The following is a 71487-nucleotide window of genomic DNA, read 5'->3' as shown; positions in this document are numbered from 1 at the left end:
TTCACAGAACTAATGTTCAGGGTGGTGTTCTGCCACCAATGGAAAAACCCCTTCCATCAGTGTAGGCTGCTGTGTCCCTATAACCTCCATAGCATAAACACAAGCTAAGATGTCTGAGTTTCAACATTTCTCTGTTGTCAGCAAATAGCTGTGAAATCCAACGGCAAAGTGTAGTTCATCTCCCTCTAATGCTGGTCCATGCAGAGGATGACAGCCTATCGCTAGTTAGTCCACTAGCATGAATGGCTGATACCTGTGCTGAACACACACAGGTTCCAACCCTGATTACCCATCTCTCCGGCTAAGATTGTGTCTGTTATTTTTAGTAAAAGTCAGGAACAGGCCACGGACAATAAACAAAAATTCATAGAAACCCGTGAACTGTCCCTGACTTTTACTAAAAATAACTGTGACAAAATGGGGCTGACTAGGCGATGAGAACCTGAGCCCCGCTGTGGATGGGGTGAGTCCAGCACCTGTCACTGCTGCAGCTGACAGCTCTGGGGCCCTCTGCTGCACCGTGGCTGGGTTTACAGGCCGCACCACCACCCTGCAAGCCTGCTAGCTTGGAGCTGCAGGTGTCCCCCGCCACCCAGGGAGGCTCAGAGCTCTGGGGGTCCCATGGCATATGGGAGCCCCCCACTACCCAGAGGTGTGGTGGCAGGGAGCTGCAGCCCCCTCTACCTCCACTGGCTAGGAGCTCTGGGTATCCCACCCCCACCCACAGCAGCTTGGAACTGCAGGGCACCCATGGCAGCTGGGTGCTCCAGGTTCCCCCTCCCATGGCAGTTCAGAGCAGAAGCAGAATTTATCATGGAGGTCTCTAGCAGTCACAGAATCCATGACAATCTTATCCTTACCCATGTCACTATCACTAGGTTCTTATATGATGGTATTTGTTCTTCAATTTGCTTTTTAAAAAGCTGAGACATCACAGCAAGAAAATTAAAAGAAAATTGACTGCAAAGTCAAGCACTCAAAAGGTAAGAAATGCCCATCCATTGTGCATATGCATTATGATAGTCCGTAATTAACAATCACATACTATTTTTTCCTATATGGCTCATCAAGTGTACAGGATGGTGCTCTCAGAATGAATTAGAACTGTATAGTGAACAAAACATAGGATCGTAGGTTGGGGGAAGGATGGTCTCTCGTTAATAGCTGAATGGCTACCCTGGAACTGTCTTCCATCCCTGCCTCTGCCACAGATGATGCTGGGAAAGTCACTTAAGCCAAACTTTTTATGGGTGATCGCTGATTTTGAGATCATTATTCTGTGGATGCCTAGCTTGAGACCGTGGGCTGATTTGATTTGATAGCTGCTATTGAAATCAATTGGATGTGCTTTGAACTTCTAAAATGCTAATTACTCTGGAAAAACAAGTCAGAGGCATCTCAAATTGGGCACTCAAAATTAGTGGACACTTTTGTTTTTACTCTTTCTGGCTTAGAATCACCAAGATTTAGGTGTTACAAGTCTCACAACTCTACCACCTAACTTATAGGCATCTTACCACTTAGTAGAATCCACATCCCAAGTTAGTTGTCTAAATACTCCATGCAACACATCGGCATCAAGAATGGGATCCACAAAAACAAGCGCTGAGCATGGAGCCATCTAAACCTATAAGAAATCCTGAGAAAGGTTGGGCACAAGTTCTACCTCTCTGTAGAAGCCTGCACAATCTCTGGGCCAGAGGAAGGCACCAAGATTCTTAGCAGTGAACCCTCTCCTGGAGTTAAGAGCTTACACCATCAAGATATCCATCCAAGAATGGGAAACCTGGGTCCAGTTACATCCCATTACCTGATGTAAAACAGGAATTTGAACCTAGGTCTCCCTCTTCAGGTGGATTTCTAATCACTGGACTATAATCATTCTCTGTGGCCCACCCCATATTAAATAATTTATACACAGCACAACAGCTTCACAAGGAAAGAATGAGAGACCCTCACCCCATGCTAGAATGCTCCATAGCCCAGTGGCTAGGTCACTCCTGAGAGGTGGGAAGCCCAAGTTCAAATCCCTGCTCCATACCACATAAAAGGGGGGAAATGAACTCAGGTCTCCCACACCTCAGGCAAATTCCCTAAACATTGATCTGAAGGGAAACCAACCTTATACTGCTACAGTTCTGTGCAGGTTTAAACATGTTCTGAGCAAACCTACTAGCTCAGGCCATGCAGTAAAAATACGTGGTAGTAGCCCACCAATCTTGAGGAGCCTACTTAGTTAGGCTCGAGGTGCACCTAAACCAGTGGCTCTCAACCCACAGCCTAATCAGCACACAGCTACAGCCCCTGTGACATCCTCAGGCCCACAGAGGCAGCATATATATTGTGTGGATGCAGCCCACAACACAGAGAGCTACAAATGCCACCCACAATGGTAAATAGGTTGAGAACCACTGCCCTAGACTGAAGCAACAGAGTGAATATGCACTGACAAAACCTGGAACCCCAGGTGCCATGGGATTTTAGGCACCTTTTAGGAGCTGAGAGGGGTTTCAGGATCTCAGTGGCACCTATGCTTGTGGATCTGGGGTTTCTATGTCTAAAGTTCCCCATCTGTAAAATGGACCAGCTCACCTCCTAAGGCACATCTATGCTGCAAAATACCCATGGCACCGAGTCTCTCAGACTAGGTCAGCAGAGTTGGGCTGCAGGGCTAAAAGTTGCAGTGGAGAGCCTGGACTCGCTCCCACATGGGCTCCAGTTCAAACAACTAATACTGCAATTTTATCGCCCTACAGCCAGTCTGCTGACCTGGGCTGGCCAGAGCCATGGTGCAGGTTTTTTATCGTACTGTAATCATACCCACAGGGGGCACTGCAAACAAATTAACTTTTGTAAAGCACTCCTAACTCCAGTAAAGAGCCCCACAGGAAAACCTATTATGAAATAATTCTGTAATCAAACATTTGAATTGTATTCCGTATAAAAGGCATGATGCAAGACCTAGCGAACCGCTAACAGATTTAAAAGAGCTGCTCATTCAAAAGAAGGCCAAAATCCTGTCAAGCAAACAGTACATGATCTAATCAATATAATGCACATACACGAAGGGGCCAGAATTAAGGTTGCACAAGTAACTTTTTCCTGGTATTTCTCAACTTTTGAATGCTCAGCTTTCCAACCTTAAACGTTTTTACTGTGGTTTTCTGTTTATTCCATTTAGATCAGCACATGGGGCTCTCCACCCTTCAAACACTCCAGTGCATACCTCAAGGTGAGGGCAGTCTTACTGCTTATCTCAGGTTTACCTCAAGCAGGTCCTGCAGAAGGCTGCTCCCTACCCACCCCTCACGACAGATCTTTTCTTCAGGCTGCTGCCCCACAAGCCCCCCAAGCTGGCTGAATGACCAACAGCTGGTTTGTTTCCAAACTGTGCCACGGGTACCTCTGTGGTCCACATTTCCTCACCCTCATGTCCCATCCTGAGACTAAGTGGTGCAAAGTCTGAGGCCTTGTTTTTTGGTTAAGCTTGGGCCTTGTTCTTGGGTAAAGCAGTAGCAGTCATATTAGGAGAGACAGCAGCCATAAACTAAGTAGCAGGTGGTCACATCTTCACATTCCTGAAATTACTTCAAAACAATGTAATATCATGTGGTTAAGAAGGTAATACTGTCCTAATAGTACCTACCACCACCAGATAAAGAAACCAATTTGAAGATGCTTAAACACTTTGCTTGACAGCATTCTATCTGGAAAGAAATCACTTAACAGCTGTGGTTGTAAAAATCTACACGTCTCATTGTTTTGTCTATATGGTGCTCGGTTCTCTATTGTTTATCTGAACAATTTGTCTGGTTCTTAGGACTGTTTTGTAATGGGCTAGGATTGGTGTTCGCAGTACTTTCATTTAAAATTGGTAATGGTACAGCTAAGCAGGACCCAAGTTTTAACTATAGAAATTGAGGTCCAAAAGGAAGTTTTTGGAACCTAACTCCAGGACATAGACCAAGATCAGAGCTGCCAGACCTCAACACCCTGCCAACCACACTGTGGAGGCTAGAGTCATTGGCCAACAGAAGTTTGTCTGCCTTATTGGGAGTGGTGAGCATTGTATGCTTAGCGTGTGTATTGTTTTGGTAATTGTTAATAGAGAATACGGATATTACTGTGTAAGGCTCCTTCACAGGTAAAAGATCCTGCAAACCCGCAAAGCATTATTCCAGGAGCCCTATGTATTGGGGAAAGGTGGTTACTTCAATTAACCAGGTTACACCTGGAGCTCTCCGGACTGGAAATGGGTGACCTTGAGCCCTCAGAGTGTGAATTGAGTACGGATAGGTGCCTTTCCCCCAGAGCCCGATCAATGGGAAAGGGTGGCGGTGCCTTAACCGGGTTATGCCTGGAGCCTTACAGATTGGGATAATGGTGGGGTGCCCTAATGTGCAGGTAACAATGGCAGGACCTTTTGCCACCTGTTGAGGGTATGAAACCCTGGTGGGGCAGGTTGTATTCCTGAGATATTAGTTGGCAGCTCATTCATAGAGCCTTTAGCACAGGCATGTACCTGGTCCGGTTCACTCCCATTCCCAATAACTGCCCATTTTGCAGCAAGCTTAAATTGAGCACACCATGTTGCAGCCCCTTTTCCAGCTCCTCCTGAATCTTTTATGGTTCTGGCTGCACTTTTCCCTGCACCTACCCTATTCCTTAGCCACACAAAGCCATGAGACTTCTTCATCAATGCCCTCCCGACGCTGGCCAAAACAGTCATCTATAAAACCAGGGAAACTATATGTTGGTCGAGGGGATGCTTTGCCACTGTAGGGCCTATTTCCCTTCCTCTCTTTGTTCATGTATCCAGGCAGAGTTCCTCTGAGCCACATCCACTGGCTCCCTAAACACTTTTGAGCAGTGGGCGCTGTCTGGGGTACTCTGCTCAGTAACCCCTTCAGGTACCCTACTTTTGACACTCACGCCTGTTCCTGTTTCCTTTTGTTGCCCCCGTAATTATTTGAGTCCCAGGCTCCGTAGCTCCTCCCCTTAGGTTAGGGGAAGGGCCTTCAGCTGTGGGCAGGCGTGTGCCCACCCTACATCCCAAAATCTAGTAAGACCACTATCTTGCATCTGTCCAGTCTGACTTTGTCACAAGTTCTAATCACAATATCTAGTTGCCAAATTTGAAAATTGTAACTCCAATAGGAGACATTTTCACAGTATTATATAAAGGAAGTCCACCTCACCACTAATTAGCATGAAGGTACAGACTTGGTTCCTGTAACTCCCTCAGAACTCAGTCAATGCATTCCTCACAGAAACAAAAACGTAATCAAATTAGAACAATGGTAGTTAAACACTCATTTTGTATAGGAATAAATGACTGCCAGTACACAAAGTAGGGAAGAAGCATTGTCAAGAAGTCAAAATAATTTGAGCATTTCACTTATTATAATAGAAGGATTACTTGTTTTGGTACAGATAAGTCAAAGCCAAAACTCAGAACACACCTAAACATAAGAACGCAAAATCAAAGGCTACCAAAGGTTGAGATGAAGCTCTCTTATATTCAGCCCATTATAAAAACATATATGAACTGCAATCTCTCATTCAAACTTGAATTTCCTTAAGGACCATGAAGTTAAGTTCTCAAAAGATGGGAAAACATGCTTAAAATGTATCCAGTGGTAATTAAACAGTACCCCAAAAAAGCTAGTTTTAAAGAATTTTTGCTGCATCTCAGAAGATGTGGGTAACAATTCAGGAATCTCTCATTTGTTTCAGTAGAGGGAGCCAAATTTTCATCACAAATGCTGCAATACTTCAACAGATATTCCCCCATCCCTAAAAGAGGAAAGTAGGTTCTCTCTACAATGGATAGTTTAAGAGCTTGCTTAAGTAAGTGGAGACAGTTGAAAAATGACACAATCTACCCTCAACAGACCTAAGATAAGAGGAGGGGTTAGAAAGTGTAGTTTTTGAGCTTGAAAGATCAGGTAGATACCACCCATCAAAAACAGACACAAATTAGTCAGGCTCAACACATTTATTTTTTCATTCATTTCTTGCACTTGAAATATTCTTCAATGACATCTTTGGCCTGAGATTCCTTGCCATAGTCCTATAACACAAAACAGTCGATTAATGGGATACAGACCTCTTTGGAAATTAATACATCTTTGTTCCAATTGAGTTACAGGCTAAATTAATTACCCCAATATAGCCAAACAGAAATTTAAGTTGTAACAGGTTAGTGGAAGATACCCAAGTAGGTTCAAGCAGTTAGAAAAATGGGCATCCTTAAACTCACAATCTTTATTCTCCAAGTACGATATGCACGCATGCAAATACTTGTTCATGCACACTCTCTCATACTATATCAACAGTAACAACCAGAGTGTCTTGGTATTCACTTTAGCCTCCTTTAATATGCTAATAAGTTGCAAACACCTCATCTACTTCCCACTGTTTGAAGAAACTGAGCTGTGCGGAAGTTGGAATAAAAGGTATCCAGTAATAAAGATGCGTACTAACTGCTAGATTCTTCCCTATATACAAATATTTTTGAAAGACTGTTCTCATCTCTGACCCCCTCAAAAACACCAATCACCTGTACTTTGACAAAAACAATGGTGTTCAAAAGCAGTGTGCTCCTACCATCTTTGTTGTGCTCTTTGAGCAACCTCAAGTGGACTGCACTATCCCAAATACTCTGCTACTCTTCCCAAATATCCTACAGAAACTATTTTATATCATGCATATATATCCTACAGAAACTATTTTATATCATGCATATATAACATCCATCACAATGTATCTGAGTGCCTACGGCTTAAGGAAACCTAATGGTAAAACGCAAGCAAGCGTATCTAATTGTTTTGTTAACATGGAATCTATGGAAAAACCTTAACAGTCATAGGAAATCCATTTATTAAAATCCAGCACAATCACAGAAATATGAAAATATTCAGAGTAACCATTAGTGTGTCTACTAGGATATGTAGCCATTTTCAGGGACCTCAAAGACTAGCAAGTCGTTAAGGCTCGTACCATGGCTTTGTTATTGCCAGCACCATCCTAATGATTTCTGCAGAACATCTGCAAGTTAAGCAGACACAATTTACTGGCATTTGGTTATTTGTTGATACAGACCCAGCCCGCTTTCAACAAAGGGTAATATTAAATTTCTAGTTTCAAGCCTAGAAACATTGTTTCCTATCAATCCCTCTACTCAACTTTCTAGTTACGTATTATAAAATAATCAGCAACAAAAAGAAAACAAAAACACAAAAAAACCTAAGCTGGGATTGGTAATACTCCTTGTTGCTAAAAACACTACTGAAGCAAATTATAAAATAAGGACGTTAACCCAGGTATGCACTTTTTTCAATACAGGAAACTGCTTTTCAGGAACAGGGTTGGCACTGAATTTGCAAAGTGAAAATATATTTCTATTTAAAACTATATTTTAGGTTTATTACTCATTTTTGAAGACTGCAGAAACAAAAATGAAAAAACTTGTCATCTTACTTTGACAACCACACAACTGCAGCCCACTACTTTGCGGGGTTTTCCTTCTCTGTCGATTTTGCAGAGACCTACCCACTCACCCAGTTTCTTGTTGTCATCAACCTGTTAACGACATTAGTACATTAGAACTGCACTTTCTTTGATGTAATCAGAATAGGATCAAAGTCGCTGTACACTCAGAAACATTGGGTAACATTTGTGGCTGTTTTCCTCACAGGTATCAGTAGAGGGAGCCAAACTATCATCATTGTACAGCATTAACAGGACTCTAAAGAAAGTATTTTCAAGTCCAAGCCACCTTTTAAGAGCCTCAGACGAAGGAGATTCATTTGTAGGCAGAAATGGCAAGAGAATTTTACAACGTACAAAATACATCGGTCTACTTGGACTTCAACATTATTTACTGAAAAAATCTCTCAATTTTCTTCCTCTTTGTTTTCTATTTTATACTTCTGTAGTTTTATACTATTAATATACTTAGTTCATAGGACTGAAATGCTACTCCAGCAGAAATGGGTGCTGGTTGAATGGACTATTGTATCAGACCATTTATAGAACCACAGATATTTTAAAGTACAATACTGATGCATATTTGTAACTGATGTTTCAATACTCACTTTTATCAAGTTGATCTGGTGTTCTGCACAAAGGGCTTCAACCAACTTTACGTACATGGGTTCGTCGCAGTTTGAAGCAAGAACACAAAGGTGAGCTTGGCGTCTAAAATAAAGAACATTTAAACACAATTTATTAGTAATTAAGCCATGAACTAAAATACTCACTGTCTATTCTCCTCCATTAAGCCACTTTTTGTAAAACCTATCTGATCCTACAAATATGTTTAGATTCTGTTTACAAGAGAATATCTTTTAATCAAGCTTTAGGAGGATTTACTGCATCAATATCAGAGTTCATAGTCTGACAGGAATCCACATCAGTTTTGGAAACAATCTCTCAAGAACCATTGATTACATGGAACCTCTGCCCTTGATTTAATGTAGTGTAATGTAGTTAGATTCCCAGATTCCACAAACGACTGCATATGGGCACACCTCTACATTACAGTAAACAGTGAACTGCAAGAGCGAGGCCTTCATTGTGTAGTTCAAATGACAGCAATCCATTAGCACAAGTATGATTGTGAAATAAAAATTTATGTCCACTAGTTCTATTTGACATTTAAATTATAAACTCTTCAAGTAGGAACCTTGTCTTCCTCTATTTGTAGCAGCTATCGTGACAGAACCTTCAGCTTAATTAGGACCTTTGTACACTATTGCAATACAAACTTTAAGTAAGGGAGACCTAAAAAGGCAAATACAGGAGTCCAGGCCAGAGAAAACGGTGGCACAAGCCATAAATTTTATTTCTTTTTCTTTATGCATTTTGACCATTAAAATGACTGGAGTTGTTTAAACTTTGTATATGCAATTTTCCCTTACCAGGATGAATGAAATGGGAGTTTTTGTACTTGTTCACAAGCTCTCAAGCAAAAGTTCCATGGAACACATATAATGGATAAAAGTGGGGAAAGCATCATCGAGAGTAGGATCTGACTGAGGATCCACCTGAACCCTGGGTATGGGGGGCTCTGATCCTCCTCATGCATTACACCCAGACCTGATTATAACCATGATGCTACTCCATCTATTCCATCCAGTTCCACACATCTGATTATCTGAAGGAGATGAATGCGGCTAAAATCAGGCTCTTACTACTGTAATTAACACACTTTCGAAGAATCCACTTATTGAATATCACTACAGAGCATGGTCCTGTGCTAATAAATTCCTCTCACCCCCACCCCAATTCAGCCTACAACAAACAAGAAGGCAGCTCAAATAGCAGTCTCTCTTCAGGCAATATTATTGTATTTCCTGAAGTACGTTTCAGCCAGTTTACTGTACATATTCTATTTCTTCTTCCTTTCTCACTCCTGTTTTTATATTATTTTTCTGCCTATTCCATTAAACTTACAGGTTTGTCAGACTACTTATATCACTCATAAAAGGAGTGAAGGGGTATCCGACATTTTTGAGAGTCATCACTCAAACACTGTAGTTTTATTAGAGTTTTGAAAGTTACTATACCTAAATTTAAGATTATTCATACATGAACTTCTGTATCTTACTTTGCCATGAAGCATGTGCTCCAAGACCAACCCACAAGCTATTTGGTAACACATGAAGAGTAAGTTTCAGCTTCATGTTCCATTTTATAAAATTTTATTTGCAACATATTATACAGCAGTTCATTGAATGAAACCGGCAAAAAAACTGAAGGTTACCAAAAAAACGAAGACAAGTTTACCCAACCTAGACCCATTCCCAATGAGATGTTGAGATGATTTTTATCCCAAGATAAGAGCACACTATTAAGTCTAGGACTCCCTGTAAACAATTCCACCTTCTAATAATCCTTAGAAGAAATGTTTCAGCCCTCCAAAACAAAGGCCATACTAGTCTTAAATAACATTTAAAGTAAGAGGCTCAAGCAAACTACACTCAGACTTCCTAAACTCACAAACCATGTTGCTTGTGCCATCCCCACAGCTCTTCATGAAAGCTACTTTTCCTTGTGTGCACTCAAGTTACCTGATGTAATCCCATAACGCACACACAAGAAACCCAGCATCTTGGGGCTGTAACTGGTAATTCTTGGATTACCCACTTTACTTATGGCAGTAGACAGGACTGATCGTCCCCTTGTTAGTGGGATCAGGTTTCCAGTCAAAACACCCTTTAGTACTAATATGTATATACCCAATTAGCTACACAAACCAGGTTTTGCACATACCTTAAGGTAACTAACTTAACACATTGGCCCGTTACAATGCACAGCCCCCAAATAACACGTACTTGTCCAAGGCTTTGGCAGCTTCACGGATACCACGAGCTAAGCCATCGTGGATGAGTGCGGTCTTCAGCACTTCTTGCAGGGCGGTGTTAACATCCATTACACCTCCAGCAGCAATGCTAGACAAGTGAACACACAGACACAGCCGCTCACCCACCTGCTGCTGCTGCTGCTCAGTCCCCCCCACCCCGGCCGCCTTCTCTGCAAAGAAGGGCAGGGACACGCAGGGCGAGTGTGGCTAGTGGAACCTGCCCCAGCCCGACTCTCCCCCTCCCCCCCCGCGCGCCAAGGGAAGCCCAGACCCGGCGAACGATCCTTCCGCCCCGAGCACACGCTGCGGGGACGCGCAGGCCTGGGCCCGGCCCGCCCGCCAGAGCTACACGCGGCGGTGCGGCGGCACGTGCTCCGGCATCGGCCAGCCGCGGGCGGGACTGCGCGCGCCTCCCCCCTCCTCCTCCTCCTCCCCCCCCCACAGTGCGCCCAAGCGGAGTCGCTGGACCCCGGCGCCTCCCCCCCCCCCCCCCGCGCGCGCACTCACCCGTCCTCGGCCATGGTGGTGGGGGTCGCTCCCGCCCGGGTTTTGCTGCAAGAGACAGAGAAAGACGGTTAGTAACGGCCGCGGGGAGGGGCGCGAGGCCCCGACACCCCCTCCCCCGCCATGCCCAGGGGGAGGGAGGAGGGGGCGCAGGAGGGGATTCACAGCGCCGGCAGCCCGGCTCGCGCTAACTCAGCCCGCTCACCCCGCCGCAGCCTCCGCGAGTCACACAGCGAAAAAGGGGGGGCGGAGCCTCGGCGGCGCCTATTTAAGGGGCGAAGGACCCCGGCGCGCCCGCGCGCTCCCGGAAGGGGTGTCCGCCGAGGTGCCTGAGCCGTGATCCCTGAATCCTTTCCCCGGCGCTGCGGGTGGTGACACGGAGTCAGGGAGGGGCTGCCGCCTATCCGCCCGCCGTGGCCTGTGTCTGTCTGTCTGTCTCCGTCAGCACTGACTGCCTGACTCCCATTCAGAAGCGGGGCTGGTCCCCCTTCCCCTCCCCGCGCTGAGTGACTTTTTTCGGCCACAACTTTCTCCCCAGTGAAAAGTGCCGCTGCGGACAGCCGCGCTGGAACCGGGGGAGCTGCTGCACTCAGGGCCCCCACATGGGGTGGAGAAAGGGTACACTTTGCCCTGGCTGCAACCCCCATGGGTAGGTGTGTCGGAAGGAGCCTGTGTTACAAGTGTGACTGGGCCTGAAAAAAATTATGCTTGGGCCCCGGCTGCACCCCTCCCCCCCATCTCCCCCGACTTGACTCGGTTTCCATAGTATGCAGGGTTTACAGGTTGGTTCAGTGGCTCTCGATCACCCCCACTGTACACATTGTTCCAGCACTCCTGGATTCGGAAACCTTTGGTTGGGCCCGGATGCATGGAGCAAAACCCCCTGGCGGGAACACAGGCCTGAGGCAAAGATGTTTTCCAAAAAAACCTGCTGGATTCATCAGGACTCTGCCTTTGCCATGTTACTTCTGTTTTGGCAGCCCCCTCCCCGACTCCACCATGATCTCAGCGCAATTCAGAGTTCCCATCTCATTCCACACAAAACCCTTTCTCATTCCACACAAAACCCTTTCGTTTGTGAAGTCTCCCATCAGCCAGTGAACTGGAAGATCAGCAATTCTCACTGCTGTTCTTCCCCCCTACACACACCTTCAACCAGGGCTGCATCGTGTTGTGCAGCACAGAGCAAAATCAGCCTCTTTAAAAGGTGAGCCAAGTTACTTGCTATTGTAAAGCCGCTCATTTCAGTGGTTCGCTATTGCTCCCATAACTGCATTGGTCATTGGGGCACCATCACTGATAAATGATCAACCAATTGTCTCCATCTCAATGATTGTGTGTCAGTGCCTGAGTCTCTGCAAAGTCCATTCCTGTCCACGATTTTATGTTGTCAGTCCATCTCTTCTTCTGCCTGCCTCTTCTCTTCCCCTGTACTGTTCCTTAGAGGATGATCTTGAATAGGCCAGATGATCTTGTTACATGGCCATATCACTTCAGCTTGCGCTTCATGGTTGTCAGGAGATCTTCATATGACCCAGGACATTGGGTGATGATGTTACGAATTTCTTCATTGGTGACATGGTTCAGGTAGGAGATGCCCAAGATTTTATAGAAGTATCTCATCTCCACTACCTGTATTTTCTGTTCAAGTTCTGCCGTAAGGGTCCATGTCTCACATGCATACAAAAAAATGGAGATGACCAATGCGTGCAGCAATATCAGTTTGGACTTCAGGAAAATGTTCTTGTTCCTCCAAATTGGCTTTAGTTTTGCCAATACTGCTCTTGTTTGTGCAGTTCTTGCCAGAATTTCTGCCTTTGATCCCTCGTTGTTGATGATTGCCCTCACATACTTGAACTGTTTCACTGTCTCCAGCTCTTGTCCACTGACAGTGATGTGTGAGTTGATCCCATCATGTTTGTTTGTCATCAGCTTGCTTTTCTCTGCATTAATTTCCATGCCATACTTTGCAGAGGTTTCATCCAATCGTTTCACAAGGTTAGCAAGTTCTTCTTCGCTACCTGCCAGGCCGTCAATGTCATCAGCAAATTGAAGATTCGAGATTGTTCATCCCCCAATACTGACTGTGCATATGTGATCTTCTAGGGCATCATCATTATGTGCTCCAAGTAGACATTAAACAATGTGGGTGAAAGAGGGCAGTCTTGCCGGACTCCGACAGCGGTGTAAAACCACTCTCCTATTGTGCCCATTGATGAGAACTCCACTGTTGGCCTTGGCATATAGTTGTTTAATGGTAAAAATAAGCTTATGACCAATGTAGTACTTCTTCATAGTTTCTCAGAGAGCTTCATGCCGTACTCTGTCAATTGCCTTCTTGAAGTCAACAAAGACATGGTAGATGTCCTGCTGGTGTTGTAAGGACTTCTCACATAGAACACGAAGGTTGAAAATCTGTTCTGTGATACTTCTTCCAGCACGAAAGCCAGCCTGTTCTTCAGCAATGATATTTTCTGCTTGTGGCTTCAATCTGTGCAATATAACTTTCAGCCCCCTGTGGGTCCGGGGGATAGAATAGGCCCGCTACTACTCCTGCATGTCGTAAAAGGTGACTAAAAGGGTTACATGGAGAGGGATGGGCTCCACCAGGTTAGAAACTTGCCTAAGACACACCATATGATGAACAAATCAACCATGTCCTTGCCCCACCCCGCCCAGCCAATTCAACTCCCCTGATTTTGAGACAAACTAAAACCACCTCAACGAGAGTCATAGAGGTTTTTGCGCCAAACTTTTAGCGACAAAACATCAAAGTAGGCACCACACTTGGTTATGTCATGGTAAATGGATGCCAGGAAGTGTTCCATAATACCTATCCTAACCACTCTGGCCATCAGTTTGAACTCCGCTGCCCTGCAGCCATCCGCCCCACCCCTATTAAAGTCCCAGGAATTTTTGCAATTCCACTTCATCCTTGGTCGGCATGGAGAGCTCACATCTCATTTTCTTGCTGACCATGGTAGCTTCACGCACCAAATGCTCTCCTGTTTGGAGCACATTGGAGCTTCTGGATCTGATTGGCATTTGGAGAGAAGAGGCTGTGCAGTCCCAGCTCCGCTCCAGCTGACGGAACTATACTTATAGTCAGATTTCTCGTTTAATGGTGGAGAAGGGTTATGAACGTGACACGGTACATTGCCATGCAAAAATCAAAGAGCTGCAGCAGGGATACCAAAAGGCTAGGGAGTCAAACTGTCGCTCTGTGCAGATCCAAAGACCTGCCATTTCTATAAGGAGCTGGAAGCCATCCTCAGCGGTGACCCCACCTCCACCGCCAAGAGACCCGTGGTTACCTATGTGAGCCTGGAGGCAGCAGAAACCAGACTCAACCCCGACAAAGAAATCATGGACAAGGAGGTTGATTGGAGGACGATGCGGAGCAGGGGACCGGGTCATTTGCTGTCATAGGGAGCCAGGAGGGTTTGAGCCAGTCCCAGCTCTCCAGCTCTGGCATGCAGAAGAGGGGAGCTGATGTTGCTCAGTTACATGAGGTACAGCTGTCCTTTGCTTTGTTGCATTATACAGTGGATAGAAATGTACAAGAGTAGCTGTGTTGCATATATTTCCCATTCTGCTGTTCAGCTAGGCAGTGCAGCAGAAAAGTGTGTTTATGCATACTGAAATTTCATAGGAATCCTCCAGAGAGATCTCTAGGAAATTTTCCTGGAGGTACTCATCAATCCTCTGCCAGAGACTGCTCAACAGAGCTGTTTTGTTTCTTTCCCCATTGCAGGAAACTTTCCCGTGTCAATGGACAATCACTTGTGCAGGGACCAAAGTGGCACACAGGCGAGCAGCAGAGGGACCCGGTTTGAAGCTGCTCAAATGGAGGAGATGCACCCTAGCATCTTGTTTACTCTCAGGAGTGAGATATCGGCTTCTATGGCCCACGCCTGTGGAAAATGATGGCACAATTTGAAATTTTGTCCCTATGTACCTGCATCAATACCCCAAACAACCACCCAGAAGCTTTTCCCCAGCTTGAGTGCCCTCTCTCCCCAGTCACAACTCACCATGCCCTGTTTGATTGTCAAGCTGCGCACTTGCCAGGGGACAGTGAGAAAGAGGTGTATTTTATAGTGATGCATCAATGCTGTTAGTGCACTCACAATAATGCTTCTGTTAATTGTTTATTGTTATTGAAACCTCTCCACACCTGCCGAGCGCCTGCGGTTGATAAGAAAATAACCACAGAGAAGCAAAGAGGAGATGGTCCAAGAACTCCTCCAGTCCTTTGAGACAGGAAAAAAGGGCATGGAGACACACTATGTCTGAAAATCAGAAAATTGATGGGCAGGCGAGGAGGGAAAACCAGGAGTGAGTGATAGCAGATCACAAGCACATGATAAAAGCCCTGGAGGAACAAACAGAGCTGCTAAAGTCACTCATAATGTTGCAGACTGAATTCATGCGTGCTCGCTCCCCCTTGCAGCCAATACAGAACTACTTTCCATGTCCTCCCCAAACTCCACCCACACATTCCTATCAAACTCCCAGCCCATCTCGGTACCCTGTTCACTCCACCCCTTCAGACAGTTTCCAGAACAATAGCTGGACTAACACCCAGCTGTCATAGCTCACACGGCCCCTCACTGCTTTCTCCCCTCCAGTCCAGCTTTTCGTGTGTGTTGTGAATAATTGTTATTTAATAAAGACATACTCTGCAGAATAAGCAATCTTTACTTGTCTCTTGCACATGGTGGTTGCAGCTCACATTGGTAGATAATGCAAGCTGGATAGCAGTCATAGCATGGCACAGTGCTGTTTAAAAAACCACCTTATTAGTGCTCATTGTCAAAATAATTCCTCAAGGTGTCTGATTTGAATGGCTCCCTGTTGTGCCCCTCTAATAACCCTGACATCTGGATGTTCATATTCAGTTGCAAGGCAATCCACCTCTGTGCTCCACCCAGGGGGAAACTTTTCACAACTTAGTTTCACAAATGTTACAGATGCTCATAGCAGGCAGCTATAACCAGGGGAATATTTTCCTCATTTAGGTCTAACCTGCCATAAAGGCATTGCCAGCAATCTTTTAATCTGCCAGATGCACATTTCTGCCAGATGTGTCATTCAGCACCTGCTTGGCCTGTTATTGAAGCACTCTTGCTGCTATCCAGATTGCCTATGTACGGCTTCATGAGCCATGGCAGTAAGGGGTAGGCTGGGTCTCCCAGGATCACTATGGGCATTTCAACATCCCCCATTGGAATCTTTTGTTCTGGAAAGAAAGTCCCTGCTTGCAGCTTTCTGTACAGGCCAGTGTTCTTGAAGATGCATGCGTCACACACTTTCCCTGGCCAATCAACGTACATATCAATGAAATGCCCACGCTGATCCACAAGTGCCTGCAGTACCATAGAGAAGTACCCTCTTTCTATTGATGTACTCCATCACAAGATGGTCCGGGGCCAAAATTGGGATATGTGTGCCATCTATCGCCCTGCCACAGTCACGGAATCCCATTGCTGCAAAGCCATTCACTATTTCATGCACATTTCCAAGACTCACAGTCCTTTGTAGCAGAGTGCTATTAATGGTCCTGCACACTTGCGATAACACAGTGCCAACGGTGGTCTTTCTGATTCCAAACTGATTAGTGACTGACCAGTAGCAGTCTGGACTTGCCAGCTTCCACACGACGATCACCACGTGCTTCTCCACTGAAAGAGCAGCTCTCATTCTGGCATTCTTGTGCTGCAGGGCAGTGGTGAGCTCCGCACAGAGTTCCATGAAGGTGGCTTTCTGCATTTGAAAGTTCTGCAGCCACTGCTCATCATCTTAACCTGCATAACGATGAGATCCCACCACTCAGTGCCTGTGTCATGCACCCAGAAGCGGTGGCACACTGTTAATGCAAACAGTAATCTGGCATTGTTTGTTTGCATGGCTCACAGCAGGTCAGGTGGGATTCCAGTTCCAGTTGGGAGCTCATGATATACTGCATGACCAGCTGTGATGTGTTCAGGACACTGACAACAGCAATGGAGAATAGTGCAGGATTCATCCTTTCAGATAGAGATGGCAGATGCTCAGGAAATGGGGGCCGTTGAAGAATGCCATGAAATGCAGTCGGAAACCCATGGAATGACGGGATGGAATTCACCACATCATGGGATGTTGAGCCCATACCCATGATGCACTGCGATCCTCTCCGCTTTCCCACAACTCCTAGCAGCACAAGGTGGCAAATTGTACAGTGGGATAGCTGCCTGCAGTGCACTGCTCTCACTGTTGATGCTAGAACAACAACTGTGGACATGCTTCAGCAACACAATCAGTGCTGTGTGGACAGGCACAAGTGTTGTAATTACAGTGCTTTTTGATCATCACTGTAATTTGCATTGACAAAACTTTCTAGTGTAGACGAGGCCACATGCATGTGGATTTTTCACATCCCTGAGAGATGCATCTATATCAATGTAAGTTCCTAGTGTAGACCAGCCCTTAGCTCTGTTGCTCAGGGCTGTGAAAAATTTCACATCCAGAGGACCATCGTTAGGCTGACCTAACCCCCACCGTAGATGCAAATAGGTTGATGGAAGAATTCTTCCATTGATTTACCTACCACCTCTGAAAGAGGTGGATTAATTACATTGATGAAACCCTCCCCTTTCTGCCATTGTAGGAAACATATATGTTAGGGCGCTACGTGGCACAGGATCAGCCCCATGGGTGTGCCTCTTTAGTGGCTGCAGTTTAGGCATACCCTGAGTGTTGATACAGCACTTGGCACAATGGGACCCAGATCTTGGTTTGAACCTGCAGGCACTATTGTAATAATTAAAGTAATCATAATTAAAAAGATATTGCAAGGCCCACGTTTTTTGTATAAGATAGCAAATAAATTGAGAGCCCAACAGCCTCAGATGAAATTTGACTATTATATGGTTATTGGGATGCAATTGTGGTTAGAACAAGGGAGAGGGAGTCAGGCCAACTTGGTACTGTTCCCAGTTGCTCCATAGTCTCACTGTTTGATCTGGTAAAAGTCACTTGTCATTTCTACTACAGTAGTGCCCACACTATGCTAGGTGTTTTTCACTCATGTAGGAAGACACTTCCGTCTTGAAGGACACTTCCAGCCTCAGTTTCACCAACTGTAAAATATGCGAATACTACTTACCTATAAAGCAAGAACTACAGGTATATTGTAATTCTGGGGTACATTTTCAGTGGCACAAATGAGATCTGTGCTTTTGAAAATCTTCCCCTTTGTTTCAGTGCCCAACTTTGACAATGACATATGGGTGTGAATCAATTCAGATGTAAAAATATGACTTTGGAGATTTAGCAGCAGTTCTTAAATACACATTTGTATGTCAGAAACCAGATACATGTCAAAAACATGACAACTACCTTAGGATTTACTATGAGAATTTCAGATATTCCCACATTAAAGGAATTGTTAACAAGATGCATTTAAACCAGACACCCCGCGCCTTGTGAATATTACGTTTCAGTATTCAGCATTTATCTATATTCTTCTCCACTGTGTCTGAAAATATTTCTGTAGCCTCTGAATGTGTTCAGAAAAAGCGTCAAGATAGAAGACAAACACTGGAAAATTCTGAAAATGAAAAAGCACAGAAACAAACAAAAAAAAAAGATTGATGAGGGGAGGGGAAAAGGTAACAAAAGCTGTTAGCCACAGCTTTATAACTAAAGAAAAAAATTACCACAGTTGTCACAGAGACTTTTTCTGCAATGTATTCCTCTATCACCTTTCTAGTATCTATAGAAGAGCACATAATTGGTGGAGTTTTACCTCACTCCTTTCCTTCCAGGTCATCGTAGGAGGCAACCACTAGTAGATCATGAGGCTCATTACACCTCTGTCCAGGGAGCTATAAAATGACGCATGCAATATATATTCTATCCAGTAGGTGGAAGTATACTCAGCTAAAAAGGTATGTATTAGCTCAAACAAGGAAAATAGTTATCATCTCGTCCATCCTAATGCATTCAGAATATAGTCCCTTTATAGTAGAAAAGTAAACTGTAGTTTCTCTAATTCATTTTTCTTGCAAAAAGCCAAGGGGAACATACCTGTTCTCCAAATTAAAGAGCAAGAAGGAGTGAAAGATCATAGAAGATAGGTCCATCAATGGCTATTAGCCAAGATGGTCAGAGATGCACCCCATGCTATGGATGTCCCTACCCTCTGAATGACAGAATCTGGGAATGGATGACAGAGGCTGGATCACTTGATATTTGCCTATTCTGTTCATTCCCTTTGAAGCACTTGGTGTTGGCCACTGTCAGAAGACGGGATACTAGGCTAGACAGGACAATTGGCCTCATAGACTCTAAGGTCAGAAGGGACAAATATGATCATGTAGTCTGACCTCCTGCAGAACGCAGGTCACAGAAACTCACCCATCCACTCCTATAATAGACCCCTGACCTATGACTGAGTTATTAAAGTCCTCAAATCATGGTTTAAAGACTTCAAGGTACTGAGAATCCTCCAGCAAGTAAGCCGTGCCCTGTGCTACTATGAAAACCCCCAGAGCCTTTGCCAATCAGCCCTGGGGGAAAATTCCTTCCTGACCCCAAATATAGTGAGCATGTGGGCAAGACTCACCAACCAGACACCTAAGAAAGAATTCTCTGCAATAACTGAGAACCCACCCCATCTAACATCCCTTCACAGGCCATTGGCATATCTACCACCAGTAGTCAAAGACCGGTCCATTGCCAAATTAGGCTGTCCCATCATACCATCCTCTCCAGAAATTTATCAAGCTCAGTTTTGAAGCCAGCTAGGTTTTTTGCCCCCATTGCACCTCTTGGAAGGGTATTCCAGAACTTTACTCCTCTGATGGTTAGAAACCTTAGTCTAATTTCAAGGCTAAACTTCGTGATGGCCAGTTTATAGCCATTAATTCTTGTGTCCCCATTGGCACTGAATTTAAATAATTCCTCTTCCTCCCTGCTATTTATCCCTCTGATATATTTATAGAAAGCAATCATATCACCCCTCAACCTTCTTTTGGTTAGGCTAAACAAGCCAAGCTTTTTGAGTCTCCTCTCATAAGGCAGGTTTTCCATTACTCGGATCATCCTAGTAGCCCTTCTCTGCACCTGTTCCAGTCTGAGTTCATCTTTCTTAAACATGGGGGACCAGAACTGCACACAGTATTCCAGATGAGGTCTCACCAGTGCCTTGTATAACGGTATTAACACCTCCCTATCTCTACTGGAAAAACCTCATCTGATGCATCCAAGGACCGCATTAGCTTTTTTCCTGGCCGCATCACATTGGCGGCTCATATTCATCCTGTGATCAGCCAATATGCCCAGGTCCTTCTCCTCCTCTGTCACTTCCAACTGATGCATCCCAGTTTATAGCAGAAATTTTTGCTATTAGTTCCTAAATGCTTGACCTTGCACTTTCCACTTTTAAATTTCATCCTATTTCTATTACTCCAGTTTACAAAGTTTTCCAGATCTTTCTGTATGATATCCTGATCCTTCTCTGTATTGGCAATACCTCCCAATTGGCAATTGTGTCATCCGCAAACTTTATTAGCACATTCGTACTTTTTGTGCCAAGGTCAGTAATAAAAAGGTTAAATAAGATCGGTCCCAAGACCGATCTCTGAGGAACTCCACTAGTAACCTCCCTGCATCCTGACAGTTCACCTTTCAGTATGACCCATTATAGTCTACCCTTTAACCAGTTCTTTAATTTTCTTTCAATTCTTTCAATTTTCTTTCAATTTTCAATTTTCATATTAATCCCCATCTTTTCCAATTTAACTAATAATTCCCCATGTGGACTGTATCAAATGCCTTACTGAAAAATAGGTAAATTAGATCCACTGCATTCCCTTTGTCTAAAAGGTCTGTTACCTTCTCAAAAAAGGAGATCAGGTTGGTCTGGCACGATCCACTTTTTGTAAAGCCATGTTGTATTTTATCCCAATTACCGTTAACTTCGATGTCCTTAACTACTTTCTCTTTCAAATTTTTTTTCCAAGACCTTGTATACTACTGAGGTCAAACTAACAGGCCTGTAGTTACCCAAATCACTTTTTTTCCCTTTCTTAAAAATAGGAACTATGTTAGCAATTCTCCAGTCATACAGTACAGCCCCTAAGTTTACAAGATTCATTAAAAATCCTTGCTAATGGGCTTGCAATTTCATGTGTTAGTTCCTTTAATATTCTTGGATGGAGATTATCCGATTTAGTCCCATTAAGCTGTTTGAGTTTGGTTTTTACCTCGGATGTGGTAATTTCTACCTCCATATCCTCATTCCCATTAGCCACCCTACCACTATCTCCAAGCTCATCATTAGCCTAATTAAAAATGGAGGCAAATTATTTGTTTAGATATTTGGCTATGCCTAGATTATCCTTAACCTCCACCTCATCCTCAGTGCTTAGCGGTCCCACTTCTTTCTTTGTTTTTGACCTATTTATATGGCTATAGAACATTTTACTATCGGTTTTAATTCCCTGTGCAAGGTCCAACTCTACTTGGCTTTTGGCCTTTCTCACTTTATTACTACATTCTGACCTCCAAGAGGTAGCTTTCCTTGCTGATCCCCCTCCCTTCCGCCCCCCCTCCCCCCAATCTTCCACTTCTTGTAGGCTTTCTGCTTTTTTTTAATCACTTGTCTGAGATGCTTACTCATCCAACTTGATCTACAACTCTTGCCTATGAATTATTTCCCCTTCCTTGGTATGCAGGCTTCAGATAGTTCCTGCAACTTTGACTTGAAGTAATTCCAAACCTCCTCTACCTTTAGATCCATGAGTTCATTAGTCCAGTCCACTTCCCCAACTAATTCCTTTAATTTTTTAAAGTTAGCCCTTTTGAAGTCAAAGACCCTAGTCACAGATCTATTTTTGTTTATCCTTCCATTTAGTTTGAACTGAATTAACTCATGGTCACTCGAACCAAGGTTGTCCCATACAACCAGTTCTTCTATGAGGTCCTCACTACTCACCAATACCAAATCTAAAATGGCATCCCCTCTTGTTGGTTCAGTAACTATTTGGTGAAGGAATCCATCAGCTATCACATCCAGGAAAATCTGGGCCCTATTATTATTACTAGCACTTGTCCTCCAGTATAGGAGTTAAATTATGGGAAATTAAAGTCTCCCATAATCACACAGTTTCCACTAGTATTTACTTCATTAAAAGCCTTAAAAAGGTCTCTATCCATGTCCAAAGCAGATCCTGGTGGTCTGTAGCACACACGCCCAAGCACTATCCCAGGGGAAGCTCTAGTAGCTTTCTTCCCCAATGTGATTGTAAGCGTATTATTCCATTAAAGGAATAACAGATTTAACATGTTTGAAACTGCACCAGAGACAAACCAGTCCTGCCAGCCAAGCATAGATGAGTCCAGTGATGAAAGAAAAGGGAGTTTGGGTAAGTGCATGCATTATTCCCTTATAAGCATTTTTTATCATTTTGTTACCCAAAACCTGCTCTCCCTTCCTCCTTTTCGCACTTCTCCATTTGAAATGGCACCCATCCCATGTGTGCGTTTAGAAAACAAAGACATTGACTTCTGATTGCTCCCTTTACTTGTAAAACATTAGGAAATAATTTTCAAAAACTTGTATGGCAGTCCAAATTATATGGTTCACATCAGATTGGTGTCCTGTACTTCGGATAGTGGTAGAAGAAAGAGCTAGAGGTGTCATTTGCTTTTCCATTTTTTTAGCATGTTAGGCTAGGTACGGGTGAACCACAATTCTCCCCAGGAGGATTACTTGTTCATCTGAACAGGGATATCCCTTTTATCCTCTTGAGCAATCTTGATGAAATTTTCATAGAGATACTCTGCAATCCTCTTCCAAATATTTCTAGGGGTGATGACCTTGTTTCTTCATCTGCAATGGGAGAATTTCCCATGCCACTCTTCAATGACTTCAGCTGGCACCATTACAGCAAACAGGCTAGCAGCATATGGGCCCAGGCAGCTTTAGGATGCCAGTAGCAGCTAGTTTCTCTGTGCCTTTGTCAGGAGTGAGATATCAGCCAAAATCATCATTGCCTATGAAAATATTGACAATATTCACTGCGTTTTCTCTATGCTGATACCATACAACAGAACACACACGGCCATACTCACTGTGGCTTGAGCTGCAAAGTGGTGCTGTAATGAGGCATCCAAAGTTAAAGCGACAATTAGCATTTATTGCTAAAGGTATTTATGGGAATAATGAAAGGGAGTTTTGAGACTTTTATTTCCCTTTCCATTGTGACTGTAAAACCTAATGCAGTATCAGTCCATTTTAATCAGCAGCTTCTGTTACAGTGGCCTTGAGAGGTGACCCATCCAAGCCTGCTGAACATCTGACCCTGATCAGGCGAAGAAAGAAGAAGATCAGGAAGCATATGTTCTAAGAGATCCTCCAGTCCTCTATAGCTGCTGGCCATGAACACAGGGAACGGAAGGGCCTAATGTCCGAGACAATGGAGAAGGACCACAAATGGAAAAAGTGGTTGCTGCAGGAGAGGAAAAGGGACAGAGAGGTGCCTCGGGAAGTTTACCAGCACATTGTGGATTTGCTCAGGCAACAAACTTAGATGTTGGAGAGCATTATCAAGCTACAGAACAAGGAGCAATGGCTTCAAGTTGCAATGGGGGAGGTCTAGGTTGGATACTAGGAAAAAGAATTCACTAGGAGGGTGGTGAAGCACTGGAATGGGTTACCTAGGGAGGTGGTAAAATCTCCATCCTTAGAGGTTTTTAAGGCCCGGCTTCACAAAGCTCTGTCTGGGATGATTTAGTTGGGGTTGGTCCTGCTTTGAGCAGGGGCTTGGACTAGATGACCTCCTGAGTTCCTTTTCATCCCTAATCTTCTATGATACTGGCCCAAAGACAACAGCCATTCCAATCCTTGGAAAACTCCATGGTTATTGCTCCCTATATCTCCCAGCATAACAGGTAGCAGCATGACATGAACTCTTACCCCTGCCGCTCTACACCAGGGAAAGCAAGGAGAACCATGACTACACCTGCAGTAACCTATGAAAACCACAGAATCAGCTGCAATGGACTATATGTTTTGTCACATGAATGATACATTGTGATATTTTTAACACACTAACATGAATTTTTATTCTTTATTGGGTATTTAAAGTATGGGCCATGATCTTACAGTGCTGCTACCTTGTTTATTTGCATTTTAACTTTGTTTTCTATTTCTTTGTATACAATAGCATTATATTTTTGAAAACTCAGAGTATATTAGTTTTCTACCAACCATAATTGCTGCATTACAAAATTCATAACAGAAGTCAATAACCTACCAATATTTAAGCTCTGTACATACAAAGGCACACTAATTCATAAAAGCATCACACAACACTACCATATCTGACTGTTAAAATGCTTTTTGAAGGCCTCCCTCAGCCATATAGATCCATGGTTGGCTCTTCTAATAGCCTTTGTGTCTGGCTGTTCAAACTCAGCAGAGACCAGACCCTGCTGGTAGCCTTTCCCCCTCCATCTCACAGATAATATGTAGGACACAACAGGCAGCTATAACCTTTGGAGTATTTTTCTCCCTGAGATCCAATCTAGTTAGTAAACATTGCCAGCAGCCTTTTAATCTACCAAAAGTATATTGAATAATTACCCTGCACCTCAGCCAAGAACTGTACCTCATACAAGTACTGTAGTTCGATCTCTTTAGTGTGAAAGTGCAGCTTACAATGTAGAATTTTTTTTCCTTAACTGCACTCAAAAACAAAATAATGTAAAACTTTAGAGCCTACAAGTTGAAGCATGAAGGGACATACGAATGTTTAGCATATCTAGCAAGTAAATACTTTGCAATGCCAGCTACAACAGTGCCATGCGAACGCCTGTTCTCACTTTCAGGTGACATTGTAAATAAGAAGTAGGCAGCATTATCTCCCGTAAATGTAAACAAACTTGTTTGTCTTGGTGATTGGCTGAACAAGAAGTAGGACTGGGTGGACTTAAAAATACTATTTCTTTTGTTTATCTTTTTTACAGTGCAATATTTGTAATAAAAATAATATAAAGTGAGCACTGTATACTTTGTATTCTATGTTGGAATTGAAATCAATATATTTGAAAATGTAGAGAAACATCTAAAATATTTATAATAAATTTATAAATGGTATTCTATTATTGTTTAACAATGTGATTAATCGTGACTATTGTTTTAATCTAATTAATTTGTTTTGCGATTAATTGACAGCCCAACTAGTATCCCACAAAGCATTGTGAAAATATCCCACAAGGCATTGCACCAGATGGCGGCACAAGACACACTGAGTTACCTATCTGTGGTGCACCACATTTTCCAAAGATGCCACTGCTCTTGGTGGGTATGTGCAGTGCCATCACAAGCAGCCAAGTGTGAATACTCCCAAGTAATATACAAAAGTCATTGGTAGTATGCTGTAAAATGATGATAATAGTGCTATTTCACAGGAGTATTGAAATGATTAATTAAGGTTTATAAAGTGCTAACATTCACCAAAATGCACCCAACCGCCCCCCCCCCCCCCCCCCAACAATTGGGCAATTCACTGACCCTCACATTCCCAGTTTATTTTGACAAATGACTCTTGAAAACATTTTTTAAAATGTTGATAACTATGCACAGACCCCAGCACAAGTGGAAGATTTGTGTCTCTCTTTTTATATAAAACGGATCAGTTGGAAGTCTGCCAAAACATCATGTTGCATAAAAGGTTTCCTAAAATCTTTGGGCTGGTCCTCTTCATAGAGTTGTGATCACAGTGGACAGCAATCAGTTATGTCTCTTGAAGAAAGGACCAAAAATATTTCACAGGCCTATACAAATATACAGTACCAATGAGGAATGCATATTCCCATGGTGTTCTGAGGGCAAATTATTGTTCTTATTGTGTTTTCATGTAGTGAACATTAAAATTAAAAATGCATGCAGACTTTCATTAATAGTATTGTTAGGAGGTGGGTGAAATCTTGTTATGGGTTAAGTTAAAACCTCATTAAGATTGATAAGTGTGAATGCTTCCTTCAGTTAGCATATCTATAAAGACAAACCCCTACCTAAGACAAAAGGACTGGGAATCTATCCAAAAGAGCTTTTGCTGTGTACTGTTTGGGTAAGAGAGAGAAAGAGAAATTGGCAGAACACAGAGGACCAAAGAGAGTCAATTGAACAGCCTGAAGGAGCTGCTGAAAGCACGGTGTATGATCCTGGAAGAAACCTGGGGAGAGGTTATGGGGCTAGGGTGTAGCTGAAAAGAGTGTTCTTGGTGCTGTGAGCAATGAAGCTGTTTCTTACTATTTGATTCTTTCTGTGTCTAAAGAGAAAGAAGTTTGTACATTCTTTGTAACTAAACAAAACTGCATCAAAGATATACTTGACTATCACCAATTTCTCCTCCTAATTGGAACAACCAATAGCCAGCCGCTAAACTCTAAAGGAGTGGTAGTATTTATAAAGAGCCAGTGGCATCAAGGCATGAGTTTAACAACCATGTGATTTGGATCCTGAACAGAGGGTGACTTTTGAAAAGTTGCTGGGGGCATGATATAAGCAAAAAAGCATTTATATGGTTTGTTTTTCCTGCCTTTATGCCTCAAAATGAACCCACATTTGTGGTTATTAACCTTGTCACATGCCAGTGTCAAATGCCAATTTCAAAGTTACAACTTATAAATATTTGTAATCATTTTGATCATTTCCCTTTTTAAATATAATAAGAGTCCACTTAGGGGTTTAGAAGAGAAGAATGAGGCGGGATTTGATAGCAGCCTTTAACTACCTGAAAGGGGGTTCCAGGGAGGATGGAGCTAGGCTGTTCTCCATGGTGGCAGATGACAGAACAAGGAGCAATGGTCTCAAGTTGCAGTGGGGGAGGTCTAGATTGGATATTAGGAAAAGTTTTTTCACTAGGAGGGTGGTGAAGCACTGAAATGGGTTACCTGGGGGGGGAGGGGTTAAGGTTTTTCAGAGGTTTTTAAGGTGAGGCTTGACAAAGCCCTGGCTGGGATGATTTAATTGGGGTTAGTCCTGCTTTGAGCAGGGGCTTGGACTAGATGACCTCCTGAGTTCCTTTCCAACCCTAATTTTCTATGATCTATGAATTTTTTCTATAACAGTACACACTTAACTACTTAGAAACTATACATCAGCATATAAAGTTCATAGCTATTTTTACCATGTGACTGTCTCAGCACAATAAATTACTTTTTAAAATTACTGCTTAGCATCCATAATGGGAGCTGATGGTTGATTCCTGTGAGCTGCCCATAAACCCTGTGTTGTGGTGCTGATGGTAATGCAGACACTTTACTCAAAGGATTTTTAACTATCCTTGGGGAGGAGGGGGGGAATGCGTGGAATCTTTGCAGATAAGAGGGTACACCACAAGGAGGGTAAGGAATGTGCTGTTTTCATGGAAAGGCAGAATCACTAAGTGGGCATCTGTTCTTTGAATTATCAGGCATTTACACTAGCTATTGTCCTTGGGGTTTTGTTATGCATGTCTGTCAATTATTGTGAGTTTCGGTTGGGCTGAAAACTGCTTCAGGTCTAACAGTAGCTACTAGGAACTTCTCTGACCTATGCTGATTTTACATGAGTATAACTCCATGGGTTTCAGTGGAGTTAATCCTGATTTATGTCAGGGTAAGTGAGAAGAGGATCAGGTCCTAAAAGTGGAGGATGGATGAAAACAAGCTGATGTCTGAGAAAGGTGGGCAAGGAATGGGAGAGGGCTGAATTCTAATGGTGGGGGCCTTTTGATGTAAGGAAGCTATAAGGGGGGCAGTGATGGCTTCTGTGAAAATGTTTATTATCTCCCTGAACAGATTGCTTTGATTGTTCCTCTCCACCTTCAAATGGAGGGTTGGTTTACTGTTTCTTCCTTTCACAGCTCTATCCCTCTCTCTGCAACTTTCCCTTTTTTCCTTATATTTATGCCTCTTGCTCCATATATGACAACATTCTGTCTTTGTCCTTTTTCTGAAATGAGAATCACTGGCTGTCTCATCCATTGTCGTCATCTTGAGGTTGTTGGAGAGGCAGTTTCTACCACAGAGATTTTGTTTTTTTTTTTCTGGAGACAAATATGCAGAGATCAAGGCTGTTCTGAGAAACTTTTTAACCTCACAGCTTCAGGCTCCTCCAGCTCTGTAGGAGGAATGAGAAAAGGGAAAAAAAACATCACTGTTCTGTCACTGTGTGCATACTATAGAGCATCAAAATACATAGCTCCAAGGAAGAATGTATGACTCCATTGTTCTTTGTCACAGGGAAAGGATTTTAAAGTTTCTTAATCTCACCATAACAAATCATTCTTTTCTCTTTTGCCACATGGGAAGTGGTGTTCTAAAGTTAGATAACTGGAAACGTTTGACCACACATTGCCCTATTGTAAATAATATAATTGGTCCCCAGATAATATTGGTGATTATGTATCAAAGATACCTGCCAGACACATCAGACAGAGCTCAGAAAGTAAAACTGAATGGCCAAAGCATAGTAGACCTGGCTAGAAAAATCCTAGGGAATGGTTTCAGAGATGCTGAACATCCTGAGCACCCAAGGATTGTAACTGGACTTGTAAGGGCTCAGCACCTCTGGAAATGAGGCCTAAAAGCCTCAAGCAGAAATGCTATCTGGGCAAGTAATGGTGGCAAGGTTTCTGCCCACCAGACTAGGACATCCAGGAAGTCTGCAGGGAGGGGTGAGTGACTTCAAGTGCAGCACCACAGAGCTGCCACTGCCAATGTTCATAGCAGCTGCCATGGAAATGACAGATATTCCTGGAGGACGAGGTACCCAGGGCTAGAAAGCCCAGCCTCACAGAAGGCTGAGTGATTTGTCATCACTGTAGGAAACAAGGTCACATCAAGTGTGAATGCCTCCTGAGGGAATATCAACATCAATCAACATCAAATGACACCCCCCAGTACATTATGCAGTCCAAGTAAAAACTGGGCCAAACTATCATGGAAGGCCTGTTAGATTTGAGCTACAGGCACACCTTGTTTCAAAGTGACTTGGTTTTTCCCAAGGCCTTAAATCCATTTTATTGCGTGAGCCAGCCCCTGTTGTCCAGTCCCAGCTTCTAGCAATCAGAGATTTAGGGACACCCAGAGCATGGGGTTGCATCCTGACTGTCTTGGCTAATAGTCATTGTTGGAATTGTCCTCCATGAACGTATCTAATTATTTTTTGAACCTAGTTATACTTTTGGCCTTTACAGCATTATAATTATATACAGTTATAGGGCATAGGCCACTTTGCTATAAGTAACCTGTCTCAGGCCCAAGAGCAACAATACAATAAAGGAGTTAGGCGCAGGGGATTGGATGCACTCCTGTTACTGACCAGCTCAGAGATCAAACTCCTAGGTAAGTGGCAGGCCCATAGTAATTCAGTAGGTTGGACCTGTGGAGTATGAGATGTGTTGCCCAGACAAAGGACAACAAAGAAAAATTTACCATGTCACTTTGCTAAAATCCTAGAGGATAAAGCAGGTTTTTTTTTGTTCACAATGAGGATGGTGAGATCCCAGATCCTTGAACCTGCAGGTGATAAGGATGTACCTCTGGGGAAGCTGCTTACTAGGGCACAGCGAGGAAAAATGGGTAACCTTCTGAAGGCATACAAGGAGGTGTTCTCCCACTTCTGGGGTGGACCTCCCTCATGACACATCAGATTCTTATTAAGCAAAGGGATCGCACCTGTGTAGAAATCCTATTGGATCCTGAAAGGGATGAAGAAGGTAATTGTATGGGAAGTTGAAGGGTGGGGTAGTCGAGGAATCCCATAGCTCCTGATATAGCCCAGTGGTCCTGGTCCCGAAATTAGATGGGGTTGTCTGATTCTGTGTGGACTTCAGGCAGGTAAATGCCATCTCCTGCTTTGACTACTTGATGCCCTGGGTAGATGATTTATTCGACTGCCTTGGTCAAGACCAATATATCACAAGTATAGATGTTACTAAGGGCGGGTGGCAGATTCTTTTTGCCTTGACTAAGGACAAATCAGCCTTTGTTACCCTGATAGGTTTGTTCCACTTTACCATGATGTCCTGTAGGTTACACAGGGCTTCCATCACATTCCAGTGGTCAATGGACCAGGTATTACATGCTCATCATTGGTACATGGCAGCATATCTAGATAGTGATGTGATCTACAGCCAAGACTGTTTTACTCTCTCCTGGAATCGGGTTGCTTTATGAGAGGCCAATCTCACAGAAAAATTTAAAAACTGCTAGGTGGGCAAGCAAGAAATGAAGTACAGTATCTGGTGGGGAATGGGAGGTAAGGTAGAGATATTGGCCAGTACTCCCACCCCAAGCACAATAAGACAGGTGTGATCCTTCTTGGGTCTAGCTGGTTATTGCAGGCAACTTGTGCCAGATTTTGCTTGACTAGTGTCACCCTCACAGACCTTGACAAGAAGTCATCCCTTCAACAGGTCACACCAGTGTGATCAGGCCTTCTAGGAGATAAGTGAATTCTCTTTAAGAAGTCTGTTTTGCACAGCCCAGATTTCACATGAGTTTATTTTACAGACTCATGCCTCACACCATGCCCTATGGGCTGTTCTTTCCCAGGAGTTCCAAGGGCAGTCAAATGCTGCTGGACATCCTCGATCTGCTGGGAGGAAGAATTTAATCAGAAAAATGTGAATAATTGGGAATAAGTTAAGACCACCTTAGTAAATGCCCAAGAAACCACAATCCTATAATCATGTAAGAAGTCTGTTCTGGTTAAAATACAAGTCTGGTTTAGAGGGGAAGTGAAGGCAGTTGTAAAAAATAAAAGAATAATATATAACAAATGGAATAAAAGGAAAGTTGATAGTAATGAAAATAAATAAAAAATTAGGAACTATAGAAAATTGATAAGGGAAGCCAAGGGACACAAGAAGAACTCTATGGACAGCAGAGGTAAGGACAATAAGAAGGAGTTTTTAAAATATATTAGGAACAAAAATAATCCTGGTAATGGTATTGGTCCATTACTGATGGAAATGTTAGACTTTTCAATAATAATGCAGAAAAGGTAGTAGTTTAAATAGTATAAATATTTCTGTTCTGTATTTGGGAAAAACAGATTATATAGTCTCATCATATGGTGATAATACTGTCCATTCCACTAGTATCCTTGGAGGATGTTAAACAGAAGCCACTGAAGTTAGACATGTTTAAAATCAGCAGGTCCAGATAATTTGCATTCATGAGTTTTAAAAGAGCTGGCCGAGCTCACTAGACTGTTAATGTTGATTTTCAATAAGACTTGGAGAATCGAGGAAGTTCCAGAAGACTAGAAGAAAGCTAATGTTGCACCAAATTTAAAAAGGGTAAATGGGATGACTCAAGTAATGATAGGTTTGTCAGCCTAACATTGATCCTGGGCAAGAAAATGAAATAGCTGATATGGTACTTGATTAATAAAGAATTAAAGGAGTGCAATGTAGTTAATGCCAATCAACATGGGTTTCTGGAAAACGGATCCTGTCAAAACTAATGATTTTTTTATGAGATTGCAAGTTTGGTTGATAAAGATAATAGTGTTGATGTAATATACTTAGACTTCTGTAAGGGATTTGACTCTGTACTGATTAAAAAACTCAGATGATATAAAATTAACATAGCACACACTAAATACATTAAAAACTGGCAAACTGATAGGTCTCAAAATGTAACAGAACATGGGGAAACATAAAGCAGAAGCGTTTCCACTCAAGAATTGGTTCTATTTAACATTTTTATCAATGAACTGTAAGAAAACATAAAACCATCACTGATAAAGTTTGCAGATGACACTAAAATTGGGGGAGTGGTAAATAATAAAGAGGACACGTCACTGATTCAGAGCATTATGAATTGGTTGGTACACGGGGAGCAAGCAAACAATATGTGTTTTAATATGGCTAAATGTGAATGTATACATCTAGGAACAAAGAACATAGGCCCTACTTACAGAATGGGATACTCTATCATGGGAAGCAGTGACTTGGGGGTGGTGGTGGATAATCAGCTAAATATGAGCTTCCAGTGTGATGCTGTAGCCAAATGAGCTAATGCAATCCAGGGATGCATTAACAAGGGAATCTTGAGTAGGAGAAGTGAGCTTATTTTATCTCTGACTTCAGCACTGGAGCAATTGTGGCTGGAATACTGTGTCCAGTTCTGGTGTCCGCCGTTCATGAATGATGCTGGTAAACTGAAGAGGGTTCAGAGAAGAGCCACGAGGATGATTAAAGGATTAGAAAACATTCCTTATGGTGATAGACTCAAGGAGCTCAATCTGTTTAGCTGAACAAAGAGAAGGTTAGGAGGTGATTTGATGACAGTTTATAAGTATCTACATGGGGAACAAGTATTTAATAATGGGTCCCTCAGTTTAGCAGAGGAAGGTAGAACACAATCCAATGGCTGGAAATTGAAACTAGAAAATTCAGACAGGAAAAAGGGCATACATTTTTTTACAGTACAAGTGATTAATCACTGGAACAATTTACCAAGGGCGGTGGTAGTTTCTCCATCACTGACAATTTTACCATCAAGATGGGATGTGTTTCTAAAAGATCTGCTGTACAAATTAGTTTGGGGAGGTTCTATGCCCTGTGTTCTACAGGAGATCAGATGAGACGATCACAGTGGTCCCTCCGGGCCTTGGAATCTATGAAAAAAATCGAGGGACCTGTGCTGGCAACAGTTAAAACCACAGCCTTGGACTGGAGTCGAGGTGGCTAAGCTCTTCATGATGGAACAGTTCACTCACATACTCATAGCTGGGGGTAGAGACTGGGTACTCAAGCACTGGGCTGAGGCCCTAGCCAATGCAGTCTGGCTTACAGCTTTGGCAGTGTCATGTGAGAGACTGCCTTAGGCCGAGGGGATTCCTCGATTCAAAGTAGAGGCTAGCTGGGGGAATCGGCCGCCTGATGGACCAGTTCTCATTCTGGGAACTTCAGCCTCTACGGTGCCCAGCAGGACCCTGGATTGATGCCCTTGAAAAACCCTGGTGCCCTATGCCCAATCTTGGACAAAGGACCCTGGAACTGCCAGTCTGTTCTCCAGGAAAGCTAAAAGGCGGGAGCAGATGAGCTGCATTGGGAGTAGCTGCCTTGAGCATTAGGTTCAGGGATGGAGCCCATCCTGCCATCAGCAGAGACTGCCCTACCTTTTGTCCTAAAGTTCTTTACAAATTTAACTGATCCCGACTTTCTCCTTTGGTACTGAACCATTTTCTTCTGTAGTGCTTCTAGTGTAGACTACCCCTAAGTTTTATTTGGTTGTAACCCTTTGTTTTGTTCTGTCACACTGCTGCTAAACAATTACAATTCCCCATAAAATACAACTGTGAGACATCAGTAATGGAGTAACCTCTATGAAAAGATTTTTCCTCACTTCTGATGCTGTGGGTCATAGATGGTTACATGATGCCTCACATGCAAATAACAGAAATCCATTAATAAGCCCCTTCCCCACTGTAGTGCTTCCACCCTCTGCACCATTAGTGCATAAATATAAAACAGTACCCCCACTCCACACTAAGTATCAGGCCCTGTGGATGAAAAAGATGGGCTCCTCTTCTAATCCTCTGAGCTCCCAAAATATCACGCCTAGATCATAGTCTTGTTTCCTGGACACAGAAAATACAGAAAGCCTGTTACTGTCAGAACGGCGAAAATGTTGTGTGGTTTGGACTCTTCTAGGTCATCCTCAGTTACCATACCTCAGCATCCTCTTTGGATTTTGGATCCTCTCCTTCCCAGTCCAATTTCAAGAGTCTCTCCTGATCCCATCTAAACCTGTCCTCAGCTGGTGACTCTGTTATATCTAGAAACTGCCTATTCATCCTGGCTGACTGGATGTGACCAAAGACTCTCTGAATGCCAACTGATGAGAGGGTTACAGGAATATCCCTATTCTGGATTGTACATTATGGTTCTCCACAAAATGTTATGTGAGGTCTTAAATGAAAGCCAGTGTCATACTGGTCATTAGTATCCTTGTGAGATATATGAACAGACACTATGTAAGGTGTTATATACATACACTGAAAGTACATTTTAAAGTCGGTATCAAGGTAGAATCGACAAACAGATGTGTATCCATTTATCTGGCTGTTGAAATGTAAGTCAACTATTGTCTCATCCACAATGGGCCCCCCATCAGCCATCCAAACTGAATGCAAATAAAAGACTGTAAAAATTTCAGAAAGGAGTTAAGAGTAGGGAAACCCAGCTGGGGAAGAAAACTTTATCTTGAGAAACACTTCAAAGGTTTGATGGACTATATTTGGGGAATAAAGATGACACCTGCATGTCATCCTGCACCTAAGGTGTAAATGGGCATTGGGTTTATATTCATGAAAATGGGATCACAACCAGCCTTGGTTACAGTGCTGCAGAGGACACTAGGGGTGAGGTAAACTACTTTAGAGAGGAGGTTAGCCTGATAAGTTTAGCCTTTAGGAAGCATGTTATGATTATGTTTTATATGTAACCTTTTGTGTCCATCATCCTTACTCACTATCTCTTGTATCTTTGGTAATACACTTAGCCTTGATTTCACTAAAAATATATCTCCGTGTTGTGATATTAAGCCAGGTGCTGATCTTGCACTGAATCATGCAAGCTGGGTGTGTACACTGTAACCCTAGGGACAGCAGATCTGGTATTTCTGTGGGTGTTCAGTGGACAAGGAGCTGGACGCTAGAGGGGAGCCCTTCAAAGGGGTTGGGACTGGGGTGCACCTATTGTTAACTTGCAAACAAAGTAAGGGCTAGTACTGCTCAGAGGAGAGGGCTTGGATGGCTGACAGACTTGTGGAGTCAGGGAGCTGACACCTAGCTAAGCACAAACAAGCCTCTCTCAGGCTTGAGGCAAGGGGGTAATGAGGTGACTCACTGTTCTGGATACTCCGTGAAGCATCATGCTGAGATTCCTAAATAACAAATTACACCTGCAGATGTTCTTTCTCCAGTTTGTCTTTTTCCTCCTCCCCATTTTTAATAGTCTACCCCCCCCCCCCCATTACCATGACTCATGCCCCCATCTGTATTGTCCTGGCTTTCTGTGGTTCCTGCTTCCTCACCTGGACCCCTTCCCAATCATGTAACAGTAAATGACCAAGTCAGTCCTTCCCTCATAAGCAGAGAGGCCCTGCTCAAAATGGGACATTTATCAATCCTTTCAGTACTGCTCAGAATCCTTTGACACCATCCTCCCCAGGCTCAGGGAAGGAGGAAGGGTCTATGAGGGGCCGAGAATGACGTCTGTCCCTAATGTTCCAGGCCTCGGGGCACTGCCTACAAACAGGCCCATTTTCCCCACACATATTACATCTAATGCAGTTCCTGTGATCTCAGTCTTGGGTGCATTAGAACCACAGCATATGCACTTCCTCACACCACAGCCCCCACAAAAATGCTCTGTGGAGCCACAGGTAAAACAAGTGCATGGCTGCCTGGGATCCTTACAGCTCAGAATCTAAATCAAATATACTGGGGGAGATGTTGCTCTCTATTATTTCCCTGGAAAAGTTCAATGGGGCCTTTAAGTCACCATTCCAAACAAATCAATCATCAGCTTTAACCAGAGGCTGCAACACAAATAGTCACAGGCTTAATCCAAGACTGGAATAAGAATAAAAAACAGCTGTTATATCTTCCCAATCCCTCACCCCCCTTCTGATTCCAAATTGCTCCCAAGAAAAATTCCACTGCACTATAAGAGTGAAAGCTCACATAGAATTCTCTGCTAGCTAGCAGATGTATCACAGCTTTCAGCGCTGCAAGATATTTTAACTATATTTATCCTAAATATTTTAACAAGAGTCCCAACAACAAAATCCCTTGTTGGACATTTGTCCACCTCTCCCATGTCCAGCGGTCAAATCACCTATCTCTGCCAAGGCATCCTAAGATAATTCTTCCATTATGAGGAGTGTTGCCCAGAAGCCCAATGCTGCAGCGGTGACTGCTGCATTGGATTTCTTCCTAGGTGGCTCCCCAGAAGACCATGGCCAGAAACCGACACCTCAGGTCCTTCCTTATTGTCGCTGTTCCTCAGTTGCTAGCCCTTGACAGGCCTTTGCGATCCCTCATCAGCCCTGGGGTTTCCCTTTGTGTTGCTGGGATCCTCACGGTCAAGCAAAACAAAATAACACCATTTCAGATTCTAAAAAAAATGCCTCTTTTGGACCGCCTTTCCCCCTGGTCTACTCACACCCGTAATAATCCCATGAGTGGAGTAAAGCAAATGGAGCTCCTGTAGCAGAGGAGAGCCAAGTACTGCCCATCATCTCCACTCACAGGGGCAGAGGAAGCCACAGGTATGCTGCTAAGCTGCCTTTTACCCCTATATTTCTGATATAGGACAACTATAGCAAAGCTCCACTGTGTCCCTGCCCCTCCTTGAGACTTCATGCAGAGTTTTAAAAGGAGGACATGCCCTGCAAGCCATCTGCCTGTGGAAGGGGACCTAGTTCCATCCACTCCATACCCAGGGCTCGTTCTGGCAACTGCTTCCCAACAACAGGGAGCTGCAATGCATGCTCTTTTCCATTTGAACATGTACTCCAATTGCCTGCTCCTTGCTCCCCCAGTGCAGATCTCAGGTCAGCTTCCCAGCTACATGTGCCTTTGGCCTGGCAGTGTTTTCCCCAGGAATTGAAATGGGGACGGTGGGGGAGGGGGAGAATTGAGGGAGATGTTCAAATTCACGGGGGGTGAGGGCTGAGGCCCACATTTTAAACATCCAGAAACACCAACACCAGCCTTTGAATTTATAATGATTTATGGTTGTTTATAATTCATAATTTGAAATTATTAGATCAGTCAACATCGCCGAAATCAATGAGCCAATGGTGTCACAACAAACACAGCTGTGCGAGGAAGCTTCTCTTTGTTCATAAATTTTCAAGCTTATTATGCTTTTTTGCAAACAAGTGTTTTATCATATATATGCTTTTAAAGTGTGTATTAATGTTTCATTTTCTATTCATATTTCCAACCAACAACTAAGTGGAATTTTTTCCAATAGGAATTTTTTTTTAAAACAACTAGATCTAGTTGGAAAATAACTAAATTGGCAACACTAGGGTGTATGTAGGGAAATCCCTGCCTGGGGACACAATCCCCCACCGACAGACTAGAAATAAGGTTCAAAACATCAGCTGATAGCACCACAGAATCCACTGATCTGTGCACAGTGACTTCTGCATCAATCTCCAAACACACAGACTCTTATACTATCACATTCAGAGAATGTGTGGAAAGAATAAAGCCTCCTTCAGCCCCACTATCTGAGTCTGCAGCCATCTTGGCAGGAAGAGGAAAGTCCCTGAACAGACAGACTTTTGTTTTGGACTTTTAAGATGTAGGAGTTCTGGACCTTAGTCCTGAGTTAAGGGTCTTAAAATGGTTTTCCAAATGCATCTTTCATTGGGGCTTAATTAAAAGGGAGGCATACTTATGTTAATGAGTGTGCTTGGTTTCTCATTGCCCTAATCTAAGCAAGCATGCTTGTTGACACCTAGGTTAAGGATAACGGAGGGTGAGGTGTACCTGCAGTACCACATCTGGACATGAGGGAATGCATAGAGTGGCCTACTCCGGTACACATACATGAAAAGTATCCATCACAATGTGCAGTGAATGACAATAACAGAAAAAATGCAAATGAACAAGTGAGAAGAAAAAAATAAGACTTTCTTGGAACTTTGTGAAATTTAAAATTTTCAAGTTGCATCTTATAGAAGTTTTTTTTTTTAGTTAAAAGAGAACCAACCTAAGCAGAAGTCAGGTTGCTGCAACCTAAGTTGCAGCAGGTCAGAAATATACATTAGACTAATTAGACTAATACATTAGATTAATTTGTGTGGCTTTTTTAATGAAAACATAAAAGAGATAACATCCAGCATCTGTCCCTACCCACTCACCCACCCAACATGCCCACATTCCTCTCTTTTTTGGTTGTCTTCCAAAATTGCACCTCTCCTACTCCACTGTTTCTGCAGAAGGAGCCAGCTAGCCTGTTACCCTATTTGTGTCTTCATGTGAATTGAATAAGTTAGATCTGCTTCCCAATATACACCTGGAAACCTTTGGGAGATTGGACAGCCTGTGTGAACCCTGTTCAGTAGAAGTTCAGGACAGGGCTTCAAGACTGGAAATGAAATGCCTCAGACTCCACCACACAGAAGAAAAATCCAGAGCGTCCAGCCAGACCTTGACCCAGAGAAGTATGAATTGCTCCCATTCATGTCAGTGGGATGATGACCCTGAACTCTAATGATGTCAATGTAAAAATCTCAATATTAACCATTTCACTGCTGATCAAAGCATACTGGGAAAAAAGAGAGAATCATAGTTTGGAGATCTGCAAGTTCTACTCTTGAATGGTTGAAGCTTGAGTTATAGACAGCTCCTGTAAGTGTACCGCCATAATGAAATCCAGCGGCTGGAAGCTGAAGACAGAGTGCAACTTTTTAACAGTGAGGGTAATTAATCATTGGAACAGTTTATCTAGGGATCAGAGTCTTTAAATCAAAACTGGATATCTTTCCAAAAGATAGCTCCAATAGAAGTTATGGTCTTGATGCAGAAATTACTGGATAAGGTTCTGCGGCCTGTGTTCTGCAGGAAGTTAGACTAGATGATCATTATAGTCCTGGTCCTAAAGTCTATCAATCTTCTGGAATGCTCACGCCTACTTTGCTACATGCTGCACATGCCTACACAGCTGTGCAGCTCCCACATGTTTGTCTTCCAGCTGGGAACACTGACGGACAGGCTAACCAGAGAACAGTGATGCTGATTTGACACCAGTGATCACGTTTAATGTCCCTCTTGCCCTGCTCTTCTTTGTAACCCTTCAGAAGTTCTCAAGGTAGAAAAAGGACAAATATGGACCCAAGCCACTGATCTGAAGATCAAACCATTGCGGTGGAGCCGTGCGCCTTTCAGTGGAAAACTGGGAGGGCAGGGAAGGGAAGCGTCAGCTCAGCCGCTCCTCCTGTGCTGCTAATGAGCAGGTTTAATGTGAGCTGAGCAAACTCCCTCACAGCATCTGAAACTGCTGCGCTAAATTTCTGCTCCGCTCCCGATCTCTCGTCTGCGCGAAACCGGGCTAGACAGAGGCACGTTAATAGTCTGGGGAAGCTACATCCGGCTGCGGTATCCAGGACCTCTCGCAATGGGCAGCCCGGCGGCAGCGATCCAGGAGACATTGCGAACCCCAGGTGGGAGTAGGAGAGTTTGTTTCCTTTAGATCAGATTCCTGATCTCTTCAGTCTTCTTTACTGTGGCGGGTGTCCCGCCCCTGCCCTCCCCTCCCCTCCTGCAAAGCAATCGGGTGACCACCTACCTCCCCCAACCATTTTCTCTTTCAATGCTTCCGAGACCTCAGCCGAATTATTTTGTTTCGGTTAATGGTTTACATTTGCTTTACGATGGAACCTGCCTGATTTTTCTGAGTAGCTTTGCAACTTTGGGAGCAGAGATCCGTTTGGTGACCTGCACTTTTGTTGTTTTGTAGCTAAACTCTGCATGTCAGAAGGACTTAGAACTAGTAAAATCACTCCCTGTCACTCACGTCTTGCCGTTCATGTTCACATAGCTCACTGCTGAAATTGACCCGTTTCATTCTGTGCAGGGGAAATGTCTTCAGGTGGCTTTTTCTCTTTATGGGAAAGCTAGCTGGAAGCTTTTTGTCTGTTTAATAAAGACTATGAAGGGGTGAACTCGAAGGGTTTTTGCTGGCTGTTTAAAAACTCCCAAAAGCTACTTGCAATCCTAGCCAAATAATGGAAAATCTTACTGGTGGGGCATGAAGCCAGATCTGTTCAATAACTATCCTTAATACACCAGGGAAAAAGAGGGAAAGGGTATCTTTGTTTTTCTGATAACCTCTTCTGGCCTCCACCTCACTCTGGAATGCAGAGTATCAGGAGCAGTTAAAATACATACATGGAGAAGTGGAGAGAAAGAGAACAGTAACTTTAAATACAGCATATTGAACATTTTCTTTGAGGGATGCAAAGAGCTGGCAGATGAGCTACACCTGTATTTTGAATGTTTCTTGCATCTTTATTTGTAGCTGATTGTTTCTGGGTCTCTGAGCTGTGAATATGAGTGAGGTGCAGACTCTTTGCATCACATTTAGTGATCATTAATACGGTGGAGACAAAACACTACAACTTTATATGGCACAAATTGTCAATTGACAATTCACTTAACAGTGCCCTGGGATGTGATCGGGCAGGCAGGACTCAGGTGGGCAGTTCTTACTCCCACAAGTAATCCCATTAACTTCAATGGAGCCATGTGTCAGTCAGGGTGGCAGTGTCAGATCCTGAGTTATTGAGCAGCTTGCAACATCAGTGTGGAAAGACGCTGGAACTCATAGACGTCAAAGGGACTCTGGGGGCTAGAGACTAACTGTACAGATCAGCTTGCAGGATTGGGGGACTTCCCTTGGAAAACGGTACAATAATATAGTGAGAAAATGGTGGGTGTCAGGCTCTTAATGGCGGAACATCAATCACCTTTTCCTAACCTTAGATTTAAATGACTAATTCCACATTCCTGGTGGGCATATCTCTTGTAAACAGACAGCTTGAAATTATGCCCCAGTTTATCAGAACCTAATACAAATATTTTTAATTCAAGAAAATGGCAGACCAGGAGTTCTCAATAAAGAGTCGAGCAGGTTTACCAGAGATCAGCTCTTCACAATGGCAGCAACAGCTTCTTTGAACTTCAGTTCAATGATCTGCTATTCAATCCTGGGACCCTTTTTTCCAAGAGAGGTAAACGAATACACAACTCAGCAAACTATTATTCACATTACCTGCATATGTTGTAGCTCTCTCTCTCTCTCTCTCTCTCTCTCTCTCTCAAAAAAAGGGTAATTTTAAAAATAGAAATGTAATCAGATAATTTATTTTGCAGCATCACCTAGAAGCTCCATAGGACTTCAGGCCCCTATTATTCTAGGCACTGTAAGTTCCTGCATTTACAGTCTATTTAGATGAGGCAAACAAAGTGTAGAGAGAGGTGAAGTGATTTGCCTAAGGTCACATAGCAGATCAGTAGCAGAGCCAGGAATAAAACCTGGGTCTCTTGAATCCCATTCCAGGGCTCTATCCCCTGAAGCACTCTATGGCTATGTCTACGCTGACGGTGGCAAAGTCACTGCCATCAGATCGACTTATCTGGATCGACTGAGCGGTCAGTGAAGACCCGCTCAGTGGATCCAGAAGTTGACATACTAAGACCACCTTCTCAAGTGGCATAGCGCTGTGTCAATGGGATCGCGGTTCCCGTCGGCGCAGTGCAGTGAAGACGGCGCGCAGAAGAGAAGCACAGCAGTCGACGGGAATTACGCAAGTTTTTTGCGTACTTTGCATAACTCCGGTCAACTGCTGCCGAATCGCTGAGGTAAGTGTAGACATAACCTAAGTTTCTGAGTCCTTCCGCCCATCCGCTTAAAACTTGTCCCCACACCCTTCCCCAGACTAAGTTTGCCAGGCTGTTAGGAAAGCCACCTTTACTGTCAGACTAAATTGAGCAAACTTGATGTGCAGGTTGAGGGGAAAAAAAAGAAAAGAATGAATGTAGAGCCCCATGCTATTTCAGCGTAATCTTTTTAGAGCAAATCCATTGCACTGGGAGAGGGGCCCATTGGGCTGGAAGAGGGGTCATTCCAGATCATCCCCACCTGGGGCAATGTCTATAAGATAGGGCTAAGGATTTTCTCCCTGAACATTCCAGTGTTCCACCCACCCACCTGCCTCATGGAGTGATCTTCAAAGCGTGTCCCCAAATGCTGCATGGCAGCAGGATTTGTGAGAGGCCAGTGCTCTCTGTGCAGAGGCCTTGTACTTCTGCTCCAGTGCTGGAGCCACCCTGGTTTTCTTTCCCCTACCTTCTGTGCTGAGCGCAGCTCCAGTGGAAAGGAAAACTACAGTGACAGAGCATATTACCCCTTCCCAGGTAATTTCTGTAGGGCCAGAGGGAAGATGTTATCTTTCCCCCGGCCCAGTCCATATCCTCTCAATGGTTTGGATCCCAAACTTGCAGGGTGTCCTCTGTAGCCTCCTGGATGTGCGGGTAGGGGAACTATGCTGTGGCAGCAGATTCCTTCATTTGCTCCTTCCTTTCAGGGGGGGATGAGGTCTGTGCACACCAAGTTCCACCTGCGACTAGATTTAGGGAGTGTATTCTGGCCCTGTGTAAGGTCCTATATCTGACCTGTAGCGCAACACAACAATTTAGACTTTCCCTCCTTCACACCTACTTCCAGACAAAATGTTGCTTCTGCTCCTGACTACAGAAATGACTGATTTGTGGTGCAAGGTGATTTTAAATTGCTTCATCTCACACTCCTCTTTAAAAGAGAAAATGCTTTTATGACCATACTTGGCAGTGGCAGGTACAGTGAAAGAAGGATAAAGATGCAAGACGTGATTAGAAAGCATTTTAACCTAATGCTAACATTGTGTACGGTGGTCTTTCCTTTGTCCATCTTCTAAGTCTGGCCGTCGTGGTGTTTCCTTTTACAGGCAGAAAAAAAGGGTGCCAGCGATACAGTGGTTGGACTGATTTTTGGATGCTTTGCTTTATCCAATTTCTTGACTTCTTTAGTATTAGGCAATTATGTAAGTATTTTTACAGTTTTCAATACTGATTTAATTAAGGAATAGTACCTAACAACCTCACTCAGAGCCCAATCCAAACAAACCAATTTGTGACTGCTGACATCTGTAAGTTTGCTCTTTTAAGCAAGGGAAAATATATGGGTGGCCATGGAAAGCTAATATGGGCACTCTGAGACTCACTCCGTCCCCTAAGAAAATGTGTTTAGGTTGTCATTTCCTATTTTTCAGTTGCTTTTACAGACATCCATGCTCTTTTCAATGAAGAGCCTGGACACCTGTAAATTCAGCTAGAAAGAAGGAAGAAGTCCAACAGCATGAGATTCAGTTGCTCTGCTGACCATCAGCAAGTGCCCCGTGGGCCACAAAAGAAATGCCGCGGGTTTAACAGAAGGCATGTTTCCCTGACTGAACATTCAGCCAGCTGGGTTAGAAGCAATAGTCCTGTGTGCTGTTTTTACAACACTGGGTTCTCCCATGCAGACCTCCAGGCAGAAGAGATTGAAACTGTGTCTGGAACATACTGTAAACGTGCTGTGATCAAAAAAGTTTTCTGTCCACTCTCTTTTTGGAGTATCTTTTTTTAATTGCAATTTTGTCTATCTTTTTGCTGCTAGTACTCAAAGATATGAGAAACACCTCGTTAGTTCTTTCAGATTTGACACTTTTTTGGCCCTTGCTTCAGTGACTGTAGTCTGGCCAGCCGGTGGAAATGGAGCTAAACCATGCATGAAAACATTTTAAAGCTAGAAAACGTCTTCTAGGTTCCTACCTTAAATGTGGCTATCAAATATAATTCTTAAGCTAGTGTACAGGCTGTTTTAAAGCCCTACCTATGCTTTTTTAATGTTAAGAGTATTTTTCTTGTCTCTTGCCCCTTCCCTACTCCACCTCCTTCCTCCCCCCCCCCCGCAAAAAAAAGGGGGGGAGTCTTTTCAAGGCAAATGGAGTTAGAGTGCTAGTGTTCCTGATAGAACAGTCCTTTCTAACTACAAAAATAAAATAAAATAAAATAAAAGCCCTTACAACAGACCAGTGACCTAGGAGTTAAAAAGAATATTCTGCTGTTTTCTCAGTAGTGCTAATATATTTACACTTCTGCACTAGTTTTCTTCTATCCAGTTCTAAGTTTACCTTATTTCTTGCTTCTCTCCTTCAGTCTACATCCTCTCTCTCTTCTGCTGCCTCCCCGCTGCATAAGTTAGACTCCACCAGGTATTTTCACAAAGGGCTGAAGATATTCCTCTTGCTGAGCCAGAGGGTTTCCTCCCAGCTAGCTTGGGTTGTAATCTTTATGTATCTTGGCAATGGTTAGGAGTCCATGTGGCTTCTCATTTGCAAGATAAGTGGGGAAGATGGGGTGGGGGGGGGGAGGCTGTGGAGCATCTGAGAGGCATCTACTGGAGGTGCTGCTGTGTGAAACAAACATTATTCATTACTAACGAAAGAGACGAGTGGGTAGCCTGTAGCAATGATCAGACATCCCAGGTTTCACTGAAAGCAGGACAAAACCCTGGCTTCTGAAAAACTGGCTGCAGTGCAGGCACTGTTTCCCCAGCCCTGAACAATCCAAAGAAACTGAAATGTGTGCTCACATGAGGAGAGGGTGTAGAATGCAATCAGAGTTATATTATTTAAAGTGACCTGTCCATAGACCATGCCTCGAGTCATCCATTTCCTAGCTGGTAGAATCAGTGCAGTGAAAGCAGGCCATAATGCCTTGCCTATGTAAGGTGACTGTACATCCTGTTTTTGGTTGGGACAGTCCCTTTTTTTTAAGCCCTGTCCCAGCCATCCTGACTTTTTTGGCAAAACTAGGCATTTGTCCCATTTGTTCCGTGGCAAGAGCAAATGGGACAAATGTCCAATTTTGCCCCCCCCCCCCCCAAAAAAAAAAAAAAAAAAGTGGGGTGTGACCCCTAGTGGGACATGGAGGAATGTACAGGGGGATGAATGGTGACTCCAGCCCTGTGCGAGAGGGAGGACTGGGGCTGGACCAGGCCTGCACTGGCGGATGGCAGGGAGGAGTGGCTCAGACCAGCACTATGTGGGGGTGGGGTTGGGGTGAGAGGGCCCAGGCTGGCCCTGCTCCTTTGGGAAAATATGGTCACCCTGTGCCTATGGCAATTCTGAGAATGGGGAGAAGTGAAGTGTGTTCCTTACCTCAGAGTTGATGAATAGTTTCTTTTAAACCGGCTTCCATGACAAAATGATCTTTTCCCTGAATAACTAGCCTTCCACAGATCCTGCGCTTACTGCCTTGTGGGGCTTATGCAGCTCAGGGCATATACCACATTGTCTTGGATTGGCTGTTAGTGTGTGAAACGGCTGATCAAAGGGGGAGCTGACTAAAATTACTGTTTCTGTCACCTACCTTAATAGCACCATTACTGCCTGCTGTAGGCAATGCTGGAGGTATGAGTGTCACTCCATCTAACCGATATAAGATGTTATCACATTCTGCCACTGCATGGACTAGAGGCAGCAGCAAACAGGAGTGAGAGAGTTAGCTTTACCAGTGACTTACCACTGAGAAAATAAAATGAAGTCACTTAACCATTTAGAATATTTTTAGGTTTGGTTACAAGTTGGATGGGGTAAAGGAGGAGTCTGATTCTCCACCTCTGTTTGGTCAATAATTTTTCTATAGAGTGCACACTGTTTTTATTTTATAACAAAATGCCCAAAGTAAGTTTCCTTTATAAAAATGGGCTTGAAATAATTAAAACGTAACATTTATTTTTCACCAATTGCAGCTTGTACACATTGGAGCAAAATTCATGTTTGTGGCTGGGATGTTTGTCTCAGGATGTGTTACAATTCTGTTTGGGTGAGTGTTTTTTATCTTGCATCTTAATTCTAGTGTGAAATTTGCATTGTGCTCTGATCATATGTGAAACAGATGGTCTTGTTAAAATGCAAGAGTAGGAGTTGGAACTAGTCACTTCCCTCTCTGTGCCTTAGTTTTCCTCCTCTGTAAAGTGGGAATAATACTTCTCTAACTCATGGAGTTATAAGGCTTGCTCAGTATTCTGAAATCCTTGGCTGCAAGATGCCATAAATGCAATTTACTATTATAGTTATTGGAAAAACCTCAACTTAGTATAGTAATAAGTGCATACAAAGTCTAGCTTACAAAATGGAATTTTTAGTTTTATTTAAAATCCATTTGGAAATCAGAAGCTTTGCCTGGCAATTGTAGAGGCTAAGGCACTAATCTGTGCAAAATGTAGGCTTTATCTTAAAAAATGTGTCTAGTCCCTATTAGGCAGCTGTGAAACTGTCAAATCAAGTCAGCTTCATGAGGATGCTGCTTGGCAAAACTATGAGGAGCAACAAAGGAAGGTGCTAGAGAAGGACCCTGTGTTGGCCCCCTGCTTTCCCCAAAGGGAGAGGAAAAGGTGGAGCAGTAGGTGGGAGATGATAGAACTCACCCCATGTACCTGAAAGTGAAAAGGAATGTCTGCACTGCATTGTCTGCAGACTGAGAAACACCAAGTCTGCTCTTTGCATCCACACTGCATAGTGAACCTAGGCTTACAATTTCTGGACCTGGGTCTCAAACCGTGTTGACGTGTTTATACTGCACTACACCAGCCCCAGTCAAACATTATTCTTGGGTCATATCCCAGGCTTCCTAGTGCAGCTGTAGCCCCTCTAGGCCTCTGTTCATGGTGCATTGTGTGAACACTTGACTGTCAATCCTGCAGCTTCCTTCCTTGGCTGGAAGTTGTCTCAGCCCTCCAACACATCCAGCTGAGCCATCTTTGGGTCTACATGCTCCCAGCAACTGCAGCCACGAGCACGGATGAAGCACCATTTGAAGAACTTTCCCAGCTTGCACTTTCCCTCCCATTTTAGGAAACAGTAGAGCATCCATGAGGGCTGGTGGATATTTCGACAATGATTTTTTTGTCCTACTGGAGACAGCTCTCAGAAGGGAATACAGATGTAGCAGACTCCAGCCAGTGGATGCCTATTCATGACCCTTGCTATAGCTGCAGATTTTCCCCATATGTAGACTGGTGCCTCTGGAGCAGGGCCATGAGAACAGACTGGTGGGATCACATCATCATGCAGACCTGAGCTGACCTGCAGTGGCTCCAGAACATCCTTGGGAAGAAGCGGGTGTTTCTGTAGCTTTGTGAGCAACTTGCCCTGACGCTTCAGCATTAGGACACATCTGAAGCAGGCCAGGCTGGTCCAGAAGCAGGTTGCTAAAGTCATCTGGAAGAAGGCTACTTCTGACTGCCACAGGTCTATGGCTAACCAGTTTGGTGTTGCCCAATCAATGGTAGGGGCTCTGCTGGCGGATGTTTGCGTGGCAATCAGAACTGTGATTTACCCAAAGGTAGTGGCATAAACAAAGTCCCTGAAATAAGTGCCCATTTTGAGAGAATGGGCTTTGCACACTGTCCTGGGGCCATGGGTGAGTCTCATGCCCTTAGTTTGCCCTCCTCGAAGATCACATGAATGTATAAACCACAAGTGGTGCAACTCCATCATTCTGGAGACCCTGGTTGACCTCAGAGGCTAATTCGTAAATGGCAACATAGACTGTATTAGCAAAGTGCATGATGCCAGAGTTTTCCACAGATCAGGACTTTACCTTCATGGACAGGCAGGGATCTGTCTGTTCTCATCAAATGAGATGGTTATAAATGGAGTAACTGTCCTCGCTGTTGTTCTAGGGAACTCCACATACTCCTTTTTTTGCCATGGCTTATGAAACAGTGCCCTGATCTCAGAAGGCCTGGCAAAAGAAAGTTAATTACACCCTCAGTAACTGTAGAATGGTGGTTCAGTGTGAACTTGGCAGATTGAAATCTTGATGGGGTTGTTTACTGAACCATTTGGATGCTAGTGTTGTGCTGTCCACGTTATTGTGGCCTTCTGTATGCTTCACAATGTCTGTGAGGACTAAGGTGAGCCATTTCATCACATGTGGACTCAGGACATTACTGGATTGCTGGAGCTGTACACACAGCCAGAAAATACACCTCTCATAACAGGAGCAGGAGCCCCATATGCAATGAAAATCAAGGATGCTTTTTGCACCCACAATCTGGGCTTGCCTGGCCCCATGGATGAGAGGGGAATAGTACAAGTGTGAATGTATGTGTACAGTAATATGAATAGTGAGTGAAATACTATCTGTGGTGGGATAGGTCTAATTCATACTTCCATTACCTCTAGTGGGTTCTTAATGAATCTACACTTATGAATGCAACGGAATATATTGTGTTTTCTATGCTTTTTTTTTTTTAATCTTTGTTTTATAAACTGGGCATGTGCTTCAGCCCACCATTCATGGATGGTTGTTATGTAGTTCAGCTTTAGTAAAGGTAATAAACAATTGTCATGACACCACATCTTTGTGAAAATATTTTATTTCCAGGCATGCTTTTAATAAAAACTGACAATATTGAAAAACTGATAGCAAGGCCAGCTGCCATCAAACTCCCAATACCATGGGAGAAAAAACTGCAAAAAACGGTGAATGGTGCTCATATATATATATATATATAATCATCATTGATATATAATTATATCACTGTCAGTAACTCTCATCAGACCTGATGAAATCACTACACCTAACAGGTTGCTGTCAGAGTATTTGTCTTTAAAGAAGGTTGTGTGAGATATCAAATGAAAGCTTATACCATACTGGTCATCCTAAGCATTGCGAGATGTATATGTGGATACTATTCTCAAGAAATTGTATGTACTAAAAATATGTTTAAAATATGTAAGTAGACAGGGTTAATAAACAAGTTTCTCCCAGACAAAGAAATATTGATGTACCTATCTGCCCTACATGGCTGATGAAAATTAAGCATTGTGAAAGCCAAGACACAGTGGGAACCATATCTGCATGTAAATCACCAGGAAAAGCCAGGTTGATATGAGAAGGGAGGGAATGAGTAATTAGCATGGGATGATGTCAGAAACTAAAAGCACAGGAGGATTGTCTTTTGTGTCTGGAATCAAAACGATAAGTATTGGGGAAATATCAGGAGAAACAGATGTCCATCAGTGAGGAAGCAAAATGGACAGTGCTTTTTACATCCATGAAAGTTGGATCCTGGCCCTGGGGATGGAGATGCTGAGAGGTTGCTTTTAAGTGAAAAACTTCTCTTAGCAAAGCTTTTCACCTGTTAAAAAGTTTTGATTAGTCTCTAAGAAGTGTGCTATACTTTTGTTTTATTTGTAACCAGTTCTCTTCCCACTATCCTTAATCACTATCACTTAAATCTCTGTCCTCCTTCAATAAGCTTATTCTTCGTTTTATTATAAATTCATCTCAGTGCTTTTATACTTAGTAAAGCATGAATCCTCAACTGAAAAACAGACTGGTGAGTACACTGTCTTTGGCCAACTTGGTAATTTCTGTGAGCGTCCAGTGACAGGGACTGGGTGCTACAGAGGAACGCTCTTCCAGGGGGCCTGGTGGTTAGAGTGCACCTAAAGTTAACATGCAGTTAAAGTAAAGGCTGGCAAATCTTCTGAGGAGATTGTTTGTTTGTTTGGGTGGCTAACAGACTGGAGTAACAGATAGCTGGCACCAGTTAAGCACCACTAAATCTGTCTCTGTCACTGAGACAGGTGGGTAACTAATTGACTCATAATCCCATCCATGCCAGGAAAGCATCACAACAGTACATGTAAAACACTCCTGTTCTGTTTCACCAATTCTGAGTCCCGCCAGCCCTAGCACTGGCTGCTGCTGCACTGGACTGGAAGAATGAATGGGGTACATGTGCCCATTCCAGCTAGTGTTCATTCCTTGTGGCATGGAACAGCCAATCACAGAAATGTCCAAGAGATTCTTGGGCAGCAGGGACACAGTAGCAGGGTAAGGCTCAGGCAGTGGGACATAGGCCAAAATCTGATTCATCCGTATATTAATAAACAAAAAGATTCTGCCAGCATGTATACCAGGCTGTGAGCCTTCCAGTTCTGCTGTGGGCTGCTCCCTAGGGCATCCTCCAACAGCTCCCCTGAGTACGGACTAAGGATGCAATGTGGCAGCTCAATATGCAAAACCTCCTCAGGGATTGGCATGAGTACCAGGATCACTTCCTGAGCTTGATCTGGAGGTGGCTGGCTCTGCTCTGTGTTGTCTGTGACTCGGGGCTTACAAGGCTGCCATCCCTGCTCAGCAGATTCTCATGCACCACCGTAGGCTCAGTGAGCTGCTCAGTTCCCATTACCCCATCATATTGCTCATAGAAGAGCCAGGAGTTCCTGGAAGTGTGGTTGTCATACCTGACTTAGCGGTAGTTGAGCTAGAGCCATTTGGTTCACTCTGCACATTGATCAGTAGTCTGGTGGATCACCAATGCTGCAAGCTTTTCCGACATTTCCGGACACACATGATCATTTCTGGTACTCTTGCTGAAGTCAGATATCTTGCTCATCTTGCATCAGAGGTTATCCTGAATCTGGCTGATTTCCTGAGGTTAGCTAGTAGCGTACTTGCTGTTGGAGTACTTGTTTCTGACCATAACTAATACAGGAGATGGTTAACTGTGTTCCCAGTTCAGAGGTCAACATGGGAAGGAAGGGTTGCTTCCAGTTCCTGGGAATCAAGTGGGTAGTTCTGAGCTAACAGGTCCAAGAAACACTGGCCCATGGGATTGGGTGGTAATGTTGGCGGGCTGTCCAGACATGAGTCTGGGAAGCCAGTGTTGAGCTGCATTCACACTGCAAAAAGACAGGTCTAGGACCCGAGTTGACCCAGCAGGATTCCAGGTCAGACAAGCCCCCTACCCCTTTTCCACCCAGGTCCTAGGGTTTGAGGGCTTATTGACCCAAGTCAGAATATTTGTGTGTGAATGCTAAGGGGGGTCTGGACACAAGCCTGAGTCTTATCATGGGTTTACAATGCAGTGTAGACATACCCTAGAGATATTGGAGCTTCTAATATATCAAATATATATATATATATATAAAAGCTGGAGCCCCCAAGCAAGGTCCAGAGACTGCACCTTCCACAGCAACTGAGAGTGGAAGTGGAGCTGAGCTTCTCATCAGGACATTGTCCCTGGACTCTGCGGGTGGGAGAGTCTACATTGGCTACTAGGCGCCTAAACTTTTTAGGCTCTTTCTTTATATGATGTGATAGGTAGGTAAGAGTTATTCCCATTTGACAAAGGGCAAGTGATTTGCCCTGTGCTTTGACCATTAGACCATACTGTTTCTAGAAAACTTCAGGAGTTGGTTATATTACAGTTGTATTTTAATGATGATATCTTTTTGTTTTGTTCTGTTTAATTTGTTTCGTTTGTTTGTTCTTTCAGTATACTGGACAAAGCACCTGATGGACCAGTATTCGTTGGTTTGTGTTTTCTGGTTAGAGCGATGGATGCCATAGGCTTTGCCGCAGCAATGACAGCATCATTTTCAATTCTTGCAAATACTTTTCCCAATAATATAGCTACAGTAATGGTATGTACAAAACTACACATTATTGCCAAATGTCCACAATAAAGTATTTTAATGATTCTTCTACATCTTTATGCATTTTGCATACCATACACCCACTCTAACTACACAGCCACTGTAGAGTGTCTAGTATAAACGTAAAAAAACAGAAAAAAAACAGAAAAAAAATACAAATCTCTATTTTAAATTAAAATGCTATATGCCTGAAGGAATAAACATGATTCAGGTACAATAAAAATTATGCAGGTCCTGAAATGATAGAAGGAATGAGGATGTAAAACTGAGTTCCTTCAGTAACACAGGCAGGAGGGATAGAAAATAAAACCTTTATGACTTTCTGAGGATTAGCTGATGAAGGGTTTTTAATGTATTCTTGCTGTGATCTATTTAGCAATCTTGTTTGAAACATGGGCAGGATACTGACAGACAACATACAATTTGAAAGCCTTTTAAAAATGCAGCCACTTAACCTAGTCTTCATTAAAACTGAATTCCGTATGGTATATGACATAACATACCAAAAGGAAATGGCTTGGCTTATCATACAGCTTTCTGCTTAAGCATAAATCTGCTTTAATCAGAGGCTTCAGTGAGGTGTTAAACCATTACATCTGGGATTTTTTCCTTTAAGATTCATCCATTCTAAGGGGACTGTTACAGAGTACCTTGTGGTATTGCATCCATCTGCATTGGTGATAGCTTCATTAGGAGTAGATAGAAGGGAGGGATTGCTGACCAAACACCTCATGATACTAGTGCTGTGCCTTGGCTTTAAAAACAGTGTGTCAGTAGCAATAAAAGGAGGCATATAAGAAGTGGCTATGGTTGGAGACTTGGAGTAGGAATTGGTGCTGCTATTGAATTAGATAGACGTAATCATAATTGTTTTTGGAGGGGGGTGGAGTGTAGGGAGGAGAACTAAATAAAAGTTTACTTTAAATATTTTTTTGAAATAACAAACCTTCCATTTCCTTATAGAAGGCTTCAGTTCATGGAGGTACTAACAGGTGGACTTGCTGAACTGGGGCCTCTGGCAACTGTTAGTCTTGTTCCTTCATGAGAGTTAACCTAGAAGGGTGGAAGCATGAAAATAACTAGAATAATAGTTTTCTGAATTAGCAGTTAAAATCACAGAAGTAGACTGCCACATAGATACTACAGCATTGTGACATAAATAGCAAAACCTGCCCCCCTCCTTAAACAAATTAACTCAAAGGAGACCAAGTGGAGACTTAAGCCTGGTATACATTTAAGTTTTACCAATATTTTAATCATGGGTGGCTGTTTTTAAACCAAACTAGTTATACTGGTAAAAGCCCTCGTGTAGACGCAGTTATACGAGCATAAAGGTGGTTTCTACCACGGTAGTTATTCTCCTTCCTGCATGGAAATAGCGATATGGGTGAAAGCACTACCCGTATAGTGAAAGCAGTACATCTTTCTAGTAGCGACGAGCCATTACGTGAGCTTTCTTGTCATTGTTTTATCAATTTCCGATGGATATTGTGGCTAACTACTCTTTCAGGAAAATGTCTTGGTCTACGTAGAGGCTGATCAAGTGATTTAACTAATGGGGACTAATGGTATTATAAGAGGAGACTATATCCAATTAGGTCCCCTTCATCCTTTGAGGTAGCATTTGATAAAAGAAACCAAACTTATTTTTTTTCCCTTCAGAACTTTAGCGGGTCAAACATATCCCTGTTGTACCTTGATGGACTTCATTAGATAGTTGCAGGGGGTGAACTTAACCAATTGTATGTAGGTAGAAAAGTTCTTCAACTTAAGGCATTTTCACCCAAGCCTCAAAGAGGTGACTTAACGATGGTCCATCACCATGTGCTTACTAAGTCCTTTCCTTCAGGTTCTAATGTAATTTTCTATTTGGGAAACTTCATTGCTGGCCTCTCTGCAGATATACTGGGTATATGGCTCACTAATAGAGGTGTTTTGCCCCAGAATCAGGTACATTACGCAGTACTTGAGTGGCTAACACAGAAAAGTAAGAACTACACTTGGTCTTGTCCTCTCTGTGCTGAAATAAAGAGGATCAAATTGCTTTTACTTAGACAACTTTTCAGGCTCCCTTTGGTGTCCTTGTATGTAAAGGTGGTAATTGATGTCTGTGATTTGTTCTAGCTCTTGATCAATGACAGAGCCTGGTTTCTATCTAACCAATCTCATCACATTGGATTGCTCCTTGTAGGAAGTGGTTTGCCTCCAGACTGTTTGCTGAGGAATTCAGATGCAACCAAAAATTAACCTCTCTCTCTCTCTCTCTCTCCCCTCTCTCTTTAGGGCAGTCTTGAAACTTTTACGGGGCTTGGACTGGTGCTGGGCCCACCTCTAGGTGGCTTTTTGTATCAGTCCTTTGGCTATGAAGTCCCTTTCATAGCGCTAGGATGCTTAGTGTTGATCCTGGTGCCACTGAACATCTACCTCTTACCAAAATACGGTAGGCTTTCTTCCTTCCACTTCCTTTGATCAATATTTGAAATTTGAAATGAATGGATACATACATCCTCTAGAGTAAAATCTTTTAATTCTTCAGGTATGTAACTGTCTGTATGAAATTCCTGGGGCTGGATCAGGCATAAGAAGTCTTATGGAAAAATTGCAACTAATTTTAATAGGGCAGGATCAGATCCTTGTTGAATATAACTAAAAATAATGGGTGCACATGGCTTGGAACGAATCAAATATCTTCGGTCCGTGCCTATAAACTCTAGCCTTTCTCTGTTGCATTGAAATGCAGTGAGATTTTTCTACATGTGTCTCTTAGCTTCGGGACTATAAATGATCAGTTGTCTTTACTTAGTAGCATTTTGAGGCTAGTTAGAAGCTAACAGTGTTGAGGACCTACCTATTGTATTCCACAATGCAAAATATAATTAACACATGGAAGAGAATTCAGCTGCATATAGTACTTTGAACTCTGATGCAGTTTGGGGAGAAAAGGTAGTTAGAAGTCCATGTAACATGAACAACTTGATGTTAGAAGGTAGTTATCACCAGATAGCTGGAGGATGAAACTAATGGAACAGTACAGGTGTGATAACTTTGGAAGATAAGAGCAACTGCATGGCTAGACACTTGAAGCCTTATAGAAAGCCCACAAGGAAGGGATGATAACTATGACAAATCACAGGACGGGAAGCACTACATGTGTGTGTGTAGCGAGCCTGTATCCTGGTTACTATTGTTAGATGAGATATTCTGGTTAACCATTTTTCTCTCTTCAAAAGATGCTTATAGCTTGGATATAAATCTGCATTGTGCAACTTTGGAATTCTGCAATGTGGAAGTCCATTATACAATAGTGATCGGCTCTGATCTTGTAGAGATGATAATGCACGTGAGTATAGCAGTCTCACTGTGCACACAGTGAGATCATGCACATATTGAAGTGTGTGCAGGATCAGGGCAATGGAGCATAACTAAGGCCAGGTCTACATTACCACTTACTTCGATATAACTTACCTCACTCAGGGATGTGAATAAGCCACCCTCTCCCCCCCCCCCACCCCACCCCGAGTGACATAAGTTACTCCAACCTAAGCGCCAAAGTGTATAGCACTCCTGCCGATATAGTATTGCCTCTCACAGAGGTGGATTTATTATGCAGACAGGAGAAATCTCTCTCATTGGCATACAACATCTTCACAAGATGCGCTACAGAAGTGCAGCTGCACTGATATAGTGCTTCTAGTGTAGACTAGCCCTTAGAAATGTAAAGACATCACAATGGCACCTGAAAAGTGTTTTGTCTAGAGTTCGTATCCAAGGTGCAGGAAGGCTGATCAGGTAACTTCATGAATATGTTAATGGATTTAGCTTGACAACTGACTCTCTTTTTTTGTTGTTGTTTTGTTTTTGTTCTAGTAGCACACGTCTGAGCTAGGAATACCCTAAAAAGGGAGAACTTCCACATGTGGTTTTATGATGCACAATGTGTTAATTGTTTTTTTTTTAAAGGCCCGAGTGAATTATTAGATGATCTAGTTTGATTTTATGTAATGGTAGATGATGTACTGTATAGAAATGACTGTATTTCATATTTTTGCCAATTCACTTAATAGGCAACAGCCAATTACTTTGTTTTAAGATGAAGGCATTAAGTAGGAAAATTTAACTTCTATTTTCTTTCTTAATTTTTCTTCTGTTCATTTGTCTAGCTTCCAACTTTGGAGGCTTTAAAAAATGCTAATCTTATAACAATATCCAAGGATGACCTGTAACATTCTAAATTTTGTTTCAATTTCTGTATGAGATGACCACCTTCAAAGTACTGAGAGTGGGAGAATCCTGAAAGCAAGACAGTGGGTTATGAGCGTATCAAATTAAACACAACCCATGCTACCAAAAGAACACATTTTTTCTCTTCTTCTCTTAAAACAGATGCAGTCACTACCAAGGACTCGTTCTGGATGCTCATTACTCTGCCAAAAGTTATATTTCTCTGTTTTACTAGATTTTCACTAAGTGTGAGTTTAAGTTTTCTGGATCCCACTATGTCACTGTTTGTTTCAGAGAAGGTGAGTCCTGTTAATGTGCAAGAGATGTGTTAGTGACTTCAGCAATATGGAATACTTTTAATCCAAATATTTTAAAATCAATGCCCTAATACATTTTATTCTATTAAATGTGCTTGTCATTGGCATTATTGTTCACTTGCCATTCAGAGTAACTTGATTTCTGGGCACTTGCAGCTTCCATTAACTTCATTTGGAATTATGGGTATTAACCGCTATGAAAATTCATCCCTCACTCCTTTTAAATATGCATTTTTTCCCTAGTTTCCAGTTGCATAAATTCCTTCCCTAAGCAATTCAAATTATGACTGCATCTCTCCCTTTTATGCACCATTGTCTTTTAGATAAAATGGGTAAATGCTTTGTCTGTGGGATAATAGTTACTGTGACAGAACATTGTCCTAGGCAAAAGCATCTTATTTCAGGAGGATAAACTGTCTTGTCTCCACCTCTGCTTGTAACAACACAAAACACTTAACCTGTTTCATCTTGGCCTTATCACTTATCCATCAAGATGGATAATGTAACTAGTTTTATGTTTCCCTGACAGGCTGAAACAAAATGCCTGCTAACAAATTCATTAGGTATGTAATGTTGTCGCCATTGTCTTTCCCCATCAGGAAACTTGAAAACCAAGCTTAATTGCTACTTTGCCAAGGGCAAAATTTGTCCTGATTTCTACCCATTTACTGCATAAGTATGAACAGATAACACATGTGTGGGTTCACTTGCATGTGATTGGGTAAGAAGAGTATTTACAGGTTTTGAGGTTTCAATTGCAGCCCCTGCAATCCTGGAATATTTTAATTGACTGAGCTCTTTAAATCTAAAATTGTGAATTGTTGATGGCATTAGCCTATAAAACTAAGGAAAGGCAAAAGGCAAGTGAACAAAGCCTACTCTACAATATTCTAACTTCTTATTCTATTACTGTTGCTGCAGTGAAACCCCTTTCCTCTCCCTCCCATCCCCTGTACTGAATCTCTTTTTATATTACAGAAACAAGGTGGGTGAGATAATGTCTTTATGGTTTATTACAACAGAGTCTTTATTAAGACTTTGATTGTAGTGTCCAGCAACACTATGAATTTAAGCTTGCAAGCTCATCTTTTGAAGATGTTGTGCAGGTTTCCTTTGAGATTGAGGGCTGAGAGGTCAGATATGGAATGATGGTTGTATTAAAAGTGGGAGTCCTGTCGCACCTTAAAGACTAACACATTTATTTGGGCGTAAGCTTTCATGGGTAGAAATCCTCTTTGTCCACTTAGCTAATGTTCAGGAAAGGGCATCACTTTCCATAAAAGTCAAAACTGCTAGTAGAAGAGAGGGTTTGGCAACTTACCAGTGAATTGCAAGAAGCTTGTAGGGCCAGGAGCTGTAGCTTGCTGATGTTCGGTGTAAGTATCCCTCTTCTGTCTTGTGGTGTTGCTGGGGGAATTGTTGGTGGGGCTGGATTGGGAGGTATGAAGGAGAAATAATGGAATATGAGATTTTGGCTGCCATTCAACTCCTCCTTGGTCAGATACCTTTCCTCTTGCCCCCCTGAGCAGCTGTGTCTGTTCAGTGGATTTCACCCCAAGCACTAATGTTCCCATCTGCAAGCCCCAGGTGTCTACATAGACAAAGGGAGTTTTCTGTCAGTGTACAAACACCACCTCCCCAAACCGCATAACTTATGTTCACAGAAGCCCCCTTTTATTGACATAGCTGCATTTACAAGTGGTTTTGTCAGCTTTTTTTCATACCCGACTCACATAACTGTGCTGAAATAACTTAAGTGTAGACTAAGTACTGAACATCAAAGAAAAGGGGCCTCTGATCTTATGATTCCTTTTGCCCTGTAACAGTAGCTGCAGTGGTAGAATCCCTTGTGCCCTACCCCCAAAATTATCTTTCTCCAAGGCCTGTGTACCCTGCTGGTCCACTTCTTGCCTGTGCAGATAAAATTGTTACGTTATGGTTCAGCATGTAGGAAATGAAAGCTCTATTGGGGGTGGAGGGAAATGAATAAAAGGTGAAAATAGAATATTTACAACTTAAAATAAAAGCCTCAAATAACCTTTAGGTTTAGGGAGCCTCCCAAATTTTAACTGTGGTTAGAGAATAATTAACTTATCTCTGCAAAATGTGTATTACTTTTAATTTTAGAACTTGATTGGGAATTGGCAAACCACATATAGCTAGGTTTCAAGATTTGCCAAGATTTGCAACATTTGCCTGAAGGAATAAATATGATTCAGGTGCTGCGATGAATCGTGACTAATTTTTAAAATCTAGTTAATTTGTTTTGCATTAATCGCTTGTTAACTGCAATTAATTGACAGCCCTAGTATTTTTATGTCTGATTTTGTAACCAAGTAGTTTTTAAATTAAGTGAAACTTGGGGATAGGCAAGACAAATCAGATGCCTGAAAGGGGTACAGTAGTCTGGAAAGGTTGAAAGCCACTGTGTTAAGATGCGTATCTGTCTTTCTCCTTGGAGCATATTCTGTTGTATCAGACAGCCTGGCTGTAGCCTGGTGTGTCTGTGGTGGTTACTGGACCTGTGTATATAGGTACGGTGATTGATGGGTTTCTTCTATATAGCTGTCTGTAGGGTTCCTTCTGGAGTATATGAGGTGCAAGAGATGATTCTTCAGTTTTTCTGAAGTCCTTTTGCAGAGCTTTTTAGCATATTTGGAGTTGTATGTGGTGGTCAAGGGGTTATAGATGATGAGTCCTCTGGGAATGATGTTTTGTTTCTTGCATTTGCTCAGGAAGTAAATGTCTCTGTTAAGCTTTGCTTCCTTTTTTCTTCATGTTGTGGAATTTCCACTGCAGATGGCAAAATTCAGTATCTTCCATTGTTGTATGCCATGTTGTTCTGAGGATATTAGAGAAACACTGTGGGTGAAATAGTATCTTTTACTGGACCAACTTCTGTCGGAGAAAGAGACATACAATTCCAGATGTGGTGACCAGCTCTGCAGAAGGACTTCAGAAAAAAACCTAAGGAACCATCTCTTGCACCTGACATACTCCAGAAGAAATCACCTCAAATAAGAAATCATCACATACTCCCACATGATAGAAAGAAAAATCAGGAAACCTACCCAGAGATCATGAAACCCCCCCAAAACAACTATAACCCCCCCCCAACTGACAGTTAGCCATCACAAAAGCAAAAAGTAGAATGAACTACAACTACTCTACAACTCACAGAACTTGGCCTCAGAGATAAACCAGGTCACCAGGACCGCCACATGGATGCTACATGACAAGCCATTATCATCAATTTATAAAGAGTACCCCAACTGAAGTTGAATTATCTCTACTTTCCAAGGGACTGAACTTCTGCCCCACCACAGATTCTGATGCCATACTAACACGGAGAACTAGAAGAATTCTTTCACTGATTCTGCCTCCAACTATTCTTTCACAACAATGACAACCACCGTCAACTACCACGTACCCAACAACAGTCATAGAAAAAAGGAGTTATCTGACTGGATGCCCCACAGTGGACAAAACCACACATTGATTGCTTCACGAAAAAAAATAGACTATGAAATCCTTAACAAACATCATATCCACCACAATCTCTCCCTTGCCAAGAGGACAGATATACAGTCCCTGAAATCCAACCACTAGATAATGATCAAATCAGCAGACCAAAGGAGTCCTGTCTTAATTCTCAGCCATGATGACTACGTCACTGAGGCCAAATGACAACTCTCCAACACTGCCTACTATAAAGAACTCAAAGAAAACCTACCCCACAATTCATCCAGGAATTTAAAGATACTATCAAATCCTTCCTACAAACAACTCTGAGAGAAATTCTACAACTTCATCCTACACAAAACCACCCCGGGGATCTTCTATATGCTTCCTGAGATATATAAACAAGGGAACCCAGGCAGACCCATCATACCTAGCCATGGCACTCTTCCTGAAGGATTATCAAGACTCATAAAGACCATCCTCAAACTACTCACCATACAAAAGGCCAGCTTCCCCCAGGACATAAGAGATTTCCTCCACAAACTTTGCAACATAAACAACTTCCCTCAGAACACCATCCTTGCCACCATGAATGTCATCTCTTTCTACCAACATCACTCACAATGATGGTATCACTACTTACCTCAAATATCTACGAAACAATGAACAATCCTCAGATATGTACCTTAAACACATCACCAAAATCCTCCATTTCATCCTCACCCATAACAATTTTAAATTCAATAGCAAACAGTTTGTTCAAACCATGGGACCCAGGGGTACTAGGATGGCTCCTCAATATTCCAACCTCTTCATGGGCCACCTTGAGGAAGAATTTCTGGAAAAATGCACCATGAAACCAATGATATAGCTGAGATACATGTATGACATTTTCATCCTCTCAACAGATGACCTAAACTCCCTCAGAGATTTCCACCACAACTTCAACAGCCACCCACCCATCCACCAAACTGTCTCTAGAACACTTCTTCACCAGCATCAACTTCCTGGACACCACGATCAGTTTCAGCAATGGAACCCTACAAACAACTATATACAAGAAACCCATGGATCACCAGACTTACCTTCAGAGATCTACTTGGTAACTACCCCAAACACACCAAGAAATCTGTTATCTACAGCCAGGAACTCAGATACCACAGAATATACTTTGAGGAAAAAGTCCAGGATACATACCATACCACACTTAAGTGCCTTCACTACAAAAGAACACTCAACCAGAGATGTATATTGCATCAGGGAACAGGCCACCCAAACACCCTGAGAGAATCTGCTTCAATAGGGAAATAAAGCCTTCTTTGACTGCACACCCCTAGTTATCACTTACCACCCCACACTGGAATCCATACCTATTAAACAATTACAACCCATACTCGATAGAGACCCCATCTTGACAGAAATCTTTCCTGAACCCCCTCTTTTGGCCTTGAAACAGCCCACCAACCTTACCAAGTTCATCATCAGAAGTAAGCTCGCCACAGACTAGTACCCACCTATTCCAAGTGGTGGCAGACTCTGCCATAACAGCAGAAGCAAAACCTGCAGACATATCTCCATTGCTACAATGATCAATACCCCCAACAACACACCTTTCAAGATCCATGGATCCTGCACAACATGTGGTGCACCTCATCCAGTGCACTAACTGACCCCAACAATAGCTATGTGGGTGAAACCAGACAATCATTATGCTTTCAAATGAACTGACAAAGAAAAATTATGAAAGACAAAAACATCCTATCACCCGTGGGAGAACACTTTTCACACAACACTCACTCCATATCTGACCTCTCAGTCCTCCTCCTTAAATTCATAACTTTGCTAGACAGTAAAATCATGGCTTTTTAATAAAGGCACTGGATTTGTGGCTTATTACAACAATCTGTAATCCACTAACCCCCCTTCTTTTGTGCTATGAGCAGGGTGATAATGGACCACTTTACCTTGAATGGTCCATTAGAATATATGCTAACTGCTTATGCTAAACAGTCTGTTCCACTTTGTATTTAGCTGTGACACTTTGAAAATCCGTCCCAGATATGGAGAAGAGTTCCATGTAGCTCAAAATTTGTCTTTTTCATCAACTGAAGTTGGTTCAATAAAAGATATTATCTCACCTACCTTGTCTCTCTAATATCCTGGAACCAACATGGCTACAACAATACTGCAAACAACAATGGACTTGAACTGTGTGTGTCTGTGGAGGATTGGAGCCTGATGAATTGAAGATCTTTGGGGCAAAGGGGAAAGCCCAAAACTACTGCAGATATGCAAGGGTTGAAAAATATATATATTCAATAAAGAAGTTAAAATTATTGGCTTCAACCACTTAGCCTAAAATGTGATTCTTACGGAATACTTCAGTCATTCTGTGTTTGTTTGGTTTTTTTGTTTTTGTTTTTATTTTTATTTTACAGTTCAGATTACCAGCTGGTTATGTGGGTTTAGTATTTCTAGCATTGGCGCTCTCCTACTCCCTGTCTTCACCATTGCTTGGGCTTCTAAGTGATAAAATGCCAGTGAGTACAATCTCTTGTTGCTTGTGGAGTGTCATAGGTACATGGCTAGTTAAATATGCAAAGTAAAAAACCAGAGAAGTCGCTGTTCTGAAGGCCCCAATTCTGTAAAGGGGTCCATCTGCCCAGGCCTTTAAACCTGCACTGAGTCCCATTTTCTTCAAGTCTGTGGATCCCTTTATAGGATCTGGTGCTACACTGAGATCACAAATACAAACAGTAAAGATAATGAACAAGTGTATGTACACCATCACTGGTATACAGCAGGATTTTAGATGGGCTAAATGCCTGGTCTGCCTCTTAGATGTAATGAATCACTACAGGTAGAGCTGGAAATGAGGGAGAAAGAGGGGATAGGGTAGTGAACAAGCTATCATGAAATTCCTTTTTTTTTTTTTTTTTTTTTTTTTGCCCTGGACAAATGTTCTGGCCAGCTGTATCTTCACACTCTTAATAACAAGCTCACTGTATGAATATATTTCAAATGAGCTCAGGGTATTTGTGTGGTGTAGGAGACTTTGGTGACACAGCTGTTTATCTTTGGAGATCTTTGTTCAAGCCTTATCTGATCACAAGGGCAAATGTCTACTTTTTTTGACATAGCGTGTGTCACTTTTTTCTGCTACACAATTGGTTGTCACTGATAAGTGGAGGAGGACAACAGAAAAAGCAGAGGCATTGCACATCCAAAATTAGGTGCATTGTGAATTCTGCATGGCAGCAAACACTTGACAGTAGTGGGAGCCATTAATGTCACATCAGCATCACATGCAAATGCTATATATTTTTAATACTGCTGAAAAGTAGGTCCTGAAGCATTCTGCTGGTGAAACTCAAGCTTTGGGCCCATGGTAGCAGTCAGCTTTTAATAGGGTCACAGTGGCTTGCAATACTCTCACCTCCTGATTTTCACCTGAAAGTCTCCTGATGCAATCCTCATAGTAAACAGTACTTGCCAGGGAGTCGGCATGGGCTAGGAAATGTACTGATCTGTGCCTCTCCCATACATCTACTTATGGAGCCCCAGTCAGAATGTAAAGAAGTTTTCTCCAGGGGCTACTTTTAAAAGTTGCTTTGGGGGTTTGAGGAAATCCAGTTAAACTCCAAGTTCAACTCTGATATCTGTCATAACTATAGTATCCTCTTACACTGGGAATAGGAGATACTGTGGCACCATAACTAATGCTGTGTGGCTGTAATGACTTGTACTGTGTTATGATGGGGAGTCAATATTAACTTTCTCCAGAAAATTATTATTGTAAATCCCTCTCCCCACTTTCACCTCCAGGAGGTGTGAACTGCTTTTGAAGGAAGGGAATTTATCTGAATGAGTCCCAAATATCTTCCTTTCCCTGGTGGGTTTGAGTTGTCCAGAAGTACCTTAATCAAATTATATTTGCGTATGTGCTAGTTTGGCAGGTAAGAGTTTGGTTGTGTTTGGATTTCTTCAGACCTTTGATTTCTTTCACAGCACCTAAGGAAATGGTTCTTGGTTTTTGGGGGCTTACTGACAGCACTGTCCTTTTTCCTGTTAGGACCTGCTCCCATCTTGCACATTGAAAGGTACAGTTTACCTCCTTTTATCTCTAACACTATCAACTGAGCTTCTCCCATTGATTGGCATTTCTGTCATAATTATAACCACTTTATGTAGCGGAGTTTATCTGCTGAGCTTTTGAAAAGAGAGAGCATTTTCCTTGCTCAAACAGCAGAACACAAATGTACATCCAGATGGGAACATCAAAATGTTTAAGTATGGTTATACTGAAAAAATTACTGTAGAAAAAATGACAACTCATCTGTACTGACCTGCTTATTTTGCCTATTCAGAGTTGTATCTGCTCACTTTAGTCTGTGTATGGGGTAGAGAATAATAAAGTTTAGTTTTCTTATTAATGGTCAGTCCTCCAGGACCAACATAGTTGTGGGTGAGACAAGTGGTTTATCTTGTGGCTAATGCATCCCAAGAACTAACTACAGCTATGTCTTCACTGTGGGGAATATCCCACTGAGAAAGCCACCTTAATGTAATATCCAAGTGGAGACAGGTACTATGGATTTTTACCTCAGTGTAGCTAGATGAGGTCAACATTAGAGTCCGCATTTGGTATTTACCTCAACGAGCTACACTGAGGTAAAAAACTACAATGCTTGTCTCCATGTGAATATTTATGACATTGAAATGCCTCTGAATGGAAAATCATTGCAATGTGAAGACAGTCCATGTTCCATTTGTAAAGCCACCTGTGTTATCCCTATTGTCTTTAAATGATATTCTCTGTTACATTTGTGAAATGACACTGATAGCAAGGGTTGCTCAGGTGTAGAGCTGGTCACCTTTTTTTCTAACTTTTGAAGACCAATATAACGAAGTCCAAATATTTGTGGGAGGAGGGGTGAGTGGAGGAAAAACTTCAGGAAACTATCTTGTAGGATTTTGTTCCTCATCTGTCTCTACACAGGTATAACTGAGTGCACTATTTGAACTGCAAAATCTTTAGTGTTGTGAACAAACTAAGATAATAACTTGGACTTAATTACCCTACAATGAATATGCAGGGGGCAGCAGTTGCATAAGGAAATCACTGACGCAACAAACATGGAATCATGGAATTCTTTAGTTTTCACAAAGTCCATTTTTCATAGTGGAGCTGCACTCTTAAGAAATCTCTTCAGTCAAAACATGCAAGGCTATTTGCTGGGTTATTTAAAACTAATATTACAGCTAATGATGCTTTGAAGGGAAAACTAATCTCTGAATCACAGAGAGCTGGTGTAACAATCCTAAACAATCAAACTAAGGCTTTTTTTAAAAAAGAATGGTGTAAAACTTCTTTAAATGTTTATTTTTCAGCAAACTCTGGATGTTTGTCCTAATGTTGGTTTTATTTGGCTTTTCCTTTGGGATGTCTGGTGTTCCACTGTTCCCTGAGATGCTCAGTTGTGCTTAGTAAGTAATTCTGTCTGTCACATTAGTCTGTTACTAATACTGGGAAGCTCTGCAAACAATTTCCAGCCACCATTTCATTCTCTAGGGTGGGGTGGGAGGGTTAATTAATTATTGAGCTGAGCCTGACATGTTGGGTAAAACTTTTGAAAAAGTGACTTAGGCTCTGTTAAGTGTCTTTCTTGCTTAAAAAAAAGAGAAAGAGAGAGAGAGAGCTGCATTTCTACATCACCTAAGCACTTCTGAATTTTACCTATTGGGTAAGCGCATGGAACAACCTCATTAGATTCATGGGGTCCAGCTCATTTTAGTGGTTTGCATAGCAAGCCACAAGACTTGTGTGCGTGTGTGTGTGTGTGTGTGTGTGTGTGTATAGATAGATTGAGGGGATTTTTATTTCAGGTCACTGGAAGGGTTAATATCCAGCAAATACTGTTATCTCTCTAGGAGATACTACAGCAACAGGAGTTCTGCCAACAGGAGTCAGGATTATTTTAAGTATAGTTTCCCACCGTCCATGCTGCTTAGCAATAGTGGGCTGGGGTCCTCTTGGTTCCATATTTATGTAAAATGTATTTCTCCTTTGAACCAGGGGCTTTCCCCTTTTTCAGATCCATCTGTCAGTTTTCCTTCCCCTAGGCCCCATCACAAGACCAATGTGTATGACATGGATATCCAGTTATCACACTGTCAAAGGTGATGATTCTATAGAGCTGGAAATTTAGCATTGTCCTTATCTTCCTTCTTCCAGGGAGATGGTGCAAGATGGCTCAGTAGGCAAGATGGGGGGAGAAAGCTGTGGATCCTCTGTGCAGAGAGGCTTCTCTCTGCTGTGCTGGATGCACTTGTGTGTATGTTAATGTATTTCTCCATGCGGGGAGGGGGACACATCCCTCTCCGCAGCTCTTTAAAAGGAAAGTAGTGTACCTAGTGGAAATAACCTGTTTGTCTTTCTCCAGTGAGAATGGATTCGAGGAGGGGCTAAGTGTGTTAGGACTGGTGTCTGGGCTCTGTGGTGCAATGTGGTCATTAGGGTAGGTACACAGTCACTTTTTATAAACTTCTGGTGTTTTTGTTGCTCTGTGTTACCATAATGTTGCTGGGCTGCTTAAGTGTATGAAAGGGCCTGCTTCCCCTTTAGTGTCCCCTGCTGGCCAAGCTTGGTGCTTCAAAGCCCTGCCTCAGTTTCCTCTGCTCTCAGGACCCCTTAAGAACTCCACACAGTCCAAAAGTATAAGATGAAATTCCCCTGCTGGGATTCTACTTTATTAAGTCCAAAGACACTTGAAATAAAGTGCCTTCTGCCCAGACTCAAAATAAAGCCTCCCTGGGCTGTAGTCTCTGTCCCCTCAGGATCAGGGGTCGCACAGCCCTCTTTCTTGGGGGATGGGCCTGTGTTTCCAGGCTCCTGGCTGCTTCCTTCAGGGACCCTTTCAGCAGCTCCCTGTATAACGCTCTGCCTTCATTCCCTGTGTTGAGAGAGATACATGGGTAGCCCTTGCAGTTCTATTGTCTCCCAGGTCCCTTTTCTTAAGCCTGGTTGAGCAGCGGGTAATCAGTCACAGGTGTACTGGATTCTGCTCCTTCTTAAAGGGGCCAGTCTCCCTGTGACAAAGTGATAACTAAAAATCATTTAATCATTGTGTTAACCTGGGTTGAAAGGTCCATTACTAAACTGCTGCCAGGTGGGCATGTTCTGCAGTGACTCAAAATGTGCAGGAAAGGGATAACAGGATGAAGTCTGATCTAATCTTCCTTGAGATGGTGGTGCCTTTCATATCAGGAAATTATTGTTGGTGACTAAGTCTGGGTGATCCTGCACTTCTCCCATGTGTGCTTATTTCTTGGCTATCAAAACTCTTGACGTGTCTTATTTAAAGACAGTGATATCAAATCTTCCATTACTACAAGGAGGGACACGTATGCCTGAGATGAAGGATGTAGTGAAGGTCCCATCATTACTCCCAGTTTCTACCTTCTGGCTCCCCCTCTCTGGCCTGCCAATCACCACCTTCCCTCTTCATTGCCTGGGCAATTAGGTGTGTGGATAATTTGGCAGTGGGGAGTGTGTGTTTGGAGAGAGGGGAGGGCGGAGGGGCCCCTGAGTTTCTCACTGAGTTGCTGTCACTGAGTGAGTGGAAGCTAGGGGAGACATGAGGTACACCACAGCCAGTGCTCTGCCCACCCTACTTGTGTTGATAGCAGCACACACATAACAGCTGCACAAACCATAGCTTTGGGAAGTATTTTCCTGGATTTTAATCTGCCCCACTTTGTCATCAGTATTGGCAGTTGATGGGTTTTAATGGTACAAATGTGGGATGCTTTCTGTCGAGTGACTGGAATGCTGGCTGTCCTGTTTTGTGCAGGACAGTTGAGAGACATATGCTGGGTATATGCCAGCAGCCTGGAGTGCGGAATACAGATATGTGCAGTGCAAAGTCACCCACACCAATCCTTTCCTGATTACTAAATACATTATGTTGTGTAAACTGACATAGCTTTTTACAAGAGGCGAAGTCAGTTGTAAACAAACAAGTTTTGTGCTGCTGCATGAGAACGGCACTTCACTGTACTTTCAGACGTGTTGAGCACTCACTATTCACATTAAAGTCAATGGACCTTGCAAGGTGCTCTCAGCACCGCAGAAAACCAGGCACTGGTATAAATAATCTAACTTTAAACACAGGGCCCCACTCCTGCACTGCGTTCTAGCACAGACCTGTGCAGGGTCCAATTGAAATCAGCGGGACTCTGCATGACCACAGGAGTTTGAACAGGACCCAAGTTTGAAAACATAGATTAGTTTATATTCTGAGGCACTTTTTCCTCCCCTCATTTCACAAAATTTCAGTTTGGTGCATGGACTACACTGTGTCAGACCCCTCTGGCATGGGGCTAGTTTATGGATGTCTTCCAGCCGATGCACCATTTGTATATAAGCTATAGAACTGAAACCTCTTGTCTCAACATATTGTAATAAAGAGTCTCTCTTAGCTGTGGCTGTTCTAATCTCTTCTCTTTGAGGTACGTCTCCCATACGTCTCCTTTTTGATATTTTAGATCTTTTGTGGGACCAACATTAGGTGGATTCCTAAATGACAAGCTGGGTTTTGAATGGGCTGCAGCCATACAAGGAGGCTGGGCGTTACTAAGTGTAAGTAAGCTAGTATTCTCGCTTGTTACTTTTATTGCAGACTGCAATTGTAAAATATTGCACCAATATTGCAACTGTAATAATTGATGGCTGTTTCTTTAAAGGGATTAGCTATTGGAATATTCTATATCCTAGACCCCTCCCAAAGAAGAAGGTACTGTTGGACTTTTATTCTTTACTTCCATTTCAAAGCAGATTTAAAGGTTTTCATTAAGGACTTTCAACCATTCTTCTGTTTCTTCAGAAAATTAACCTAGTAATGAAGGAAACTTTAAACGCTTCTGGGGGCACAGACTACACTTCCATTTTTATTTATATTTTTGTTGTTAAATAAATGCTATCATTATGTATGCAAAAGTGTCCAGAAGGTCTGTCATACATGCTTCCTTTCCTTCTTTTCCCTCTTCTCCCTTCCCTCTACCCAAACAGATCCAGCCTGCAGACTGCTCCAGGCACAAATGAAGAAAGAGCTCACCTTTTGGCTATTGAGATGTAGCCAGGAATATTTTTGGATCACTGTTCATTTATTGTAATTCACTTAGTGATGAGAAGAGTGAACTTAACTCACACACACATGCATCCACACGCACACAATTCTTAATCTTCCCATAATGCACAATGAACTATCGTTTATTTGTAATTGCAACATATTGCTACAGTGCTGTTCTGAAACTTTGATGTTAAATATTCAGTCTTTCTTCTGTATGTTCCTGCTGTGCATTGGTTGGACTGGGAAAAATCAGATGTCAGCCTGCTTACCCTGGTCAATGTTCAGTGCACTAAAGAGAGGTTTTGCACACCGTGAAATAATTTTGTTTCAGACTGCTCAACTTTTGTACTGGAATCTGCTGGAGACCATCCCAGACATTCGGTCACTGCTATGTTTTATTGCAATGTGCATTTTCCTTTTTTAAAAGGAAGATAGTGCTTAAAATATCTTATCTGATAAAATAAGATTTTCAAAGGGAATTTGAAATAGCGAAGCAATGAACATAATGCCCTGTTAAATAAAACCAGTTAACTTCTTATTTCCAAGTTCTGTGAATTTCTTTAGCCACATGAGATTACAAGTGAAGGTGGAGAGGAAGTCAGTAATCTTCCATGTCCTCCGAATAAACATAGCAATGGGAAGGAAAAGCTAATCTTGAGGAATGGGAGGGCTGCATACACACTGGGTTATATTCAATAAGTACAGCGTTGGACCTATTTAGACCAGGACTGAATTTGGCTCACGATGGACAAAGAGTTGGGTGGAATTAGGGTCCATATTACTATTGGATGCCAACTGGGCCACTTATGTCCACAACTGTAGAAGAGTTTATTTCTTCAATATATAAAAAGAACATGCACGATTCCCATCTCAAAACATTCTGAGCACACTGACATCACTGTAAAGCATCATAGCTTGTATCAGGGGCAGCTAGTGAGCCTCAGCCAGCAGCATTCTAATGATAAATCCCACCCCTTGCCCAAAGTTTTGAAGAAACAGATGGGCTCTGAAGGCAAACAGGAGTGAGGGGAGTGAGTTCCAAACTCGAGGGGCCAGCGGCATTTTTACTATATATCTAGAGGCATTTTGATTGATCACTACTATTGCGATATTGAAACAGGAGAGGTGGCCCTTTTTCTTGGTTTGGTATTGTAGAAGATGTGGGGGTTTTCTTTCTCTCTTTAGGAGAGGTTTTGGCATCCTTACTTGAGAAGAGGGTGAGAGGAATGGTTTTGATGTTTTTCTAGCTTCTACTCTGAGGACTTCTAGTGACATGGACACTCCTGATCTCTGGAGCCAAGTTCTGATGGCACCTTCTCAACCTTAGACTCCCTGTCCCCAGCTGTACTATCAACATGCAGCAATCATTAAACCATGTTTCCACTGGTTTGGATATTGCTTTGTAGAAGGGAGAGTGCCAAAGTGCTATTTATGTTGTATTGTTTTTTGGTGAAGAACCTCTCACCAGAGCTGGTCAATAAGTTTCCAACAGAATGAATTTTTCCACTATGTTGTAATATTCTATGGAACAGAAATTCCAAGTTTTGACCAGTTCCCATATGACTTCTATTTGTGCCTCATTCTCTGTATGGGAATTGAGAGGGTGGGGGAGCTCTCACCATCTGCTCCAATACAGTGCTCCCTGCCTCCCATCAAAGGCACATTTGCATTGATTCCCCATTGTGCATGTCACTGTAAGAGTACACCAGCCAGATTTTTGTGGCTTTTGTGGCTTACAGGTTTTATGTACTTTGGGATCTGGGGTAGCTCAAATCCTTTGCATGCTTTTGCAAGAATTTGAAGGGGAGGTACCAGGCTTGAAGTCTGCCGAAATTGAATCCCAAGTTTACCAAAATGCCGGAAGAAGATTGTAGTAGGGTGGTGGACTGTGGGTCCATTGGGAGGTTGGTCAGCTGGCTGATCAAAGTGAAACCAGTGGTATTTTGTTTTCACAATTATCTACTGGGACATATCTGGTAAACTAGGATGTTTCATTCACCACTGCTCTGGCTGCTTAAATGTATTATCTCTCACCCTCTTCTCTGACCACTTATCCTTGATAATCCTTTTTGATAGGCCATCAGGGACTCTTTCTCCATCTTGGCATCATATAGCTCTTTCTGTTTCTAGGTGCCTATTGCAAACAATGATTTTTCAACCTAAATATTCTGAAACGGAGTTCAGAATATGACTTTTTGGTGCAGGACAGCTCAATCCTGTATACAGAAATGTTTGTAGAAGCTGTGGGTATACTTTTAAAATCCACCTGCTGCTTCCAAAACTTGATTTAATTTTCCACCCTGATTATGCTTGCGTGAGAGTGCTCTTCAGAATACACTGAGAAGCTTGACTGAAAGGATGCTGGATTATTCTAAGATTTGTAATTTTCATCTTTGCTTCCTCCAGGCAGTGGAGCTAGCGGGAAATTTCATGATGGAACCATTTTTCTGTTGGAAAATGCCTATTTTATCAAAATCTAAGTGTTCCATGAGAAGATGTTGATTTAGACAAACTTCTGTTGGAAATCAGGCAGGCTTCCTACCAATTTGTTCACTTGGCATTCAGCTAGGAGCCACAGCTTCCAAGCTTCTTGGGTCCTCAGAAACCTGTTACTCCTGGCTCCGGAGCAGCATGGGGAGCCTCCCGTTGTCTGAAAAGATCAGAATGAAATGTGTGAGATTGAAAGGGGAGTTTAAAATTGTTGGATGTCAAGTAATTTCCCTTTGAAAATTACTAAAAACTTCTGCGGGGAGAAACTAGAAATGGAATAGGCCTGTTCCTACTAAGTGTTTCACTTACTGCCAATTTACGGGTGTGGATCCCACTATTTAGTCTTATGATTGGGGTTTTTTTTTTCCATACCTTAGGACACACCATGATTGAGACCAAGCAAAATAATCACAGTTATTAACTCTGTCTATTTTGCTGTTAAAGAAAACATTGAACGAAAATTATAAACTGGCTGCTTCTGTTACACTCCTTAGTGTATGCTACTCTGTGGAGAGCTTTTAACAGAGATTGCACTCCTGAGATTTCAGGGCTGGTGGACCTGTTGCTTTTTAAAAAATAACTAGCCACTTTATAGTCAGTAAATGAAGCAATATTAACTGCATCCTGTGAAATTGAAGAAAATATTTAAATTAGTTACTTAGAAGAGGCCATTTAAGGACATTAAGAATATTAAATCTCACTATGTCTCTGTTTACCAATATTTAGCCCCTGCCTCCTCCAAGAATACATGTTCTAACCACTTGGTAATTAACAGGATAAACTGTTAGTACCTTAAGTTCCAGTAGCATTTTAATATCCCAGTCAAATCATTTTACGAGTTTAAATCTAATCCCTGGGCAGTGTCTCTTTT

General features: G+C 42.6%; 2 protein-coding genes and 4 non-coding genes across 9 annotated transcripts; 1 reads left to right on the top strand and 5 right to left on the bottom strand.

Moving 5' to 3' along the window:
- Positions 1-5685: 5685 nt before the first annotated feature.
- Positions 5686-5767, bottom strand: LOC137149156 (small nucleolar RNA SNORD100). Its single transcript, XR_010918685.1, has one exon. It is a non-coding gene; the product is annotated as a small nucleolar RNA SNORD100 (small nucleolar RNA).
- Positions 5768-5983: 216 nt separating this feature from the next.
- RPS12 (ribosomal protein S12) lies at positions 5984-11181 on the bottom strand. The gene is made up of 6 exons (XM_067542249.1): positions 11079-11181; positions 10877-10921; positions 10341-10457; positions 8100-8202; positions 7483-7584; positions 5984-6073 (listed from the first exon to the last, which is right to left on the bottom strand). The coding sequence occupies exons 2-6, from the start codon at positions 10888-10890 to the stop codon at positions 6011-6013; spliced, it is 399 nt and encodes a 132-aa protein (XP_067398350.1). The 5' UTR covers positions 10891-10921; positions 11079-11181; the 3' UTR covers positions 5984-6010.
- Positions 6949-7082, bottom strand: LOC137149154 (small nucleolar RNA SNORA33). The gene has a single exon (XR_010918682.1). It is a non-coding gene; the product is annotated as a small nucleolar RNA SNORA33 (small nucleolar RNA).
- Positions 7650-7738, bottom strand: LOC137149155 (small nucleolar RNA SNORD100). The gene has a single exon (XR_010918683.1). It is a non-coding gene; the product is annotated as a small nucleolar RNA SNORD100 (small nucleolar RNA).
- Positions 9462-9536, bottom strand: LOC137149158 (small nucleolar RNA SNORD101). Its single transcript, XR_010918686.1, has one exon. It is a non-coding gene; the product is annotated as a small nucleolar RNA SNORD101 (small nucleolar RNA).
- A 27652-nt stretch (positions 11182-38833) lies between the features above and the next one.
- LOC137149027 (MFS-type transporter SLC18B1-like) lies at positions 38834-68662 on the top strand. 4 transcript variants are annotated; one of them, XM_067542246.1, is made up of 14 exons: positions 38834-39115; positions 40545-40684; positions 42440-42535; positions 45289-45362; positions 50836-50983; positions 53279-53435; positions 55379-55515; positions 61434-61535; positions 63004-63095; positions 64387-64482; positions 65439-65513; positions 67543-67636; positions 67741-67790; positions 68066-68662. In XM_067542246.1, exons 1-14 carry the CDS (start codon positions 39070-39072, stop codon positions 68130-68132), a joined length of 1374 nt encoding a protein of 457 aa, XP_067398347.1. In that variant the 5' UTR covers positions 38834-39069; the 3' UTR covers positions 68133-68662. The 4 variants fall into 4 exon arrangements, with proteins under 4 accessions (XP_067398347.1, XP_067398345.1, XP_067398348.1 ...); XM_067542244.1 differs by lacking the exon at positions 68066-68662 and having other exon boundaries at positions 67741-67972; XM_067542247.1 differs by lacking the exons at positions 42440-42535; positions 68066-68662 and having other exon boundaries at positions 67741-67972.
- Positions 68663-71487: the final 2825 nt, after the last annotated feature.

This window comes from Emydura macquarii, unplaced genomic scaffold (genome assembly GCF_026122565.2).
Source record: "Emydura macquarii macquarii isolate MOO-44397 ecotype Brisbane River unplaced genomic scaffold, CSIRO-AGI_Emac_v2 contig_705, whole genome shotgun sequence".
In the NCBI taxonomy this organism is placed as follows: Eukaryota; Metazoa; Chordata; order Testudines; family Chelidae; genus Emydura; species Emydura macquarii.
This window is presented reverse-complemented; position numbering and strand designations above follow the sequence as displayed.

What these genes read in the sequence shown, in the direction of transcription:
- RPS12 (XM_067542249.1), bottom strand. An exon ending in ACCAGATCAACTTGATAAAA is followed by an intron (nt 7,585 to 8,099) that starts GTGAGTATTGAA and finishes TGTCGTTAACAG; the next exon opens with GTTGATGACAACAAGAAACT. An exon ending in GCAGTTGTGTGGTTGTCAAA is followed by an intron (nt 6,074 to 7,482) that starts GTAAGATGACAA and finishes TTTGTGTTATAG; the next exon opens with GACTATGGCAAGGAATCTCA.
- LOC137149027 (XM_067542244.1), top strand. Translation starts at nt 39,070, where the DNA reads ATGGGCAGCCCGGCGGCAGCGATCCAGGAGACATTGCGAACCCCAG. An exon ending in GAGATGCTCAGTTGTGCTTA is followed by an intron (nt 64,483 to 65,438) that starts GTAAGTAATTCT and finishes GTCTTTCTCCAG; the next exon opens with TGAGAATGGATTCGAGGAGG. An exon ending in GGTGCAATGTGGTCATTAGG is followed by an intron (nt 65,514 to 67,542) that starts GTAGGTACACAG and finishes TTGATATTTTAG; the next exon opens with ATCTTTTGTGGGACCAACAT.